The 70,048-nt window shown below is 36.1% G+C and overlaps 4 protein-coding genes across 4 annotated transcripts in view; 1 reads left to right on the top strand and 3 right to left on the bottom strand.

The window, feature by feature from the left end:
• Window positions 1-16,185: 16,185 nt before the first annotated feature.
• Window positions 16,186-22,311, bottom strand: PARP1 (poly(ADP-ribose) polymerase 2). Its single transcript, XM_079019785.1, has 20 exons — window positions 22,076-22,311; window positions 21,019-21,068; window positions 20,705-20,918; window positions 20,387-20,573; window positions 19,965-20,262; window positions 19,560-19,755; window positions 19,309-19,470; window positions 19,163-19,223; window positions 19,018-19,081; window positions 18,617-18,868; window positions 18,300-18,534; window positions 18,098-18,213; window positions 17,939-18,015; window positions 17,681-17,838; window positions 17,416-17,607; window positions 17,197-17,305; window positions 17,017-17,099; window positions 16,812-16,949; window positions 16,540-16,722; window positions 16,186-16,406 (listed from the first exon to the last, which is right to left on the bottom strand). Exons 1-20 carry the CDS (start codon window positions 22,217-22,219, stop codon window positions 16,359-16,361), a joined length of 2,967 nt encoding a protein of 988 aa, XP_078875911.1. The 5' UTR covers window positions 22,220-22,311; the 3' UTR covers window positions 16,186-16,358.
• A 465-nt stretch (window positions 22,312-22,776) lies between these two features.
• LOC145075334 (uncharacterized) lies at window positions 22,777-27,936 on the bottom strand. Its single transcript, XM_079021615.1, has 8 exons — window positions 27,861-27,936; window positions 27,509-27,724; window positions 26,990-27,428; window positions 25,956-26,896; window positions 25,319-25,845; window positions 24,629-25,226; window positions 24,205-24,435; window positions 22,777-24,125 (listed from the first exon to the last, which is right to left on the bottom strand). Exons 1-8 carry the CDS (start codon window positions 27,934-27,936, stop codon window positions 22,777-22,779), a joined length of 4,377 nt encoding a protein of 1,458 aa, XP_078877741.1.
• A 6,816-nt stretch (window positions 27,937-34,752) lies between these two features.
• LOC145075333 (replication protein A 70 kDa DNA-binding subunit E-like) lies at window positions 34,753-37,364 on the bottom strand. The gene is made up of 11 exons (XM_079021614.1): window positions 37,212-37,364; window positions 36,823-37,090; window positions 36,623-36,713; window positions 36,434-36,555; window positions 36,257-36,341; window positions 36,028-36,163; window positions 35,746-35,948; window positions 35,544-35,664; window positions 35,257-35,448; window positions 35,091-35,159; window positions 34,753-35,004 (listed from the first exon to the last, which is right to left on the bottom strand). Exons 1-11 carry the CDS (start codon window positions 37,362-37,364, stop codon window positions 34,753-34,755), a joined length of 1,692 nt encoding a protein of 563 aa, XP_078877740.1.
• A 31,569-nt stretch (window positions 37,365-68,933) lies between these two features.
• Window positions 68,934-70,048, top strand: part of LOC145076985 (cytochrome b561 domain-containing protein At4g18260-like) — a 1,759-nt gene continuing 644 nt past the window's right edge. The window contains exons 1-2 of the mRNA XM_079022767.1: window positions 68,934-69,520; window positions 69,724-69,872. Of these exons, the coding sequence (XP_078878893.1) occupies window positions 69,224-69,520; window positions 69,724-69,872 (446 nt within the window). The 5' untranslated portion in view covers window positions 68,934-69,223. The remainder of the gene's footprint in view (window positions 69,521-69,723; window positions 69,873-70,048) is intronic.

Below are 70,048 nucleotides of genomic sequence, written 5' to 3'. Positions count from 1 at the left end.
GACCACCTATAACTGCTCAATCTATTCTGCCATTCAGGCACTATAATCCTGGGATCCCCGGTCCCCTATCTTGACACTAAGGTCCTTACCAGGTCCCACCTATGCTGCTAAAACTCACGGGCCTCGCCCACGGGTCCCACCCGCCTCTATCCTTCTAGTCCTACTTGTCTAACCACTCTCGCTTGGGCCTCGCCCACGGGTCTCACCCGACCATACTACTGAGCAACTCTGCTCTCAGGTCTCACCTATACCGCTACTCTCATACGGGCCTCGCCCACGGGTCTCACCCAACTATATCCCGGAGCGGCCTCTCCCAAGGTTTCACCTCTCTAGGGCTATACAGGTAACTCCCTATCATTCTCATCCACTACCCATTCCTGATCCCTGACTGATCACTAGGAGATAAGGGCCTCGCCCCAACTCCGCTGACAAAGCTACTAAGGAATGCTACGGCTTACCCGTAGTCTTACATAACCATCCATCGCTGACTGCTAGTGAATGCTACGGCTGCCCCGTAGTCTTACAACACTTTCTACCACTGAATTCTAGTGAATGCTACGGCTGCCCCGTAGTCTTACATCACTTTCTACCACTGACTGCTAATACGAAGGCACCCATGTGCCATTAGCTCTCAAGATCCTCATTCCGACTCCCTCGAGTCCTACAGGTGATCCACAACCTGAATTCCCAACCACATACTAACCATCACCATCACACGCACTAGCTGATGGGGAGTTTCTCAAACTCCCAACCCTGAACTCTTCAATCCAACAAACGCTGATCTACTTCTTTTCCATCTCGGAGGTCGGGCACTCATTCTGGGTCTGCGTGCTCCTACCCTTGCACACTCGGAGGATTCTCCCCCACTTCGATCCTGCTTACCCCTTGCTGCTCAACGCTCGAAAAGAAACTCCAAATCCTTGCTACCATTCCATAATCAACCTGCTGAGGAACCCCAAGCTTACCATAGCTAGGGATCTAACCAATCCATCTCTAAAACTATACCACTACGATCTAGCGATACATACCAAGCCCCTCTCAGGCATGCTACAGTTACTGCATCCTATGAAACCTTCTCCAATAGAGCACATCCCTTAACTACCATTCAAATATCCAAGGTATGCAAATGGCATATAACTCGATCACAATCAACCGCTCAAAAAATAACATACTCATATCGATAATGATGCAGAACCATAACAATATAATCATGCACAAATAAAAGAATCCGAAAACGGAAATCGCATACCTGCAACGTCCGGTGCTGATCGTGCCTCCAAGGTAGCCATCTGAAAAGCCCTGCCTCCTACCGCATGCGCCTCTGCACTGTCCTGACGGCCGTCTGTGATCCTCAAAGTTGCAGGGGCAGGTTCCATCACCCGTCCTGCTGAAAACAAACTGGGGCACTGGGCCTTCTTGTGGCCCCGCTGATTACAGTGAAAACATAACAAGTCTGATCCCTATGTGGTGGTAACAGTACAATCTCTGCTGTAATGACCAATCCGACCACACTTGAAGCAGCCAGACTCACCACCGCTACCACTCCTGCACGCGCCCCCGTGCGCCCTGCCACACTTCCCGCACCGGCTGCAGTCCTGATAATCCCTCGATATCAAATCCGATCCCTTGGGCCTTTTGCCCGAACCTGTGGCTACCTAAACCTCATCCGGCTTCCTCTTCCGAATCTGCTCCAAATTAATTTCCCTCTCTCTAGCCTGAGAAATCATATCTTCCAGCGTCTTACAGCTGGACCTGCTCATGAACTCCCTGATATCATCCCTCAACATCTCATGGTATCGGGCCTTCTTCATCTCCTCATCCGCGACATACTACGGTACAAGAAGGGCCCTCTCCCTGAACTTGGCGGTGATCTCCGCCACAGTCTCAGTGGTCTGTGTCAAATCCTGAAACTCCTGTGCCAACTGTTGCACCTCAATAATCGGCGAAAACTCCGCCCTGAACCTGGCCGAGAAATCGCTCCAAGTCATCGCGTCCAACGCGGCATCACCCCCTAGGGCATGACCAATCTCCTCCCACCAATCCCTCGCTCTGTCCTTCAGAAGACAGGAAGCGAGTCTGACCTTGTCCCCCTCAGGACACCGGCTCGTACGGAATGCGTTGGCAACATCAGCCAACCATTTGCTGCTAGCGATGGGGTCCCTAGCCCCATGATAATCTGGTGCCCCGCAAGCCATGAACTCTCAAAATGTCAAGGTACGCGCTCCAATCAAATCCATCATCTCGGTACGGAAGGCTCCCAGCCTCTCGTCCAAGATCTCCAGTATACCCTCCTTGACCGTGCCAAAGATCACAGGAGTCTGGTCTAGAATACTGCGCGTAACCTCGGCTGATATCAACTCCCTCATTCGCTCCTCGAGCTGCTCGGCTTCTGAACCTGAGCCTGATCCCTCTCCAGCGCCTGATCCGCCCGCTGGTCTCTCTCGCAATGTCACCATACTGAAAATATAATACATCCTCTATCAGAATACTTATCACTACTGCGAGACCAAACACATACCCTACCAGGTTCCCGGTCTTGTCTCGGCCTTCCCCGAATCGAGTACGGATCCTCTGCTTTTAGTAGTACGGGCCCATACTACCTTCCACATCTATTCGTACTTTCCTTAGGACTTGCTTCGACTCCACCAGGTCCCTTATCCACTACTACTGCTCCCAGCACTATCTCATCCTAGGCTTACCCTAGGGAAACCTCTGACTTAGCTCAAACCAGTCCTCAGCTGCTGAAGGTCTCCTTGTGATGCCAATTAGCCTGTACCTGGATACCATCACATGTGACGAGGCTCAGATAATCCTTCGAGTAAAAGACTCGTCCCTACAATGGTTGGAATCAAACAAGAGCTGCGAAATAGGGCCAAATCCAGCACTCTGAGATTATTCAACCCTAATCACATGTGACGCGACGTATCCACCTAATAGCTAACTCCCATCACTCAGAATCCCATATTGCACAAAGCAAGCAGCATTCAGACAAGGGGAAAATCTAACCACAACATACACAAGCAATCATATCCACATAACAAGAATCTGAACTAGCATGCAACACGACTCATAAACTCAGGCATAACCTAAACAGGCTATCCTGCTACTGTCTACTCAGCACTAATATGCAGCTCAAAGCACATATAACAGGCATATAAGGCATCCTCCCTAGATCCTTAGTCCTAATCTAGCATGCTGTTCTACTAACTGATAATCATATCATAAACTTGTATGGGTATTTTGGGGTACTTACTTGAGCTCGGTTGATTGCATGCACCACACCCTTTTCCTCTTTTCAAAGTTCTTTTCTTTATGAATTCTTTTTGCTTTTCTAAAACTGTTTTCTTTCTCAAAACTCTCTTTTTACAAAACTGTCTTTTCATTTGGAAAACTTCTATACCAATTCCTCAGTTTGAGTTCAGACACACCCGAGAGCATGTCCGAATCCCTCAAACCAATGCTTTGATACCAACTTGTAACATCCCAAAATTCATGACTAAAAATTTCTTTTAATAAAACATTACTTTAAGCAAGGTCACTAATTCAAAACATAATCAGAGTATTAATTTTCCAAAACACATGTTCATTATCAGAGTAAAACATTCCCAGACAGTCTAGTCTATGGTGTGTGCCATGCGATCACCCCGAGCTCTTCCCTCCGCTACCGGAAGTACCTGAAACCAAAACTGAAAACCGTAAGCACGAAGCTTAGTGAGTTCCCCACCCTACCACATACCATGCATAACCACATACTGCACATACTAGGCCACGCCCGCTAACCTGGGCCTCGCCCCTACCTCGGGCCTCGCCCGCTACAACGGCCCTGCCTGGCTTCGAGCCCCGCTCGGATACATATCTGTTTCACTTAGGCCTCGCCTGCCATAGGGCCTCGCCCGATAACATATAATAGCACATAAACATATCACAACATGTAGGCTAAACACATACTAACGAATCCTGTCCCAAGGCCTCGCCTGTCCTGGGCCTCGCTCTTGTCCTGCTACTGATGAGTCATGGAACCCCGTCCATGCTCCTACTGATAGTGAGATACGGGCCCAGCCCACACTCACTCTTTCCCTAACTTGGGCATCGCCCCTGATCTGATGCTAATGATATGTGGAACACCATCCACACCCTGCTCTTGGTGAGGTACGGGACCTCGCCCACACTCACCTCCCGACCAGGCACATACAAGTATCACACAGACAACAAGTATAAACAATCACATAAACCATTCCTTGGGCACCCGCCCGCTATCATTGAACCTCGTCCTGAACATCATACTAGCATACTGTTCCTAGGGCTAACCCCTGGGTCTTCTACTCATAACTACATGGGCCAGCATTGTGGCCGTAGACCCATTCACACAAAGGGAAACTCACCTGCACTTGCTGAACTTGCAGATAACCTTCTGGATGCTGCCCGGCAACTCTCTGAACTCCTGCTCCACTAGCTCCCTGAGCTACCAATATCAATGAAACACTTAGACTAACTGACCCCCAACAGTCAACTAAGTCAACTCTGGTCAAAGTCAAAGTCCTGGTCAAGGTCAACCTTCCAGGTCAACCCTACTTGCCGAGTCTACCTACTGACTCGTCGAGTTCGTATGCTCAAAGTCCTTCCAATCGCGACTTGACTCGCCGAGTCTACCGATTTCCGAGTCCTGACCTGTCCAACTCACCGAGTCTCCACTCGACTCACTGATTCGAGTCTCAACTCGAAGGGTTTGGGGTTTCGCGACCTGACTCGCCGAGTCCAAGGAAATCTTCAACCGACTCGCCGAGTTGTTCTTCCAAATCGCCGAGTTCCTGCCCAACTTCATCCGACTCGACGAGTTGTTCATCCCACTCGTCGAGTTCCTCCTCATCTTCATGCTACTCGCCAAGTCCACTCAAAGGACTCGCCAAGTCCATTCAGATCTACATACATGCAGAGGACTTTTGAGTCATGCATGGACTCCAAACTGTAGATCTACCCTTCCCAAACCTATTCCTCACGTAAAGTTGCAAACTTTACGTGTAGAGAAGGAGATCTAGGCTAAATACACCATAAACTAGGGTTTAAGGCAAAGAGGCTCCAAAATCAACTCAATGGCTGATACTTTATGCTTCACAAGGCCAAAATATGCTTAGATCCGAAGTAGCAACTTCAGATCTGGCTTCTAACTCAAATGGATACCAAACATGGCCAAAAGCCCCAAAACTCACACATAGATCTAGGTGCAAAGGAGTCCAAGAACTATTTTATTACCTCCAAATGTTCAGAATTATCTTCCCAAGCCCAGATCTATAACTTCTTCTTGCACCTCCAAGGCCCTTCTTCCTTCTCCAAGCTTTAATGCCCTCTTCAAAGCAAGAATTGGCTCAACAATGGATATGGCGGCTAGGGTTTGGTGTTCTGGGTTAGAGAGGCAGTAGAGGAACCCTAGGGAAGAGAATGAGGCGCTTAAATAGGCTCCAAGTCCCAAATTTAGGGTTTTCCTCGTACAGACCGGACTCGTCGAGTCTCCTTGGCCGACTCGTCGAGTCGGTCACTTACTCCTCGACTCGGATCCCGCTCGGACTCGCCGAGTTCCTCCTTGGACTTGCCGAGTCGTCCCTTAAACTTAGGGTTTCCTTTCCTTTCTTGGCCTTTCTTACTTTGGGTGTTACAAGATCGAGCATTTTCTAGCCGACACAACCTAAACGAGAATCTAAGATCTCGTTAATAGTAGCGTAATGGTAAAAAGACAGACGAAAACGGGCGTTGGATGAAGAAGTTATGTATTTTTAACGGACCAATCCTATCTTGACCTGTTAAAAAAATAAAATTTAAAATAAATCAAAATTAGCCGACGGAGTCTAAACGAAATTTGTAGAGTACGTTCCCGCCTACGGGTGGATATAAAGAACATCAAATACAGAGCTCGTATGCGAAAGTTACGAATTTTAGAAGTTGGGAAAGAAAAATGTGAATCTGCGAGGGGGGTAATGATGTGGCCGCATCTCGACCGTTGCTTCCTGATCACAGACTCGTTTCGGATGGGTGACAGCTGGCTCGCTACGCAACGCGTACAAGAAGGAATGCCCCACGTTCGGATTTTACTTGGCTTCGGAAGGTCCACGTCGCACCAGGGAGGCTCGGACAAGTGGTTGTACGAACGCACAGCGTAAGGCTGGAGCGCCCTGCATACCCTCGCAGGAAAGCCCAGCGTACTCCGCAGTTGGTGCCTATAAAAGGGGCCGAAGGCAACTCGTTTCTCACACCATTCAAACCTTCTTTCTCTCACTAGTTTCTCTCTCTAGCCTACCCTAACCCTCTAAAAGCCTAGGTAAACCCCCTAGCACCCGAAGGAAGTCCCGAGGCTCCGGGAGTCCCGAGAAAAAGAGTCTTTCGGTTCGGAAACGCTGCTCTAAGCGAAGCCCAGTTTTCCATAGAACCCGTTGTAAGTGAGCTATGCCTACGCTATTTTTAATATAGCTTTTATTTAATTATAGTAACGTTATTAGGAACTTATAATAAGTACTTGGGCTATTATTATGGGTTATATAAGTATTGTTTAACGCTTATATAGTAGTAATGATAGCTAGACTATTAATTAGTCTCGGTGAATATTAGACTAAACTCTAGTGGTAATGATACTAGGTTTTGTCTGAGGAAAATTGTGTTGAGAGTAATGAAGTGTTGTTCCAGTGCCGAGTCACCGCCTTATCAGGTGAGTGCATAGTTACTTTCATCTTACACATAGATATGAAGTATTTTATATAAATTACGTGCTATGTGTGCATATTGTCTGAATACTTGCTGTCTATGTTGGATGAACGATTTTATACATGTTTTAAATGATTTAAAATGTATATGTATTTTATATCTACAAAATATGTTGGGTAAAACATGGGTAGATGAATGATGAGGGATGAAGGCTGAAATAGAGGATCATTAGTAGTATGGACCTAGTGCCCTATAGGTGAACATTGGCAGCAATGGACCTAGTACCCTATAGATGAGCACTGGCAGCTGTGCCAAAATCTGTAGATGTTTTAGATCTACGATAAACATCCTAGCAGTTGCGCTCTAAGGATAGTATCGGCAGTTGTGCCTAATACAGAACATTATAACCATGACAGTAGCGTTTAAAGGACAGTACCGACAGAAGTGCCTCATAGAGAATGTCATAATTCTGGAAGCTGCACCTAAGTGATAATATTAGCAGTTGTGCTTGACAACTGTGTCATTGGTAACGATGGACTTCATGTCGTTTCCTAAAGATGATCCTGAGGAATGAATGAACGAGGAGTAGCTGATTCTTAGGGTAAATCCTTAAGAAGATAATGGGGATGGGTAATTGGGCTGATTGTTTATGTGACACCCCCATTTTCACAGCCAGAAAAGACCGATTTTGTTTATGCTTTATAAAAATCAGAGTGTCTCTTTTAATAAAAATGTTACGGAATTTGTTCCCAGTAAAACATGATAAATATGTTATCAAGGCATTTCCGAAGAAAAGTATTTTTATTCATTTTAAAACATTTGGGATGTCATCGTCAATACAGAAACATAAGCATAAACAGAAATTACATTCATTATCACTAGTGATTTATATCTCCTTAATCTCTCAGTGTAATGTGACTTCATATCAACACTTGTGATATAAATAAACTGAGTGTGTCATGTTGGGAAACCTGGTGAGTACATAGGGTTTTCAACCCACAATAATATAATTATTATGTTTAATCATCAAACAGTTAACCCAATTACCCATCCCCATTATCTTCTTTACTCTTAAGGATCTACCCTAAGAATCAGCTATTTCTCATTCATTCATTCCTAAGGATTATCCTAAGGAATAGGTACGAAGTCCATCGTTGTCAATGACACAGTTGTTAAGCACAGCTGCTAGTTCTATCACTTAGGCACAGTTGCCAGAATTGTGACATTCTATGTGAGGCGCAGCTGCCAGTATTGTCCTTCGAGCACAGTTGCTAGGGTTATCTCGTTTATTGATAGTATCGTTTTCGAGAGTCCACTCGCAATACATGTCAATGGATTTTTAGAGTACAATGGTGAACACATCGTTCACAACACCTATAGGTTGCAAGCCTACTAGTGTTCCACTGGACTGTCTAGAATAGTCTGTGGTTGTCATCCATACTCTGCTAGATGATGGGGCCAGCATTTGGGAACAAGGCTTCTCACATCATCCACGTCTCACCCTTACCTCATGGTCAATATCACCTCTCAACTCATCATCTAACTCATATTTCATCTACCCATGTTTTACCCAACATATTATGTAGATATAAATACATATACAGTTTAAGTCATATAAAAATTATATAAAATCATTCATCCAGCATAGATAGCAAGTATACAGATAATATGCACACATAATACGTAGTTTATATAAAATACTTCATATCTATGTGTAAGATGAAAGAGACCATGCACTCACTTGAAAAGGTGGTGATTCCGAACTCAGACAGCGCTTCGATTCTCAAAAATAATTTCCTTCGAAGAAACCTAGTATTATTACCACTATAGTTTAGTCTATTATTCGCCGAGACTAATTAATAGTCTAGCTATTATTACTATTATATAAGCGTTAAACAATATTTATATAACCCATAATAATATCCCAAGTACTTATTATAAGTTCCTAATAACGTTACTATAATTAAATAAAAGCTATATTAAAAATAGCGTAGGCGTAGCTCACTTACAACGGGTTTTATAGAAAACCGGGCTTTGCTTGGAGCAGCATTCCCGAGCCGAAAATCTCTTCTTCTCAGAGCCTTCAAGCACTTCGGGGATTCCGGCTCGTGCTAGGGAGGTTCCCTAGGCTTTTCGGGGGGTTTCGGGGCTAGAGAGAGAGTAAAGAGAAGAAAAAATGGGAAAGGTGTGAAAAAAATCAGGGTGGGAGAGGTTCTATTTATAGGGTGAAATATGGCTGAACTTGGTGCCACATGTCACCATCTGGTGGCAAGACTTGGGGAGAAAGCAATGGCCAAGATTGTGTCACGTCACCCATTTTCGCACAGCACACTTCCGACTTCTAAAATCCGTAACTTTCACATACGAGCTCCATTTTTGACGTTCTTTATATCCACACATAGTTAAAAATAAGATCTACAACTTTCATTTTGACTCCGTTGGCTAATTCTCAACCGATCTTAAATTTAACAGTACGAGAAAATTATATTGTTAAATGTCCACGTAAAATTCATAACTTCTACATACGGACTCTGTTTTCGTCTGTCTTTTTACCGTTGAGTTCCTATTAATGAGATATTCAATTCTCATTTAGTTCACGTAGGCCAAAAACCGCTTGAAAAATTCGAGTTTCGGGTTGTACACTGCTAAGCCAAATCTTAGAAAATTCATAATTTCCTCATACGAAGTCAGATCTGGGTGTTGTTCTTGGTTTAATATATACTAAAACTTTTGATTATATTTATAAGGCTAAAAAGTTCTCCATCGTAAATTCTCTATTTACGTCTCCCGGTGTCGTGTCGATTTTGCCGTAAAACTTCGACGGACCATAACTTCTTCGTTATAACTCGGATTTCGGCGTTCTTTATATGTACAGAACCCTTGAGACGTATTCTACAACTTATTTATTCTAAATAATCTTTTGTCGAAAAGTCGTTTTCGACCCCTATTATCTCTAAATTGACTGGTTCGGATCTACGGGCGTCACAGTTTAATGTTTAAACATAATAATTGTATTATTATGGGTTGAAAACTCTATGTACTCACCAGGTTTCCCAACCTGACCCACTCAGTTTATTTATATCACAGGTGTTGATATGAGTCACATTACACTGAGAGATTAAGGAGATATAAATCACTAGTGATAATGAATGTAAGTTCTGTTGATGCTTATGTTTCTGTATTGACGATGACATCCCTAATGTTTTAAAATTAATAAAAATATTTTTCTTCGGAAATGCTTTGATAACGTATTTATCATGTTTTACTGGGAACAAATTCCGCAACATTTTTATTAAAAAAGGTACTCTGGTTTTTATAAAGCATAAACAAAATCGGTCTTTTCTGGCCGTGAAAATAGGGAAGTCACAGCCACGAACTGACTTGCCGAGTTGCATGAACAACTCGTCGAGTCCCCCAAATGTCAAATCCATACAGTCGATTCTAATCAATTCCAATACTTCCAACTCACAAATCTGGACTCCTTAGACTAGCATTACACGTAAAGTTGCTAACTTTACGTGCATGCATGGTGTTATGAAGCTAAAACACCCACCACAAGCTAAAATGGAGGTCTAAGTCAGGGAATAGGGCCATGGTTGAATAAAGGTGGCAACTTTGAGCTTCTAAAGCTCAATAGTGCCCAGATCTGAAGTCCTTACATCCCCAAGAGTTCAAATCTCATAAATGACCTTGGAAATGGCCCAAAAGTGACAATACACAAGCTCAAAAGAAGATCTAAGTGAATAGAAGCCAAGGTATAAGCTTTTTACCTCTATCAAGTCAGAAATGAGTCCTAAGCTCTGGATCTTCAGCCTTCCTCCTGCAACTTCAAGTCCTTGCGTCCTTCTGCTAGCTTTAAATCACAAAAAATGGCAAGGAAATAGCTCAAGATCACTCAAGGTTGATTAGGGTTTTGAGATTAGGGTTTGGTGGTGATAGAGGTTGGGGTGGAGGCCAGATATGATGCTTAAATAGGGTGCAAGCCCTAAAGATTAGGGTTTCATCCAGGCTATCTGACTCGTCGAGTAGTTCACTTAAAACTCACGCATACTCTGCCTTCTACTCAAAGAGTTAGGGCCTCCGGCTCGTCGAGTAGCCCTTCCAAAATGAATAAATAATTAAGTTAAATGCATACCAGGAACCAAACGTTACACCCATTGAGAATGCAGTCTATTCGGGCTGCCCTGGGTATGTTGGCCTACAGCACAAAGCAGGTCCACCTCAACCCATCCCTAAGCATACAATCAGCACATAGATAAAAAGGCTAGCATGTATAAATAATCAAACTGATCTAACACGTCACTAATCATAGCATCATCCTATATACCAGGATACCGACCTAACAGGTCACTAAACATAACATCATCATATATATATATACCATGATACCAACCTAACAAGTCATTAAGCATATCATTATGCAATAACTAGGATAACAATCCAAAAGAAGGGTCGACATTGGTGCCTTCAACCCTGTTGAAATAGTGAGAAGAACTCACATCACAATGTCGAACTGAACTGAACTGAAAAAGATCAAACTCCCGAAACATGGCTCCAAACTCAAACACTTACAAACACCGTTGATCCAATTCCATAAACTCCCAACTTACCAAAATACCCTCAGAAGTCAAAGTGAGTCAACCCTTGGTCAAAGTCAAAGTCAAAGTCAACAGTCAAGGTCAACAGTCCATATTGACCCAACTCGTCGAGTGCAGCTTACTGACTCGTCGAGTTCCTTTAGAACTCAAAAACCATGAAAACTCGAGTCAACTCGTCGATTCCATGCAGTGTCCAGATGATCGGGAAAACCCTAACCAACTCGTCGAGTCATCTCACCCACTCGCCGAGTTCACTCAGAATCCAGAAGGCGGGTAAACCCTTTCCAACTCGTCGAGTTGGCTATGTAACTCGTCGATTTCCTTCAGCCCTTTTTCCATTCAGACGCTTTTAAGCAAAACCAAGGCTCCAAACTGTAGATCTAGCCCCCTAGGGTGTAGTTACCACGTAAAGTTGCAAACTTTACGTGCATGCAAGGCCTCAAGAGGTTAAAACACCTAAAACTAGCCTTAGGAAGAGGTTTATGGCCTGAAAAAAGGCCAAATTTTGATAAAGCTTGAGTCTTTATGTCCATAAGGGCCTAGAGGAGTCCAGATCTGAACTCCTCACTTCAAAACGTGCTCAATACCCGAAATGCCTCAAGAATAGGCTAGAAATGACCCTAAACTCTTGAATGAAGATATCTAACAAGAGAATGATCAAGGTAATGACTTTTTTACCTTCAAATGAATGCCAAAATGAAGTAGATGTTGGGTCTACAAGCTCCGTCTCGTTCCAAGCTTCTCAATCTTCAAGTCTCTTCAAGAAATGCACCAAACAAACACTTTTAGCCTCACACACACTCAAAATATGAGGTTAGCTCGATTATGGATTGTTTTTGGACGTGAAAGGTGATAAGGAGGCTAGAGGGAGGACTTAAGGTCCTTTAAATAGGGTGAAAACCCTAAAAATTAGGGTTTTCATGTCCAGCTTCAACTTGTCGAGTTGGGTCCTCCAACTCGTCGAGTAGGTCCTAGAATCCACCGGGCATTATCAGTTTCTACACGACGAGCCCCAACTCGTCGAGTAGGTCTGTAATTATGAATATAAAAGCTTTAAAATGTATACTTGGGAGTCGGGATGTTACAATTTTCAGGCCTATTAAGGATCAAAAGTTGTTTCTTCCTTTGTCCCTTTAATGTTGGCTTAGGATCCTCAAAACCCATCAATGGTATTATGTAACATCCTAAAAATACTAAGTAAAAAAAATTAAGTCAACCAAAACAACCATTCATTTACTCCAAAAGCCCATCAAAGTATAGAAAATATCAAATAATCATCAGAATACAAAACAATGACACATAATATAGAACACCGGTGGATGCGATGCAATCACGTCGAGCTCTTCCTTTTGGAATCGGAAGTACCTGAAACAAAAACATAGATTGTAAGCACAAAGCTTAGTAAGTTCCACAAGATACCACATACCATACATGTATTGGGCCTGTCCGATATTCATCAGGCCATGTCTGGCATCAGACCCCGCCCAGTATTACATAATGGGCTCCGCTCGGCATACATACAAACATATGTAAGAGTCACAAAGATAGTTAGCATCCTACAGACATAATCCATTGGTTCGGCATTGGTGTCTTCGACCCACAAGTACAGTGAAGGGACTCACCTCTCAGATGATAATCAACTGCTACTGCTCTCACTGCCAAAATACATGTGTTATACCCCACCTAGTCATTCATGCAAGGCAAACCATTAGTCCACCTTCCAAAAACTAAGAGTTGACCAAAAGTCAACTCAAATCAACGAGTCAACGGTCAAAAACAAAGTCAATTTTAGTTGACCTCCACGTCATGGCCATCTTTGACCACGTTGTGGCCTTCGAGTTTAAACCATATAACTTATGTATAAGATGATAGACTTTGTTTATTTTAAATTGTTTCTTTTTTTGCTTATCAAATCATGCCTATGTAAGATTATTGAATAATAAATAAAATTAAAATAATACATACAGTGTTTGTTAACATGGCTATCAAAATCTAGTTGGTGTTTCAAAATATGCTTTAAAATGATATATCATTTATACTTTACAGAATCGAAATCATATAACTAATATATGAATTTTATGCAGAAAAGTCCTTAAACAGTATAAATTAAATACATAATTTACATTACCTCAAAGAGTCAATTTGGCAACAACTTATTACATATTATTATTTTAGCCTTAAAATTAAGAATAAAAATAATATTTTAGATCAAATTTATTAAAGAATCCATAAACGATACTTTTGGTGCATCCACAGACCGTCTAAGCATATACCATAGATTTTCTTTATAAAATATACACCAAGTATCATAAAAGCATAATAACAATATATATTTATCCTATTCATTTAATAGTATAATAGTATTTGTAAAAGGTCAACTTTTATGAGCGATTAGTAAGAGAAAAAGACTGGGGTCCATTTGTACTTTGGTTATATTGAAAGGGTGCTTAAAGAAACATTTTTCCGCCGAACGCCGCCGCACCTGGCAACGGGTGCTCCTTGTCGTATTGTCACTGACACGTGTCCGTCAGTTTATTAGTGGGTGATTATTACGTTAATTAACACTACATTACAAATTTGACTCGTTTTTAGATTTTGGTCTTTTTCCCCATATTTAGGGATGTACAAGAAAGAAACTTGGTCAAGTCCTTTGACTTTGAAAACTTTATTACTTCCAAATGATAAGAACCTTATTTTGCTAGGGTTTCTTGGTTTATTTGGAAGGCTAAAATAATAAAATATAGTGTAACGTAAGATAGAAATTACTATACCAAGATGATCCTTTTAAAGTGCATCACAGGCTCATGGCTAGGGAAGAGTATAGTCGGGTATTCGTTCGGTTCCTAAAATGTTGAAACCGGAACCGGCAGGTAGTGGTTCTAATATTGGGTATCAAGTTCATTAAATTTTTTGAATTTTTAAAACTTATAAAATTATATTTATTATAAACTTACAAGAAGTTATCGATAACATCAATATGTAATTCGCTACGTATGAAATTAGGATTAGAAAATATTAGTATCTTGAAAACATGATGAAAAAACGTATGCATGTTTTTTAAAACCTTTAAAGGTTGAAACAAATCATTCAAAATTTTAGAATTTTAATTAATGTTATTCAATATAGCATATAAAGTATGTGATTGTGATATGTATCTATGTGTGTGTGAGAGTGTGTGTGTGTGTATATATATATATAGTGTGTACCCAGCGGGTAGCGGTTCTGTAAAAATAAGAACTAGAACCAAAACCGCTTAAGGTGGTTCCGATACGGTTTTGGTTCCAAAAGTGGGTACCTAGTTCCGCTGCTCATCTCTGCTCATGGTTGTCTTCTACTTAAGATGACCATTGTTTACATATTCTAAATTCGGATTTCATAATGTATTTATCATTTCTTTAATTCAAAAATGAAAAATAGTCCATATAATCCATATCTAAGTGGATTTTATTATTTGGATAGCTCGGATGACCTTACCATTAACAGAAATAGATAAAATCCTTTTGTTCCAAAAAAAAAAAAGAGTTAATTTTGTTACTTTGAGAATTAGAATGAAGTGAGTGTCGACTAGAGTTCCTTCTACTTTATGTCAGATTTGTTCAACCTGCTTGCAAGGAATTGATCGATCTTTTTAGTTAGTATGGGTGGCAGAAGAACATGGAGTGTGATTGCTCGGTGATGTGATGTCCAGCTTCCTTCTTCGACCTTGATTTTGGATGTACTTCCTTGGGTGGACTCTCTCTCTCTCTCTCTCTCTCTCTCTCTCTCTCTCTCTCTCTCTCTCTCTCTCTCTCTCTCTCTCTCTCTCTCTCTCTCCCCCCCCCCCCCACTAAATGTATTATCATGTTAACTTGGTAGGTTTGATACAACTTTTGGAATTCCATAGTTAACAGCTATAAAATATTTAAAAGGGAAGCTATTTTTGATTATTAAGTCGACTTTGTGTTCGCTTCGTTCGTTAGTAGAAACTCTAAACTCATAGTCCTAAGTATTTATGCTTAATTAGTTCTCCATTTTCTAGCATGTAGGTTTAATATATGAAACTTCAGCCACTCTGAAAAGAAATAATAGTCTATAAGATGCCATCACCTAATAGCCAGATGTGTGTTTGTTTCATGAGCAAGCTCAAAAGATGCCAATTGCCATCATTGTTATTTCATATATATATATATATATATATATATATATATATATATATATATATATATATATATATATATATATATATATATATATATATATATATATATATATATATATATAAAGTTGAATTACCAGTGTTCCTGTTTATACTTTACTAAAAATACAGTCAATTACTACTATACATGATGATGTAACTACGTTGTTTTCTTCTTTGGGACACGTGTAAATAATGTCGTCAATGTTTTCATTACGTTGGTTCATATCCAAACAACGCTACTTTATCACCGACTTGAAGACTAAATATTTAGCGAGCCCATTGTTTTCCAGCATGAATGGCAACAATAATCTTATAGTACTACGTGCATGACGTTAGTCAGCTATCACCCATCATCAAAATTCAAAATTCAAAATTCAAAATTCAAAAAGATAATAAATTCAAAACATCTACACTGAAATTTTAGTGTCTTTGTGTTCGTCAGCTTGAACAAACGAACGTGACATTTATATTATGGAGTTAAAATTTATGAACACGTGGATCCGAATAACTGGAATTTAGTTATTTAGGGCCTTGTTTCTAGGGCTATTTTTTATAATGAATATGAGGAGGGCATTCACGTCTTTTGCACAAACGAAAGATTATTCCACTTTTTTTGTATGACATTAAATTGTAGTTTTGGTCCCATTTGATAATAGTCTGGTGCAGGTCAAACACAGTACAAACATGTTATTGGCCTGTCTTGCGTAACAAACACAAACATGACCTAATACGGTAATATTTCTCATTAACCAAACACAGTACAACATGTTTAGCTTAGAAATCGCTCAGGTTTCAAGAGTGTGTTTGCTTGCTTAAGATCTCCAAACAAACCCCAAAAAGAGATGCTTAAAGCAATTACATTCACGTCTTTTGTACATTTGTGTTTTTCTTTCTTACCTCTTGTGACGAAACCGTACCTTCAGCAAGAACTGCAGCTTAACCTGTAAAACAAAAAAAAAAATACCATAATTTATAACTGCTAATAAATCTTGATTTGTGAATTGTGCACAATTTGAGACTCCATTTCATGAATAAAAGAAGGTGTTATGTCTTATGTGTGTAAGATAAACTTACTTGATCGGTGTTATAGACGATGTACTCATTATACATCAACTCGGATGCCTTAACATTTGATGATACCGGCTTTCCACATGGCACAACAACATCATCCTTCCACTTAATGTGTTCAGACTCATTAGGGATCTTCTTCCCAAGTCCTTTAGTCGAGTCCTTCCCTTTTGGAGGTTTGTCCATATACTATATAATATAAAAGGACAAATAAATAAGTTTAATTACTTTCAACATACTAAAACACAACATTTATTTCACATATAAGTATAACTGACCTTGGCCTTCTTAAGCTCATACATCTCTCCCAAAGCAACTTCACTTAGTAGCATTAACCCCACCGGATTTTTCTTGTCAGTAAAACAATATTGAGCACTTTTGCTCACCAAATCAGCAAAATAAATCCCTTTTCCAAACTACAAACATAGAAAAAGATTACTTTCTTGATCAATATATAGATTAATAGAGAGAGAGAGAGAGGACCATGTAGCCGGTTGCAGGAGCTTCAGGAGGAGCTATTCGCAATCCTTGGCTTAAAATACCAACATAGTTTGTCAAACGAGAACCTATTAAGAACAATAGATTTCATGCTAAAGACATTAATGCCCTTCTCATCTTGCATGATAGATGAAACTTAAAAGAAAAGGTTTGAAGCTACCATACCATGCCAAAGGAGCATCTTGTTCTTGAGTTTATTTTTATATGGAACAAACTTATCGAACTCTCCTTGTCTTTCAACTGTGAAAACTTCTTCCAGCTCAAGTGCCCAATCCTACGATTTACAAAGTACAATAAGGCCAGCCTTTCAGTATAATGTCAAAAGACGCAAAAACCAAAAGACGAAAAAGCCCAAGAAACTGCAAGTCAAAAAAAAAGACACACCGTATGTGTAGGGGCGTGTGTGGTTTGGAGATACTTCTCAACTAACTGATAATCTTCACTATCATGAGGAAGTGGGACCATTTCACATTGAAGCTTTTTATATTTATCATCAAGTGAATCATCGTTGTCCACATCAAACCCTACTAGCCTTGAAGCTATTTCAATATCCTGAAGTGCTTCCAACATTTTGACCTACCAATATAACAAGAATGAATGTCATCGTAATGATTTCTTAAAAATATAAACAAATAGTCACCACCAGTACCTTTAATTTGAAGTCATCCTCATCCTTGATTACATGTGGATGAACAGAAGGAATGACTGTAAAAAATCGGTTGCTGGCATCAACAATCAAGCTTTCTTTTAGAGGGTTATCAGCTGCCTCTTTCAATAGATTCTGAAGCTCTGTCAGTACTTCAAAACCTTCAAGAAAAACAAACATATTTTTCTTGTAAAATTAATACAGAAAAGATGTGAGAATTATAATGACATCATACTGAAATTCATTAGTAATTTTCCTTACCTTTCTGGATATTACTTTTGCTAAGCTTCCCAAGTGGCATCTCTGCCATGTTAATCTCAAACTCCATCATTGCAGCTCTGCAAATGTCAATATTTATTAAAAAAAGATTCTTCTTTTAAGCATATAGACTAAAATAATGAAGATAGAAATCGTATTAACTTGTATGTTTCCACATTAAACAACATCTTCATCAACTCCTCTAACGCAGGAGCAAGTTGGCTTTTAGCATCTTTAATTTTGTTCTTCTGATGTGAATCTTTATTCACCCCATAATCCTGCAAGATCAAGCATTCGAGCACTATGAGAATCTTTTAAATCAAAAGACTACAACGAACGTAAACAGGGAGAAGATTGAAAATACAATTTCCAAGGGGTAGAATCGTCCGGGTTGCTTCTGAAGTTTCTTTTGTTCCCATGCCTCCCATGAATTCCCAGTTTTTTCAAGAAACAATCGTTTAAATTCTTGAATTGCATCAGACTTACTCAATTCTTCCAACTTATTTCCTCCAATTTTTTCATTGCCAACTCGACCCCACTTCCGGAACACATAGCAGCCTGAACCTTTGTCTTCTTCAATGATCTGGAGGATATAGTAACTTCATGCAGAAAACACATATAAGAACACGAGTGAAAAGGATGATTTATACATAAAGAATACACGTATTTTGTAAGAATCACCTGTTGATGCCAGTTGATAAGTCAGATAAGCTCAAAGTTGTGTTATAAATGCTTTTTCCATGCTCCAAAATATGCCCAGAATCTTGCAAACCAGATGCTTCATGGACTGCACTTCGTCCTTTGACTTTTACAGTGACCATGCTTTTTGACTCTTCAGTGGCTTCAATTTTATACAAATCAAAACGAAGTTTCTTCTGTTTTGAAAAGCAGTCAACCAGATAATCTTCCCTTACTATAGGTACTTTCATCCTCCTGTCAAGCTCAAACCAGCACAGATTCAAGAATAAAACTGACAAAACTACCCTTTTTCTTCTTGTAACCTTGTGATGACAAAAACTAGACATGAAGGGTATAATTGTAATTTTAATGACAAAACTATGTGATGTGAAACAAAGTACTACCTTGCTTTCTTTATCTCAGCATTCAGATTATCCGGTACTCCACTTACCACCAAGCAGCTTGTGTCTGTTATGTTAGCCATGAACATTCAATAAAGAGAAAAAAAAGAAATCTTCTTTTTCTAATCTTTATGCAAGAAACACACACCTTTCTTGATTTTTGAATGAAGTTGTCCACCCACACTCTCGATTTTTGTTTTCCACTCATCCTGAAAGGTAGCATTCGTTAGTCATTAGAAAGGCTTGGGCTTTCAAACATGTTATGAGAAAAAAAAAATGTATCTAAAATAGTACCATAGTTTTAGATGGAACACCCAAAATACAAACTTTTAGATCCCCTAATTTCTCACTGTGGGCTGACTGAGTCAACCCATTACCAGCTGATTTTCCAGGAGTGCTAGCTGAAGGTGGAGGCATTATCCGAACAGGTTTTTTCACCTTTTGTGTCTTGAACCACTGAACATCATCAATCAAGATAAATGGTGTTAGAATTCGTCTGTGAAAGTATAACAAAGTGTTGCAGTTGACATGTTTACTAAACTTACCTTCAACAGATACTTATTGTCTGTTTCTTCTGGAATGTTCCACTTTCCTTTGACACGTTCAGGCTCTGAAGTGGAATAAGCACACTTGCTCCATTCGGTTAGAAACCCTCTGCATTTGTACATACCTCCGGAATAGTGAAGATGCCCAGAACAAAGTGCACAATTCTCAAGTGCTCCAAAAAGCATCCCATCAGCACTGATCAAATAAAAGGAATAAACATTCAAAAAGTCATAAACTTGTTATTCTACTGCATCCACTGAAAAGATTTATTATACATGGGTTTTAATCATAAAAGCAATTAGATAGGTTATTTGCATTAAAGATTTGGGCCACAAAAGAAAAGTTTCAAACTTTATTGTTTTTGATAGCTAACAAAAAAAAAAGTTGAAATGAAAAGAATTTACCAGCGATCACGCAGTTCATGTTCTGGTCCAGATGAATCTTGATTATTAGCTTCCAGCATTTCACGCATCTCTGAAGTTGTTACATGTTTTTTAAGATCATCTTTAAGAGCCCATAATTCTTTTGTTTGGGCCTCTAGTAGACTATGATCCACTAAATTGTTGCTGTTTTTTGATGTTTTTGGTGTCAAAGGGTCATCTTCAGTCTTGGCTATCTTTGACTTTTGGTCACGGTCAACGGCTCCTTTACGTTTAGAGCCACCTTTTACAGTCTCTTTCTCCTCCTTCACTTCACCTTTTCCTTAAAGAACAAGTGTAAACAGTCATACAAGAGCATAAGAACATTTGACTTTACCAAATTAGAAAATAGAAATGAAGTGAAAGTATGTTGCTATTGATTGCATTTTGTAAAAATCTGACACTACCTTTTTTGATGGCTGAAACCTCCTTCTTGACCATTGAAAGACCAGTTGACTTATCAGAATCTGATAGGCTTTCCCACCCAACCAATTTTTCAAGTTGAGTATTTGGAGAAGACTCCATGAAACATTTAGCATGATGCCATGCTAAGCCTCTAGCACCTTGACCTTCTGGCTTACTAGATATACGAACCTACCCATAAAAAATTAAAAAAATTTATAAACATTAAGAAATTCGGTTATCATTAGTTCATTCTGAGGTAAAAAAAAAAATAAAAAAAAAAAAAAAAAAAAAAAAAAAAAAAACAAGTACCCATAACCCACCTCTCCTGTCATGATCTTTTCATTGCATATTTTACAAGTAGCACGAGCAGTTTTTGAAGCTTCAATTGTGCATTTTGTAACATCAGGAGGAGGAGAAGGAGCAGATGAACTTTGGGATTGGGATTGAGACCCAATGCCACCACCTTCAACATACTGTCTTATCTTCTGTTGATCTTCCCAACGAAGTGTTTCAATGCCTTCCACATCATCACAACTAGAAATACAACCAAAATGAGAAAATACTGGTTTTAAAATTTAGAAAAATACGTTCAAGAAAGTATTTATCTTGTAAAAAAAACGATGACAACACGTACGATTTTATTTGTTTCGCCTTCTTTAATATGCACGTAGCATGATTCCACATCTGTTCAAGAAACATACATAGTTAAGCATTTTTTTACAACAGTTTATAAAAGCTTACATGTGTATATGAACCCATCTTGCAAAAACAACAAAGTGATTATTTTTAATAGAATAACAGCAAAAGGGGTGAAAGAAACTCACATAGTTTGATACACCTTAAAAGAACCCTACAACACTACTAAAACAGTGAATAGCATTTCTAACCATTGTATTTTGTGCATGATAAGTAATCATTAGATGTTCAAGATTTTAATGTGCGCTTAAACTCAATATCAGATACGATTGTTTGGCAAAAGTAATTGGCTGCACTCCATTCAATTAGTTGCACTTGGTCATCAAGAGGGTTATTTATTTTCTTTGGATTAAATTTTTTTGACCACAAATTGTTAAATGGTATTCAATTTTATAAGAAGTGTCCCTCATGGAACAATGTTGATGTTAACTTTACTGAAAAATTGATATCGGGTGCAAATTTGTCATTATTGCAAAGAGAAGCAAACCCCGAAATAGCAGGACCTACAAGACTGTAGTAACAATATTGGGGAAAAAAATTACCATCACACTTTGAACCAGAGGAAATCAAAAAACCTAAATGGGAAGATCAAGTTACACTTTGACTTTGGATGTAAAAAGGGTAACTTCATTACTTATAAATATAATACTTTGAAGATAAACTGCTAAGTGGTATTCAACTTTATAACAAATGTCACTCATGGAACAATGTTGATGTTGACGTTAGAAATTTCATATCAAGTTTAGGTTTGACATGAAAATCGAAGTGAAGTTTCTTGAAACGGACAAGAACTTGGCTAATATTTCTAAGAGAAGCAAAACCCTAAAATAACTGAACCTAAACAAGCCTATATTGAAACAACCACATTTACCATTAGACATTTGAAACAATAAAAATCAAGAAACCTAAAATATGGAAAAGATTAAGCAAGAAACGGTAGGAGAGTATTAGGAAGTTTTTTTTTTATGGGAAACGAGGTGAGGAGGAGTGATTACGGGCATGAAACCGTCGAATTGAGTGGCTTGAACCATTTTGCCAAGACGGAGTTTTTCTTGGGCAATAGGAGTCTTGCAGGTTTTACATGAAGATCTTCCCGATTTTGCATATTCAGCCTTCCATGGCTTCGGGGGAGTCGCCATTTTCCCTCTTTTCCTTCACTGTGTCTTCCTACTCTCGCTCGTAGGAACAAACGAACAACGACAGTGGCACTAATCAATGAAATGTGCTTTTCGCCAAAAAGAAAACATACCCTTTCGAGTGACGCACCCGTGCGATCATTGTTGTTTTCTTTTTTTTCTTTTTTTTTAATTAGATTTTTAGTTTTTTAGGTCAAAACTATAACACATTCTATTCAAAAAAAGCAATAAGGTTTCTTTGCGATTGTTAATTTAAAAAGATTTGTTTTTTTAGAAAGAGCTTATTTTTTCTTTACGGTATCACAGCAAAAGTCCTTGAAACTTTTTCGGTTAGTTTAAGTGGTATCCAAACATAATAGTTTGATAAATTATATTTACTAGGTGTAATACCCGTGTGTTACACGGGTTTCTTGAAATAAATAATATAAAACTTTGAACATCAACGAATTATTAAAATAATACGACACATATAAGTGAAGAGTTTATTGAATAAGTGTGAAATTGAACTCAAAATACCCAAAAAAAATCATTAATGAAATGTTCTAAATAATTTTTACAAATCACAAATTTTCAAATACTTCTTTGAATACAACATTAGATGTCTTATTGGTAGGGTTTCCTTCGTTGTCTAAAATTAATATTTTCAATCTGTCTCTGCTTTTAACTCTAGACAATGCAACATACAACTGTCCATAAGTAAACACTGGTTGTCTCAAAAACAAACCAACCTTTGATAGCGACTGTCCTTGACTTTTGTTTATTGTCATCGCAAAGCATACAGCAAGTGGAAACTGTCTTCGCTGAAATGTGAAAGGAATCCTTTTATCCGACGGGGTCAGTGACATTCTTGGAATAAACGTACGTTTTCCTATATTACTTCCAGAAATAATCTCTGCTTCTATAACACGCTTACCCAATGCTATAACTCGTAGCCTTGTTCCATTACACAAACCGTATTTCTGGTCAATATTCCTCAGTAACATAACTGGAACACCGACTTTTAATACCAATTTATGAATTGGCATACCTGAAGGTCTAAGGCCATTTAGAACATCAGGAGAGTATAAAGATTCGTCAAAGTCATCGTGTACAAACTCCGATTGACAAAGACTGTCTGAACTTAAGTATTCTTTTTCATCTCCAGGAAATAATTTTAACAAACGATTGTTTATTTCTTGAACAACTTCATTTTTCGGTGCAAGGATTGCTCTTTCTTGAAAAAACATCAGATTATTGGCATTTTCAACAATAAAAGGATAGACAAATGTAATTAATGAACCAATAGGATCCGGTGAATCTGTAATGAGAATATCATCTGGTATATCAACAATTGCCTCGCCGTCGTTTAAGCCACCAACCTTTCCTTCACCTATATTCAAAATCCAGTTTGCAAATGTGGTTGTTTCTTCAATATTAGATGTATGAAGACTTAACCTCATGTTTTTTGTTAATCTTAAGACCTTGCAATCTGACCAAATATAGGAGGAACTTATTGAAGCATTGACGATGTCTTGTCTACTTCCATTAGGAACAACAGGTAGAATTTGTCTGAAATCACCTCCAAAAACAATTGCTTTTCCTCCAAATGGCAATTTGGAGTTGCTACGAAGATGACAACCCAATATATCCTTCAAAGATCTATCAAAAGCTTCAAAGGCATGCTTATGAATCATAGGTGCCTCATCCCATATAATCAATGATGTTTTTTTTAACAATTCAGCAACATCACTTTCCGGCGTTATAGAACAAAACGAATCCTCGGTAAGATTTAAAGGGATTATAAATCGAGAGTGCGTTGTCCTACCTCCTGTCAATAATAAGGAAGCAATACCACTTGAAGCAACATTTAACACGATTTCACCCTCCGATCTTAAAGCAGCGGATAATGTTTTCCAGAGAAATGTTTTCCCTGTACCTCCGTAACCGTAAACAAAAAAGACACCTCCTTTCTTTTTTTTTAACATTTGTGATAATATCGTCGAAAACACCTCTTTGTTCATCTGTTAATGAACCAAGTAGCTGATAAAACTCTTGTAATAGAGTCGTCCTGTCAAAATCTAGCTCCTCGGTAATCAATCGATTATTTGAAGAAGATATAGACTCATGATCAGGGTAAGGCATCCCATCAAAATCTTTGAGGCTTGAATTGTTTTGGAGTAAAAAATTTTCAATCTCATAAAGTGTCAAGTTCTTAACTTGATCCTCATCAAGCGATAAACCTGTAGAAATTTGCAAGTTAATTTTTATAGATATATAACTTTATAAAATTAAAACTTAACGATAATAATAAGGTTAATAAGTTTTAGTTAAATATAAAAAAATATATAAAAAATTTTATTCAATAAATATAATATATTATGTAAGAATTATTAAGTAAAACATTAATTTAAATAATGAAAAATAACATATTACCTGGTGCCTTTAATCTTAGTTGTTGATTGTAGAGAATTCCATCTGATAAGTATTGCCAAGTTTTTTCCCAGACAAAGTACGGTCTCGACAAACTATTAGACTTCAACATAGTTGCAAATAAATAACGCAAATAATATCCAGAACCGGAATGACTTGCTTCCTCAATTGCATCAATATATTCCCTATCATCTTCCAAAAGTCCAAGAGCATAACACGCCTCTCTAAAAGTAGGACACACATGTCCATTAACCGTACGAATGTCTGCAAAACATTTCGGACCTTTGACTTTATTTAAAAGGATTCTCAAAAAATATGCTTCGCCAACATTAGGAGAGATGGTGTGAATTCGACCGATAGAAAATCCTTTTTTTCTTGGCTTCCAACAACGATCATCCAATTTCCAAACAAACTTAGTTGGAAATTCAACATAAGAAAGCTTACGTGCTTCCTTGTTATGTTCATTACACTCCATCCAAGCTAAGAACATCGAAGAAGAAACAGACTGTTTATTGAGGACATCCTCAATATCATCGTCAGCACCGTATACAACATTTTGTTGTCCAGGAAGATGAAAAGGAGCCTCACAACAGAAGGAGTCCTGAAATGAACATCAAATTTGAATATACGCCACAAAGCTTCACATGCAGACAAATATCTACAATCGTAGTAGTTTTTTATTTCGTCAACTACATCGTCATTATCATCTGCATTGTTGTTTGGTAAAACCGCAACAGTAGCCCTATCAGGACCCTTGTTAATATATTTGAACAAATATTTGATGGAAGCACCCTGATTGCACCACTCAACATTAATGTGAGCTTGGTATCTTTTCAAAAGCAGTTTGTGATATGGAACCACACTTCTATTGTCTAACTTAACACCAGACTTTTCAACAAAAGATCCATCATTACGTCTCCTATATATTGGATAACCATTTTCATCAACCGAAGTATGCTCTGTGAATGTCTTTGGGAAGTTTTTTGAACACTTGTTATCTATCATGCATGGGCATTTAGGATTATCATTACCACAAGGACCATGCATCATGAACTCGCTGACAAGTGCATACAATTCTGGATCGTCATCTTTGTTTGGAATTTCAGCAGAAATAACACGATCAATATGTTCAACGGTTGGGAGCTTGTAATCAGAGTGCATGAATAGACATATATGAGCATGAGGTAGGCCGCGCTTTTGAAACTCCACCGTATAAACAACTGACAATTTATTTAAATAGAGTCGTATTATAAGATTTTGAAAAAAATAAAAAAACATATTAACAAATTATATAAAAACACTTTAACAATGCATTATTAATATAAATTACCTGCTTCGACCGAACCCAATAATGAATTTTTCTTTAAGTCTTTAATCAATGAATCTAGCTTCATTTTGAACAACCTAGATAGGATATCGGGTCTGTCTTCGGGTTTGAGGTTTGTGTCAGCAATAAACCTTTGAATCTCGGGCCACTTTGGATTGCATGTTACAGTTATGAAATAATCTGGGTAGCCAAACCACTTACAAAGTGACATGGCATCTAAATAGTTTTGCATCATGTACCGTGCACCACCAGTAAAAGAAGAAGGCAATATCACACGCTGTCCAATATTCGAAATATCTGTATTTCCATTGTTTTTCACGCTGCGTAAAGTTTCATAGGACTCGCATCGAAGAACTTTTTGTTGGTTTCGTATGTAATACAACCTCTCGCTTTCAATCATCGTATAAGCATCAACCATAAATTGTTGAAAAAGCCTTCTTGAATTCAGAATTAATGAGAAAATATTAACTCTGTCTTGAATCCTATATGAAAAGAATTCTCTCATTGTACAGTAACATCGTTTGTTATTCGTTGAACACGTAACACCTCTATGAGGGATGTCAACTCGATATCCATCATCCCCATAAGGAAAGAGCAGTGGGTATTGAAGAGCAAGGTAAGCAGGATGCAATTCATTTATACGTTGTAGATTGCCTGATTTAGTTTTTACAATGATATCTCTATTATCAATTGAATTACCAATGTCACCAACAATTAAAGCAGCAACCTCAGAAGCGGTAGGTAGGTTATATGTCCTTCCATCTTGTTGTCTTCTTCCTATAAGACGTAACTTTAGATCTATATTAGGACTTGCATTAAAACAATCTCTTGCCATTCTATAACACTTAACCAACTCATTTGTTGAATCCAACATAACCTTCAAAAATCTTATGATTTCGATATCAAGTTGCTGAGAAGTTGAATTGCACCCATCTTTTTGTGTACTGTTAATAATGACGATTATATTTAATATTTAGTATGTAAATAAGTGGTATGAAAAAAAAGGAATTGTTAAGAAAAATAAACATGAAATATACCTGAAAGCGTGTTGTCTATTTGAAAGTTCGTTGTCAGTATCATATATGTATAGCTGAGAGAACTTTGGTTTTGATCCATCTATAGGTAGAAGGCTGCCCATACAATGGTAATTTTGACCACTAAGTCTAAAAATATATGGAGCTTTGCCTTTGTTAACGGAAGAATCAACTTTTCCACCCATCGATGTAAATGAAAACATCGAATTGAACAGACGAATGTTGTTCAAAAAATGTTTCCCTTTGGGATGAACAGAACGATAAAGATTTTGGTAATCTTCAGGTGCTTCTTTTAATTCAGGAAGCTCGACCTTTCCGTTACCACAACACATTGAAAAAGATGTTTTGTTGCCATCTTTATTGCCTTTAAGGGCTTCATTTTGCCATAATTTTGCATGACAACTCGTACACACAAAACTCTGATCACCATGGTCGAAATAATCTGTTTAAAAAAACTTGATTAAAGATATAAATATATTATTCTTGAAATGAGTAATAGTTTAATATAATCATTAGTGTTACCTTTTGAGATACCCGAAATCAATTGAACATGATTATGCTGAACATTTAAGTGTTCATCTGATGTTAAGTCTATGGGTATACTCGATATATTTGAGATCTTCCTTTTTGACTTTTTGTTTCTCAAAGATAAACCGATAGAATTATCTTGAGTGACTGCTAACGAAGATGTGGCTGGGATATCATTAGACAATATAGAATATTGTCTATTTCCTGACACTGAAAGTATAAATGTTAGTATTGAATTTTGAAATAAAAATGATAATAGTATGATTTAAATTGTATACAATACATACATAATATATTATGTAACTTATATAGTAGGAAAACTGATGTGAAAAGAAATTTCATATACCATTGGTAATGTTAGATAACGGTGTTGTTGTCGTATAATTGGAAGTAGATTTGAAACTTTGCTGAGCATACTCCATACACGCTACGAAATAAAAATATTTTAATTAATATAAAAAATAAAATAAACATAATAAACATTGGAATTTATTATTAGACAATTAATTATACAGTATATGGATGAGAGATAAATTATATAATATATAGCATATTACTGTTTGGTGTGGTGCAAGTCTCAATGGATCTTCTATTATCCAAATAATATTTTCTTTGTTTTCGCTTATATTTATAAACGTTTGGGTTGACATTTTGATTGTCAGCGGTAACATTATTGAAGTTGCTTGATGACAAGGTTTGACATTTGCTGCTGTGATTAGTAAGCACTGAGAAAATTATATAATAAAAAAGTTATTATAACCCTCAAAGTATTTATAAGTTAACATATATAGGAAGAAAAAAATATATATATGCATACTTATATCATCGAAAACGAAATATAAGAAATATGTTTAAATAAAATATTAAAAAATGAAAACAATGTTGATTGTTATGACCATTACTTGTGAAATACTAAGAGTGTTATAAGGAAATATGCATTATTTATGTCGCAAAAGGTTAACACAAAATAAAAACTAATAAACAAAATTAAAAATATTATGTAAAAAGAATACTCTCGTAGCAAACTAACTATAAAAGCATGATAGAAAAAAATATACCATTTGGCGTGGTGGTCATATCTTTACATTTTTTGTTATCCAAATATAACTTTCTAAGTTTTCTTTTATCTTTAGCATCATTGGATAATGAACTTGTAATAACATCCAAAGTAGATTGAAAACTTGTGTGTTGGTATCCACCTAAAATATTTGAATTTATATTTTCATTGTTACTTGTAAGATATATAGAATAATTGGAAGTGGTTAGATGTTGATAAGGATAAATGATTTGTGTCCATATACTGAAAGTATAAATGTCAGTATTGAGATTTGAAATAAAAAGGAAAATTGTATGAATTAAATTGTATACAATACATAGATATTAATTTATATAACTTATATAGTAGGATAACTGATATGAAAAGTTATTCGGTCTACCATTGGTAATGTTAAATAACGGAGTTCTTGTCGTATAATTGGAAGTAGATTTGAAACATTGCTGAGCACACTCCATATAAATGTTTGGGTTGACATTTTGATTGTCCCCGGCAACATTATTGAAGTTGGTTGATGACATGGTTTGACTTTTGCTAATGTCATTAGTAAGCACTGAGATAAATATATAAGAAAAAAGTTATTAAGACCCTCAAAACATTTATAATTACCATATATACAAAGAAAAAAAATATATGCATATTTATTTCATCGAAAACGAAATATCATAAATTTATTTAAATAAAATATTAAAAAATAAAAACAATGTTGATCGGAAAAATAGTTACTTGTGAAATACTAAGAATGTTATAAGGGAATATCATGCATTTATGTCGCAAAAGAGTAATAGAAAATAAAAACTAATAAACAAAATTAAATTTTTTATGTAAAAACAATACTCTCGTAACAAAGTAATTATAAATGCATGATAGAAAAAAAAAAATATACCATTTGCGGTGGTGGTTTTATGTTTAAATTTTTTGTTATCCAAATATAACTTTCTGAGTTTTCTTTTATCTTTAGCATCATTGGATAATGAACTTGTAATATTCCCAGGATATGTCAAAGTAGATTGAAAACTTGTATGCTGATATCCATCTGAAATATTTGAATTTATATTTTTATTGTTACCTGCAAGATATATAGAATAAAATGAAGTGGTTAGATTTTTGATAACGATATGTTATATACGGTAAAGTAGTTATTTTTATAAGGAAAAACAACATTTAATATATAATACTGTACCGGATTAATAATAAAATTTATTGATTATGTGTAATACAAATTTGAATAAGACTTAATCAAAATTTTTATAAATTAAATTAAATAAAAGAGTAATGATAATAAAACAAAATGGACACGTTGAAAAATAATTACCAATTGAAGTGGTTGTCACGCCATTGGAGTTTTTTTATCCAAATTTAACTTTCTTTGTCTGCACCGGTCTTTAGAATGATTTGAATCCATACGATGTTTATATCATAAAAAACAATAGATCCTGTAATCAAACTATAATAAACCAATGTTATATAAATTGATAGTATATATTATGAATTAGTAAAATTGACACATTATAAAAATGCGTATATGTAAAAAAATTGTTAATAAAAAAATTGTTAATTTAACATTTTTTGAAGCTTATATTTTATAAAAATAAATGGACGTGGACTTATTATAAAGAATTTGTATTTATATACTTATATTTAATATACATTATTGGATGATATAAAAAATGATTGGAAAAAGAAGACAAACCTTATGTAGAAATATTGGAAAAAAAAATAGATTTCGGTTGTTAAACCAGGAAAAAAAAAATAAAAAAAAAAACTATAGTGATTCTTATAGAAAGTTTTTTTACTTCTTTTACTTTGAATTCAAAAATTCTTTTCACAGTTTTATTTTATCATAGAAATTTGAATATTAAACATTAGTTATCTTAAATATATATATATAAAAAAGGGTTTACGTAAAGAATGAGTAAAGAAGGAGGATAAAAAAGTAAAACAACACCGTGAGCAACGAAGGAGGCGTTGAAACTGTGAATATCGATTCTTGACCTAAGCAGAATTGAAGATGCGATTTGGATTGTCTGGTGTACAATTGAAGATCGAAGGAACTAAAAGGGGTTCGTTAAACAATGACAGTAGACGGAAATCACAGATGATACCGTCGGAGTTTATGGGTGCTGAAATTGAAATAAAGTGATCGACAAAGGATTTCCGATGGGCAGACGTAGTGGAACATGAATTGTTAAGGTTTGTTGTATAATAAAAGTTATTAATTGAATATGATTTTAATTTAGGTTAAGTTTTTTTTTACTAATTGGAGATTATTTAGCCAGATTTTGTGCTGAATATTTGGTGGATTTAGGTATATGTATAATGCAGGGGCATAATGGGAAAAGCAGTGAAAATCCGAGTAGAAAATAGAACAGATAGGACCAGGGCATGTGTAGCATCGATATACAAAACGAAAATATTGTTGGAATCATATTCTCTATACCATTATAATCATATTCTTTAGAATATGACCCATGATATACTGTTGTTAACTGATTAAAATGATAATTACATTATTAATTGTAAGGGAGATTACAAAAAGATGTGTGTTCTGAGCACTGGGACATGCTTCCTGAAGAGACACGTTCTGTATTGATTTTGCCTGTGCTTAAAGGGAACAAATTTCAAGACAAGATTACAGGAAAGATTATACTTTGATGATAATGTGTAACCATGTTCTAAGAAGAGACATAAGAATCAAGAAAAAAACATATTTTTAACATTAATTAATACATAAAGAGCTTTATAACCAATTATTTATTATCCCTATATACTGTTTGTGGGTAGTGATGTGTGTATAGATAATCATTCCCATATAGACAAAGTCTATTTATTTCTTGCACCGAATGAGCTGTTTGAATATAATCAAATAAAATGACCATTTTACCCTTGTGTATACAGGAGGCATAGGGGAACAACTTTCAAGACAAGATTACAGGGTTTGTGTTGTTTGGATATAGCATTAGTGATGCATATACTGACAAAGATAGAGCCTGGATAGCAGCAATTGCTAAAAAGTTTTGAGCTAATACTTAAAGTCCCTGTTAGTTTTTGAGCTAATGAGTTAAGCACTTAATGCCATATGGTTGTTACCTGTTGACTTAATTTGGACAAAATTACTTAATAGGTTAAGCCAAGAAAAACCTTGGTTGAATGTCATTTGTCTAAATTATTTTACCTGATTAAATTATATTCATTACTAAATTAAGCATTACTAATCAGGAAAATTAAGCATTACTAATTTAAGCATTACAATAATGCCATTTGTCTAAACGCATCTAGACACTAATCATTTACCTGTCTACCTATTTTCATTTCTTCTTTTTCCCTCCAAAATCATGTTAATTAAAATTGATGAATGTTGTGAACCTACTCTGATTTATCAAGATTCCCTGTCTACCTATTTTCCTTTATTCGTTTTCCCTCCAATTATTTATTATCATCTCTTTGGTATACAGTTCCTCCTCGTGATGAAGGGTGGCTTTGCCCTGTTTGTGATTGCAAGGTTGACTGTGTTGACTTGTTAAATGATTCCATGGGGACAGATTTGTCCATCAACGATACCTGGGAGGTCAGTTTGGTCATTTTTTTAAAAAATATTACATTTGGGTTTTTACAAAAATCTTGATGTTCATATCTTGCAGAAGGTGTTTCCTGAAACTGCAGTGTATGGGGATAAATTTAATGGCATTTCAGAGCTTCGTGATGATTCTGAAGATGACGATTATAACCCTGATGCTCCACAGGTAGCAGAAGATGAGGTGGATGTAGAGGATCCAAGCTCTGATGAGTCTGATGAATCTGATTTCTCTTCTGCATCTTCAGATTTGGGAGCCATAGCAAATAACATTAATAATTGTTTATCTGTTTATCAATCTTTTATTTTTTTATTAAGTTTATTTATGTAAAAATAATTGTAAATTGAAAGAAAAAACATTGTGTAAATAATAAGCATAAAAAAAGGAAAACACAAACGTGTTTGTGGAGGGAGGCGGTGAAACTGTTGTTGTGCATATCGACTATTCAGCTACGCAAAAAAAATTGCGAGTTTTAGATCGTATGATGTAGAACTGATGAACGGACAAATGTTGAAGGCTTTGTTAAACATGACAATCAAGAAAAAACTCAAAATTAACACATCTTTGATTTACATATGAAAGAAATAAAAAAAGACTGTTATACCCCTGCAACATATAAGGCGACTAACATAGTAAAAACAGGAAAATAAGCATCTTGCAGCTACAAATGTAAATGGTTCCTATCACTTTAAACACATAAAGACTACATAAATGATGCTAATTTTAAAAACAGTTCCCCGTCCTTTACAGAAGTCACAGTAATTGTCCATAAGTGAGAAAAAATAAAAATATGTTCTTGGCCATAAAAAAAAACTGCATGAATGGTCTCTTTAAAAAAGAGACATAAAAAAACAGTGTGTGGTCAATAACAAAAAAGATCTAGGTGCAAACAACTTGCATGAATTATCCTTATTAAAAAGGAACAAAAAGTATATTTGTGAATCCATATGATGTTTGTATGATATATATTAAATAATAGGTAATTTAATAACACTATAATAAACTAATGTTAACAAAATAAATAATATTTTCATGAAATATATTAGGATTAATTAATCTAAAAATATATAGTAATGTAAAAATAAGTGTAATTTGAAAAAAAAAATAATGTAAATAATGAGCATAAAAAGGAAAACAAAATTGTGTTTGTGGAGGGAGGCATTGAAACCGTTGTTGTGAATATCGACTATTCATCTAAGCAGAATACACGGTGAACTTTGGATAGTATGGTGTATAACTGATGAACGGACAAATGTTGAAGGGTTAGTTAAACAATGACAACCAAGGAAAAAACACAAAATTAACAAATAAAGAGGATTGTATCCAAAAAATCACAAATAATAGAATAGGATAAAAAACAAAACTTTACGTAAGCAAACCATGAACCAAATCGTGTAACTCACAAATTACATATACACAACAGGGGCATAACAGTCCTTCTGGTCCACACCTTTCAAAGAATGTTGTATTGTGTTGTGCTTATTATTTCTGGAGTGTCTAAACACACATTCAATTTGTTTTTTCAGATTTGCTTGATAACAAAATCACAAGTTGCTCTTTGACAGGAATGCCCTTATAATTGAAAATAAATCCAAAGGCTTATCTATATGTGTTATGTATAGGCTTAATGTTGTTTTTGCTTTAGTTTTGTAATAGGCTTATATTTTTACTGCTTATGTTTCATATAATAATAATTGTTACATTCGATGAGTGCAAAGATAATATGAAAATTTTCGAAACTTAAGATAGCTATATATGACGATTTTGCCCTTATGAAGATTTTGCCAGTATTCATACATAACCATTAAAACATAGCAATAGACATGAATATATGAATGATGTATATGACAAAGTAGAAAGCTATATGATGTTTTTAAACAATCCATACAAAAGTTTTACAAAGTTTTTTATATAATTTTTAAAACTAAAAAGCCACATAATTCTTCTATCTATATATGTAATGTAAAAAATCATAAATGTTATGAATGTGATAATAAATTGGAAGCAACAGGTGATATTTCAAATGTATATTTCAATAAAAACTAAAAGGATTCAAATGTATATATCAATAAAAACTGAGTACAAAATTAGCAAACTGTTGGGAGTGACAATTTCTGTAATGTTAGTATGATACATGGTCAAATTTAACAAAAATGACCATTCTGACACTGCTCATACAGAAATGACAATTACAAACACACAGACCACAGTTCATCCTCACCCGGGTTGATTAAAAAGGCACAAAGAGATATCGACACAGAGAGATAAAAAAGAATACATCAATGCTATATACGACAAAGTAGAATTGTATATGTTCACTCAATATGAGCAATAATATATGGTATTGTATAGATTCAATTTTAGTAATTAACACATCAAACCTTGTTAACTGCTTATCAATCTTTTATTTTTTTATTAAGTCTATGTGATACATCAATGCTATATGTTCACTCAAAATCCATTCTTAACATAAAAAGAAAGAAAACAGAATATGTGAAACCAATTACGAAAGTATTCTTTACAAACCATAAAATCTAAAAATTGATGTTCGACTTGAATGGTAAATAAAAAACGAAAAACTTAAAATTGTTTGAAACGTTCATAAGATCTCACTTCTCGACTTTAGGAATCAATAGTTGGGTGGACACAACAGTTTCCTTGATTCCAATGGATTTTTTTGAAGGTTTTGTTGATGACTCACAAACAGTATCTTCAAGATCGTAAACATCTACAAGTTTACGTTTCACATTGGTAGTTGGTGAGAGCAGGCTAGTGGTGTCATGGTTGGTTGATGGAGTCATTGAAATGGTATTTGGAAAAGTAGAGATAGGAGTATTATCAGCAACGAAGGAAGCAGAACCCTTAAATGCAAGAATTAACATATGTTAATGATTGACATAGGAGTAATGTAAAATGAGTGAAGGGCAAAAAAAGTAGGAAATTATACCTTAAAACCAATTGTATCCTGAGAGTTGGAATCTGAAACCACGACATTAACAGACTCAGTTTCAGTGTCCTATATGTAACAGTTTGTAAAGTGCAATTTAGATTGGTAAATATCAAGTATATAAAACATAATTTGTAGACGGATTAAGACTTATTTGTAGGTAAACCTGTTCAATGTGGTTTGCTTTTTCAAGCTTCTCGAGTGCAGAAATTATGTCAACATCATCACTTATCTTTGATATGTTGTAACTACGAATGTATTTTCTTCCAGCGGTAAAGCCTCTAACTATAATTTTGAAAACCATTTTTCTACCAATAAGTTCATTGATCTCAACAGGAAAAGCAACAGTGTCACCCATCTAAAAAAAGGAAATGAAACAAAATTAGACTTAAAATGTAGAAATGATTAGAATAAATTATGAATTTTATATAATGGATTTTTTATAATATATACCTTTTCATACTTTTCTATCAAATCTGATGCTGAAATGTTTAGAATACTTCTAACATCCCGATCAAACAGAGTAAGTGTCACTACTCCCACCAAGCCTTGTACTCGAATTTTGAGCATAAAACTAAGGTATTTAAAAAACAAATAAAAACCATACAAATTAGGTAAATACAAAAATGAAAGAATATTAAATTTCTTATTATACCTTGGTTCAGCAACTATGACTTGTTTTTTGCACTTCTGTTGTGTACATACCCAAGATTCATTCTCAGCCGCATGATCCATATGATTTGCCTGTTCAATGGGCATTTTATGAACCTTTCTCTTACAGTTCTTGCAAGCCGGGTAGTACCATTCTTGATTATCTGTAAACATCTTAATTGTTCCAAGAATGATGGCATAACTCCCCTATTATTAGTAATAACCAATGATGTTGAATCAGGAAAATTAAGCATTACTAATTTAAGATTTAATAATGTAAATATACCTCATCTAATTCGTGGATCATGGAAATCTGGTAGAATTTAGTATTTTTCAGAAAGTCATCATGTACAGTATACATGATAGAAGACGTTGTAGCATGAGAACATGAAGAAGCCGATCCACTTTCTTTTTCTTTAAACCTGTTTACAAATAAAGTGTAAGCAAACTATCAATAAAAAATAAATTTATTTTAACAGTAATATATAAAGGACTTGATTGAAACGTTATCAAACTTTTTTTTGAAATCAATAATTTCTTCAACTTGCTCATCAATGAATAGCTTTGTTGCTAAATATGTGTTATTCACATATACACGCCCTGAAAAGAAAATGAAAAAAATATTGGATTAAATCATTTCTTAGATAAACATTGAAAATGGTAAAGATAGAACATTGTATTAATAAAAGGACCTCGATAATCCTTCCACCTAGCACATTGAATAATCATTACAAAATTCACCCGATGTTTGGATACATAGGAATCAATTTGTTCAGCATAATCTCCCCACAAAGTAGCAAGCAGTTGTCGTCCCCTAAATGTATATGAATTAAAACAACAATTTTTAAAGTAATAATACACAAGTTTTAAAAGAAACATACTCTAAATCTTCCAATTTCAATGTAATCCTTTTATCAAGTTTTTGGGTTGCAGGTTCCAGTGGATAGCATTGAAAAACATTACCGATCACATCTATAATATACATTATGTAAGATGTTAGTATATAATTAGTGTTAGGATGGACAAATTATATACAAATATTATAAGAAGTAAAATGTGAAATCAAAGTTGTGAACTTTACCAAAAGAAATTGTTGAAGGGATCGCCTTATCGATAACATCTTGGAAGTTTGCAAAAGCGAAAGAATTCAAGGGCCCATTAAAACCAATGCACTTGTTTACTTTAGTGGTATATTGAAAAAACAATTTGTTTTGAATGTCAACAAACTTCATGGCATCATCAGCATATAAACCAAGTGTTGGCTTATGAATGTAAACATCAGCATATTCTTCAAGTGCTTTTCCCAGTATAACATATGGTTTCTCCACAGTGCATTCAATTTTATTACCCTTAAAAAAACGATTAAATAAATAAGACATAAATAACTATATGCTTAACATAATAGTGTATAACTAATAATATGATAATTTGAAATCATTAAATATGTTTAAAGCAATTAAGTTTAAATACCTCTTCATCCATTAAAATCATTCCGATTTGTCGTGTCTCATGTGGTTTCGACCAAGTTGTTTGTTTCCAAAGCCGGATTATTCGCACTTTAATTGTGTAGTTGTCATTTGAGAGACCTAGATCATTAAGCATTGTAATTTCTGTTGGATCCATGAGCTGTAAGATAAAATAAAACATTCATTATATAATGGACAAAATTGAGAATGATAAAACAAATTAGATTTGAGAATAATAAGCAAAGTAATCAGGATACAATTTATTATTTATTCCCCTGTTTAGATAATTGATTGTGTAAGTCATAAAATATGTTTTCAAAATTACAGTTGCATCGACAATTTTTGTAATGTTAGTATGATATATGGTCAAATTTAACAAAAATGACCATTCTGCCCCTGCTCATATCGACTATTCAGCTACGCAAAAAAAATTGCGAGCTTTAGATTGTATGATGTAGAACTGATGAACGGACAAATGTTGAAGGCTTTGTTAAACAATGACAATCAAGAAAAAAACCCAAAATTAACACATCTTTGATTTACATATGAAAGAAATAAAAAAAGACTGTTATACCCCTGCAACATATAAGGCGACTAACATAGTAAAAACAGGAAAATAAGCATCTTGCAGCTACAAATGTAAATGGTTCCTATCACTTTAAACACATAAAGACTACATAAATGATGCTAATTTTAAAAACAGTTCCCCGTCCTTTACAGAAGTCACAGTAATTGTCCATAAGTGAGAAAAAATAAAAATATGTTCTTGGCCATAAAAAAAACTGCATGAATGGTCTCTTTAAAAAAGAGACATAAAAAAACAGTGTGTGGTCAATAACAAAAAAGATCTAGGTGCAAACAACTTGCATGAATTATCCTTATTAAAAAGGAACAAAAAGTATATTTGTGAATCCATATGATGTTTGTATCATATATTAAATAATAGGTACTTTAATAACACTATAATAAACTAATGTTAATAAAATAAATAATATTTTCATGAAATATATTAGGATTAATTAATCTAAAAATGTATAGTAATGTAAAAAATTTTGCCCTTATTAATATATCATACATTCGATGAGTGCAAAGATAATATGAAAATTTTTGAAACTTAAGATAGCCATATATGACGATTTTGCCCTTATGAAGATTTTGCCAGTATTCATACATAACCATTAAAACATAGCGATAGGTGATTATAAATTGGAAGCAACAAGTGATATTTCAAATGCATATTTCAATAAAAACTAAAAGGATTCAAATGTATATATCAATAAAAACTGAGTACAAATTTAGCAAACTGTTGGGAGTGACAATTTTTGTAATGGTAGTATGATACATGGTCAAATTTAACAAAAATGACCATTCTGCCCCTGCTCATACAGAAATGACAATTACAAACACACAGACCACAGTTCATCCTCACCCGGGTTGATTAAAAATGCACAAAGAGATTTCGACACAAAGAGATAAAAAAAGAATACATCAATGATATATACGACAAAGTAGCCATGGAAAATAAAGAAAATGTCAAAAGACCACAGCCAAATGTCAAATGAAATGCATCTGATACCAAACCTGATACCAAACCTGAATAGAAATCAATGGAAACAGTAGGGAGTGAATTAAACACTCACACTGAAATTGAAAAAAATAAGAAACAGCCACTAACTACTGGTTTATGCAAATCAAGCAAAGCATCACAGAAATCCAACCGGAAATCCTAGCTACATACTCTGTGCACATATGAATACCATGTTTTCTGATGATCAAAACAATAACTAAAGACATGCTAGCAAACAACAAAGCTTTTTTATGGTAGTTGGCATTACATCGAACAGTTGGCGGACATTATACAAATGGCATTGTTACAATGTGTTAAAAAAAAGAAGATAATTGAAAATAAAAGGAAATGCATCAATGTCCGTAATACTAACCTTATGTAGTTGTTGGGATGGTAATGCAGATTCTTAAAGACAGTTGATTCCAGCGTGAAGAAGACGAGTCGTGCATGTATAAACGAAATTGAAAAGAAACGACTCATGAATGTATTATAGATGTAATTGAAAGTAATTTTTGGAAATTATTACCTGCTATAAGTAAAAGACGAAGGATTACGCATGATTGATGCGATTCTAAATAGATTTCCAGCTAACATTCCATTTAAGTACAGGCCATACACAGAGAAGATTTTGTTCAAAGAAACCGATATGATTTTAAAATCGAATCCTTCAATCCACCGGGATATGATTTTGAAATCGAATCCTTCAATCCACCGTTGAATTCTGCTCTGAATGCCAATCCTTCAAACATCATAACCGATATGATTTTGAAATCGAATCCTTCAATCCACCGTGATTGAAGGCTAATCCGTTGGCAAACGTATCTTTGATGTTTTGTATAAGGAGTTAATTGAAGAAACAATTTATTATGTACATATACGTGTGTTCAACAATTTAGCTGCATTCCATGTGGCATTCTAATACATTTACACGTGGAATATTCGAAAAGTAGAAAATTAAGGAAATGCCATTTCTCAAAACGCATAATAATTTGCCAAGTGTCAAAAATATGTTGATTTATTAGGGGAGATATGTATAAAAACGGCCGATACAAAATATTAAATTTGTATTGTTGAAAAAAATATATACTTGCAATTATATAAGTTCGAACTAATAATAAATTTATAAAACCATATACATACCCGCATACAGTATCTTATCTTAAAAGCATATTAACTAGGTAATTGTTCGGAAAAATGATCTGATTTTGATTAAAATAACAAAAACTAGTTGTAAAATTAGAGTTTGCAAAGTGTTACTAAAATTGAAATAACTAGGAAAGCAAACATAAAAATTTAGTAATTTAGTAAATATGAGAAAGAAAGGATTTAGTTGATTTTTACGGGTTAATAGTTCATATAATGCAATTAATTAGTCAACACTAATGTTGTGGCAATGAATTTGATAACATCAACTATATTCAGCAATTATCTTTCGGTATCATTATCTGGTTTAAAAATAAGTCACTTATTTTTTTATATAGCTCATGAAATTAAAATGGTCAAATGTCGTATTAATCCATCAAACTTATCGTGTTGGTTTTAAAAGGTTACTAAACATTTTTTTGCACGTTAAAGGAATAACAAGTTCATTTCCAAGGTGTGTTCATCAACAAACATTTTTGTTATTCTGATGGTGTTCATCATGTGTTCGAGAACATCGATTTTGCTGGTATGTCATATAATGAGTTTGTGGGTTTCTTGAACGATTCACACAAAAGAACTATTAGAAACTTTATTATTGTCAACCTGATTTACAAATCCCAAAAGGTTTTAACATTGATTTCTAATGAACTTCAATATCAAGAATTTATAGACATTGCTTATCGATGTGGAGTACAACTGCTTGTTTACATGGACCATTTTGGTACTACTATGCACGTAACTAAGGAAAATGTAAATGAAGATAATTGTTCTGTGAAGTCAAACATGTCAATCGAAGGGGGGGAAGGTATTGACCTAACTAACTTCATAAGTCCACAACAGAGCAGCATGGTAGGAGTAACCTATGAAGGAGTAATCCAGGAAACTGGAAATGAGGATGCTACAGAAGGTGATCCAAAAGATGATGAAGATGAGAATGTCCCAGATGTGAAAGGAAAACGATGTTTAATGAAGACATATCTTGGAAAGCAGTTACCAATTCTAGGTATGAGGTTCACCAACCCTAAACAATTGAAATTCATGCTTTGTAATTATGTTATAGAAAATGGGTATCAATTGTACTTTGAAAAAAAATGACAGTAAAAGGTTATTAGTTAAGTGTTGTGATGGTGAATGCACATTTAGGCTCTGGGCGTCATGGATGAGTGATGAGCACTCATTCCAAGTTAAATCCCTTATCAATGACCATAATTATGCAAGAAATTTTAAGTTAGGGTCAATTGTTAATTATAGATAGATTGGTAGTCATTTTACCAGGGAAGTTCTTGAGAATCAGAAATTCAATGTTAGGATGCTAAAAGATGAAGTAAAGACTAAATCTGGCATAAAGGTTAGTATGAGACAATTAGGAGAGCTAAGCAACATGCAGTGTCTCTTGTTGAAGGTACCATAGTGGAAAATTATGCAAAGTTGTGGTCCTATGGTAAGGAGATAAAAAGTTCTAATCCATGGTCAAAAGTCAAGTTATCTGTAAACTCTATGCCAGATGGGAAAACTTACTTTGGTAGGATATATATATATATATATATATATATATATGTGTGTGTGTGTGTGTGTGTGTGTGTGTGTGTTTTCATGCACTAAATGAGGGTTGGAGTAATGGCTGTAAAGGGATAATAAACTTAGATGGGCGTTTTCTAAAAGGAATGTGTATTGGTCAGTTATTATGTGTTGTTGGTAGGGACGGAAACAATCATATATACCCAATAGCTTAGGCTGTAGTTTGGGTTGAAAATAAAGACAACTAGACATGGTTCTTAGAAAACTTGCAAGAAGATCTGCATCTTGAAGGTGGGTTTGGTAAGACATTGATTTCAGATCAACATAAGATATGTTTGTCTTCATAATGTAATACCCAGTTCCCGGTACGTATTTTAATTTAAGTTTTTGCATTTTTACTCTGGGACTCGACAATTTGGAGGCCCAACTCGTAGAGTAGATGTGAGTTTTGGGACGCGGGTGGAAGAGTCTACTCACCGAGTCAGAAGCCCCGAATCGACGAGTAGACATGTCTGGATGAAACCCTAAATTTGAGGGTTTTCACCCTATTTAAACACATTAAGTGGCCTCCACTCCAGCCTCCATCACCCTCAGACCCCATTCTCGAAACCCTAATCAGTTGTGAGTGTTCTTGAGCTATTTTGGTGTTATTTTTGTTATTTGAAGCTTGGAGAAGGAAGGAAAGGCTTGGAGGTTCAAGAAGAAGGCAATAGATCCAGAGTCTTCGTTGCATTTCCAGCTTGTTTGAGGTAAAAAACTTCAAACTTGACTTCCCATTTGTTAGATCTTCTTTAGGGCTTGAATCTTGTCATTTTTGGGGCATTACTAAGTCACTTTCGGGTGTAGAGTGTATAGTAGAGTGATGACTTCGGATCTTGAACCTTAGAGGGTTCTCATGGCATAAAGGTGTTGGATTAGTGTCTAAGTCCATAACTATTTTGGTATGTACTTGACCCGATGGTGCATGGTCCTTTTGGGTTGCCTTCACCAAAGCAACTTGATTGGAGAAATAAATAGAGAGAGAGGTTATTATGATTTATTAATATGTTATAAGAATAATATATTAAAGGAGAAATCATATTTGTTTAATTAATATTGGTCAATAATTAATTAAGAATTAATTTTGTGATCAAATGTAATTAATTAAACTAGAGGGGTTGAATTGTAATTATGTGATAGTTACAAAATAAGGTAAGGATTATCTTATTAATAGGTTGGACGAATTTAAGGTGATAAGGCCTTAGAATTCGACTATGATAAGGATTCAAGGATTATCTTATGCGTTGCTCGGTGGACAAGCAACTAGATAAGGATAATGACTGAAACCCTATCTCTACACCTATATAAACACCCCTTAACTCATGAATTCGGCCAGACCTTCCTTAAGGCTTCTTAGGAATGAATTCAATACCTCCCCTCTCTCCTCATACCTTCTCCATTTACTCTTGGTGTTTGTAAGCCATTAGAGGAGTGACACTTGTGACTCTAAGCCTTCCAAAGTCAATTCAAGGAGGAATTGAGGTTGTTATTGCTACATAACAATCAAGGTAATATCATAAACCTAATTATATGTTAATATCGATTTCCATATGCTAGAATTAGGGTTTATAGTCTTGGATTCAAAGCATGTACAATAGAGAAACCTAGATCCAAGCATTAGGGTTTGTATGAGCACATAGGATGTCTTATGACCAAAACCCATCAGTGGTATCAGAGCCTAGACTGGTTTCAATTGTATTGATGCATTACATGTTCAAAAAATTCGATTTTTGATGTTCTGGAGGCTGGACTCGCCAAGTCCATAGCTGAACTCGCCGAGTCCATGCAGACTCGACGAGTCCAAGCTTGACTCGACGAGTCAACTCATCAGATGTAGTGTATCTCGGGATTTCTTGCTGTTTTTGCTTTGGGATAGTTACCTTATCATATTAGATCAATATAAATCCGATTTTATGATATATTTGACTATATTCTTGATCTAATTGAAGATATTTATCAATTAATAAGATAATTGTTTCCTTATGTGATAATTGATTAATTATTTTGACTAAATTGATAAATTGTTTTGCAAGAAATCATTAAATAAATCAAATATGGATAATTATGTGTTTAATTGTTAATTTAGATTATTTGTTATTTGATCCTTGTTGTTATGAAAAGTTTCATATTTTCCCCTTAGGTTTTATAGTTTAAATTTGAACCCAAAAAATTTTTGTTGTTTTGAAATTTAAATAGTTAAAACCCTAATGTTTTGAAAAAGGTTTCAAAACTTGCCCTCAAGTTTTGGAATTTAAATTTTGATTAAATGGTTTAATTTTGATGTATATTTAAATTCTAAACCCTAATGTGTTGAAATGTTTCAAAACTTGCCCTCAAGTTTTGGAATTTAAAAGTTGATTAAAAGTTAATTAGGAATGTTAAATTCTAAAACTCTAATATTGTTTTGAAAAAGTTCAAATCACACCCTTATGGTTTTATTAATTAATTAAGGTGTAGAGGTTTAATAAATCCATAAAAGTTTAGGTTTACAATTTAATTAAATTAAAGGTATAATTGTTAAATTTAACCACATAGTATTTTAAAAGTGTTAAAATACACCCTATACTATATATATATATATATATATATATATATATATATATATATAACATTAAAAGTCTAACATTATATATATGTATGAGTAAAAGTCAGTCTTACCGTTAGTAGGCCTCATTCACGAAGCTGGTCTATAAGGGGTGTTTAAGGAAATTGCCTATAAAATGGCGATTGAATGAGTATCCACTCTTACCCACCGCACTCTTGACTAGTGGAGGGTCGTTAGCCGAACGGGTAGGATAGGACAAAAACCTTCCATTATAAGTATAATGAAGTTTAAAAGTAACTTAATGTTTTTCATAAAATTCCCAATCTTAGTTACTTAGGCAAAAGTGAATTGATGCAATTCCATGAAATTACACTTTGTGCCCTTGCAAAGACGTTAGTGGAGCGTGTGTGGTTTACAGGCACACTAAATGGTTCTAAGCAAAGGTAGCAAAGGGTGACTCAATGTTTGTCATAGTTCGGTGGAGCGTGTGTGGTTTACCGGCACATCGAATAGGTGACTGTAACATGTGTGGCACCATGTAAGTTTGCATGGTTATTCACACCCGCTTTGTGATCCTCGGCATCCCAGTCACAAACAAGAGGGGCATATCGAGATTTAAACATGCCATTGAAAGTTCAATGAATCTCAAAGGATCTAGGAGTTTTCATAGATTTAAAACTTAAATTTCTTTTTCGTTTTTCGTGGTGGAAATTAGTGAATCGTCATTCACTTACCTTCAAATATTCTGCAATTAGGGTTACGACATCCTTCTCCCGAGTTGTAGATATTGTGTTGGGTCCTAACTGTCTTTATTTATAAGTACTGGAAAGTGCTTCCTAGTGGTATGACTACCTTTGAAACAAGAAACTTATGAGAGTCTTATGGTGTTGATTTGGAAAAGAAACCATGTACTTGTAGGATTTGGCAATTGAATGGGTATGGTTGTGTACATTTAATGGCAACCATTTCTTATGTAAACAGAGATGTAGAGCCATTTTTTGATCCTTTATATCGTGCTTGCACATATATATATATATATATATATATATATATATATATATATATATGAACACCTACAAGTACTCAATAGGAAGCATGAATGGGAGTGCAATGTGACCCCCAACAAACTACATACCACCTTTGCTACCATTGAAATTGAAGATGCTAGGGAGACCCACTATTAAGAGAAAGAGTGATAGTACCGAGGTTAGTGGGTCACACAGAGTATCCAAGGCAGGAAAAAATATTGTATGTGGTGTTTGTAAAAGGTATGCCATAATAAGTCAACTTGTGATGCAAGTTGAACAAGTTGACAGTCAAGAACCGTTACCCCTTACCAAGGATTGATGATCTGTTCGATCAATTACAGGGAGCGTCTTGGTTCTCCAAGATAGATTTGAGGTCTGGATATCATCAGATGAGAGTGTTGGATGAGGATATCCAGAAGACGGCGTTCAGGACTCATTATGGGCATTACGCGTTCGTGGTGATGCCTTTTGGGCTCACCAATGCACCGGCAACGTTCATGGATCTCATGAACAGGGTGTGCAGGCCGATGTTGGATCGATCGGTGATCATGTTCATCGACGATATTTTGGTGTATTCAAGATCCCGAAAGCAGCATGAGGAGCATTTGAGGGAGATCCTCGGGGTTTTGAGATCGGAGAGGCTTTACACCAAATTCTCCAAGTGTGATTTCTGGTTACGAGAGGTCTAGTTCTTGGGGCATCTCGTTAATCAGAATGGGATATTGGTCGATCCGGCCAAGATTGAGGTGGTGATGAGTTGGGAGGTGCCGAGATCCCCCACCGAGATCAGGAGTTTTCTGGGGTTGACCGGCTACTATCAGAGAATTATCAAGGATTTCTCCAAGATTGTCGTGCCACTCACCAGGTTGACCCGTAAGGGCGTTGCTTTTGCGTGGGGTCCAGAGCAGCAGACCTCGTTTGAGACTCTTCGCCAGAGATTGTGCGAAGCCCCGATGTTAGCTCTTCCAGAGGGAATGGAGGATTTTGCGGTGTATTGTGACGCATCGATATCGGGGTTAGGTGCAGTGCTTATGCAGAGAGGGCACGTGATAGTGTACGCATCGGGGCAGCTGAAGCCTCACGAAGTGAGGTATGCCACCCACGATTTGGATTTGGGGGCCGTGGTGTTTTTGATGGGTTTTGGTCATAAGAACATCCTATGTGCTCATACAAACCCTAATGCTTGGATCTAGGTTTCTCTATTGTACATGCAAGTTATCCAAGACTATAAACCCTAGTTCTAGCATACAAGTAATCATATTAACATAAGAATGGGTTTAAGATATTACCTTGATTGTTCCTCCTTGTATTGACTTTAGAAAGCTTAGAGTCACAAATGTCACTCCTCTAATGGTTCACAAACACCAAGAGCAAGAGGATGAAGAGGAGAAGAGAAGGAGGCTGCCCAAAACATGTGGAAACCCTAGAAGGAAGCTTGTCCACGTTTTTGGGGCATAAGAGCTCTTTAAATAGTGAGGCTATTAGGGTTATCTAACAAGGAAACCCTAATTTGGATGCTTAAGCCCTAAGCAACCCATGGACCCTTTCAATTGACATAGACCCAAGTTCTCTAGTAAAATGAAAATGAGTATGAGACATGAGGAATAGTTGGGATAGCTCATTTGGTAGAGCAGAGGACTGAAAATCCTCGTGTCACCAGTTCAAATCTGGTTCCTGACACATGAGTAATTTGTATGAGTCTCTATTCTACCAATTAATTGATATGAGCAATTAATTGATATGAATACATATTCATTAAGAGTCTAGATAATAATACATATTCTCCATCTCGTTCTTTAGAACCCCATCTATTTGATTTTTATAGAGGGGGTAAAGAGTTTATTATACAAAGTGTGTAAAAAAAAAGGGAGATTCTATTTTCTCTTCTTTTTTATTTCTTCTCTGGTTCAAAAAGAAAAGAATGTGTTCCTTAAAGGCCTTGGACGATTTCTAATGGGTTTCCCCATAGAATTCGTCCATCCTTATAATATAAGGCAATCCATGGCCCAATTGCAATTATCTTATAATTACAATTCCAGTCCCTTAAGTTTAATTAATCTCTTTTAGTCTCAAACTTAATTCTTATTAATTCTTGACTAACATTAATCAAACAATATGATTTCTCCTTTGATATATTATTCTCATAATATATTAATAAATCATATTTAATCCTTTGTCTCCAAAATTCATCCTATCAAGTTGCTTTGGTGAAGGCAACCCAAAAGGACCATGTACCATCGGGTTAAGTACATACCAAAATAGTTATGGACTTAGACACTAATCCAACAGTCTCCCACTTGGATAAGTCTAATAACTATTATGCGTATGACTTCAGATCCTGATCTACAATCGTAGCTTTCTAAAGCCGTTGTCAACTCTGATCCTATCAGATACGCATGTCCTTTAGATAAGGGATCATATATTCCTCCATCCTAGATATCATATGAGACATGATTTCAAATCATTCTCTTTGTACTATATCTCGATTCCCGATTTATGACGACTGACTAATTGAACAAATCAAATTATCCCTAGCCCGGCCAAGCATTTACGTTTGTCATCACAAAATCATCAAGGGGCCCAAAGATATCGCTTTTATCCTTCTTTGGATAAAAGGAATGAATAAACTTTGATACAATGCTTGCTTGCACTCACTTACTGAATTACACACAACAATATGTTTTATAACACCAAGTTACTAGTGTGTTTACATATTATCAATGTGCAACTGATTTGCAAGATACAACTCACACATCTCGGTTTCAAGAATATAAGATGTTATCGTCTCACCAATCACTCATGATACAATTCATGGAGTGATCCAAGTGAGCGTGGGTTTAATCCAATGCTCAAATCATATTCATAAGCACTCATGAACGTTGCAGCAAACATTTGCTTATGTCTAATACTCTTTAGACAATCCACACACCAATTCACGACAGTCTTCATTCATACCTACTTCCAACATATGAACGACTGTGGCTCGTTCGAATAATTTGACTGTTCTAAACCAATTAAATTATTCAGGAAGTCAAAACATGCAAATGTGAAACACAAGGATAATACTAATCCCATATGGCCTCAAACCTTTGAGTATAAATAAAACACCTTTTATTTATCACCATATCGATTACTCATTATTTGTTGTTTCGGGTAATCAACTTCTTACTTGAATTATTACACTTGTCCCATGCTCTTAGCATGCACACAATGTTTACCTATGGTTCTTACTTTGTGAAATAGATCATATGAACACATTTCCAATCATACTCATTTCACAACTCCCAATCCTTTTCGCAAGTTAAAGAATATCAAATTCTTGCCACTTATGGAATATGCTAGATTCTAACATTTTATGCAATGATCCTTTTGTAATGTCACTGCAATAAAGTCACAATGACTATTGCCAATGAAATTACAAAGTCCTCTATCGGAGATTGTTACAAGACAATTCCTTAGATATGATGTCTCTCACTCAAAGTACATTCCTTTGAACATCCTTTTGCATAATAGTTTCTAATCTAGACATAGATTTTCAATATTCAATTCCCAATATGACAACTCATTCTCAATATAATCTTATCTATTCATAATAATGTCGATACGGTCCATCCAATACTATACTTCCAACTACCCACAAGCGACCGATCCTCGGCGAACTTTGGATCGTCCTTTGATAGTTGTTTATCTTAGTCAAAACCGATTCTTGTCCTTTTTCCCTCTAAATGCGCTAGACATTTGGAAAATTTTAGAATGGTCAAATATTATAGCATTTGCAGTCGATCCTATACCCGAAGCGTATGGGACACGATGCATAATGCCTTACATAAAGATTTGATACTTTATCAATCTTCTGCCACAATATTTTATGTGCTACGTTCTCAAAATTCGAACAATGAAGAGGAATGCCGTAATCATAATCGATTTTTGAGAACACACTATGTATCCTTGACTAAATTTATTAACATTCCACAACCTAAGCCTTTAGATTTGAAATGAAGCATAATATTTTCTCCCTTAATTATAGCAAAACAACTATTCAACCCTGACGACTTTGCAAGGTGTAACTCTTGTTTTTCTATAATTAATATTGCTAACTTGCAAGACTTGCCTTAATAATCATAGAATCATAACATTTATGCTCCCACTATCAAGATGATTATTATAAACATAACACTCATGCTCCCACTAGCTTTGACATGTATTCAGAAACCAGCTTAACTTCAAGAAAAACAATACTTATTGAATTTCTTAAGTTCATGTTTCTAATACTTAATGCTTTGATAATCCTTTATCTAAGCTTATACACCTTTCCCTTAGATAGCTCATATGTGTGTCTAAACAATTTAGACTAATTGCCAAAACTCACAATTTAAATCATGGAAAGGGATACCGTAACCATAATTGAATTCGAGAATCCAATTTTCACATTCACTATCCTTTTAAAATCTCTCTTAGTGAAAGCATTTCCTCACAGTCATTTTCATGAAGGAGGGAATCTTATGACACTTAGATTTTAATGGTGTATTTGTTCCTATCCATGTGAATTTGTCAAAACCAAAGTTTACGACAAATTCAAACTCATATGGACTGAACTTTCTTAATCTTGACTTCTTGCCTTATGGTAACACAGCTGCCCACCATGTCTTCCAATTAGTTGAGCAGCTCACCCTTTCCTATCAATGTACTTTCCATTGATCAAGGTGCCTGACTTTTATGCGTTCAAATGAGAACTAATAGAACTCACATGCATAATTAACTCAATTGGAACGTCACAGAAACAAAATAATGTCAACACGATTGGTTGTAAACCTCAACTTGTGTGCTAGTGATGATCGATAAGGTCTATTTTGATTTGTTCTTGAAACCTTTCAAGACCAATAAGACTCCTACTGACTCCTTGACATATAAGATTCTCTTGTCAATAAACATTTCTTGACAATTATTCAAGAGTTAGTGTGGCTTTTATCAAAACACTTCATAAATTGGTCCTAGTTGGTCTTTGTCTTATCACAACTTTCCACATTTGATGAATGTTATATACCTTCTTAATACTTATCACTCAATGTCACAATCTTAACTCTAAGACTTGTTTTGGAACGAAGTATGATTGACTTCTTGATTTAACCATTTCTTCAATTCTTGATTCCTCTTCTTAGACATACAATTGTACTAAGACTCACTTAGAGGATCAATTGAGATATGGTTCTTAATCATTAAGACCTATCGTAAAGCATAAAAGGTACTCTCCCTTCTTCTTAGAATGGAGAAACTTTTATCTTTCTGCCTACTTGATTCTTCTTATTCGTTCTGCTATTGTTTTAAACCTTTTCAATCAATTCAGAATTACACTTAATCTTATAAGTATAATCATATTTACTAAACCTTTAGTAAATCATGACGAATATCTTTGTTACTCTTATGGTGGACTTGATCAACACGCAACTTGTGTACTCGATTTCCTAGTCCTTTCACTTGACACTTTGTCAACGAATTAGTCTAATTTCCAAATATGGAATTTCTCATTCATCATGCAACCAAGTTGCGTGATTCCAAATTTTTGTCCCACTGAAACTTGGGCGATGAGAAACTCTCCTTATTTGGTAAATTTTCGACATTTCCATAATTAAGAATCAAATCCATTATTGCTAATAATAGAAACATTCTAACATCAATTTTTCATACACGCCATTGCAAGGATAAATAAATAATATAAAATCAAAATTTATTTTATTGCGGAAAAATTTGTCCTTACAATGCAATTCTTTGAAAAACTATGCTAATACATATTTCTTAGCAATCTTATTCTAACTCTAGGTAGTAGCTCAAGAATCTAATCTTCAAGTAATGCGATCGAAATCCATTCCTTCGCGGTTAGATTCTGCTCACTTCTTCCCTTAAGCTTCCTTTCTTTTCTTCGATCCTACAAAACATCAATTGTAATCTTATCACATTATGTATTAAGAATCTAGAATAGAAGCTTAAAAGAGTTAGTCAATGGATTTTACCTAAAGCAGAGCCATACGTTTTGACTCTCCCATCTCTTAGATCTCTTAGGTAAATATGGCAGCTTCGTCTCCAATGCCCCTTCTCTTGGCAATAAAAGCAAATTGACTCTTTTGGAACAGGACATGGAACTACTTCAGACATTGCCTTTCTCTTATGATCAAACTTTTCGATCATAGCATGTCTTTCGTTGCCATTGTCTATATCCATAGAGGTCTTGAAGGCAGACTCACCAATCAACTTTGCTTTTCTATTGCGCCAAACCATTGCTGATTCGGCCGCAATAAGCATATAGGTGAGATCTATAAGGGTCACGTCGCAGTTCATCATATAGTACTCTCTTACGAACTCACTATATGAGTTAGGAAGTGACTGAAGAACCCAATCAACAACCATCTCCTCACAGACAACGAATCCCAACATTCTTAACCTATCAATGTGTGACTTCATCCCTAGTATGTGTGCACACACCGACTTTCCTTCTTTATGTTTACTTGCCAAAAGGGCTTGAGTGAGCTTGAACTTTTCAAGTCTTCGAACTTGTGGGTTAGGGAGAATAATTGGAGGAGGTGGAGGAAGTGAAGCATGATCTCTTGTTCCTCGATCGAATCGTGGAATATCATCTTCATGCGGAATGCTTGTTCCACGGGATTTGGGAAGACCATAGTCGTCGTACTTTGACATATACAAAACGGGAGAAAACGAATTCAAGTTAGTTGATTGATTGAGTCCTTAGTAAATCACCCAAATGAGATACTAAGGCTAGGACCCAACACAATATGCTACAACCTAGAAAAGGGATGTCGTAATCTAGTTGCAGAATATTTGAAGGTAAGTGAATGACGATTTTACTAATTTCCACCATGAAAAAATGAAAAAGAGTTTTAAATCTATGAAAACTCCTAGATCCTTTGAGATTCATTGAACATTTCAATGGCATGTTTAAATCTCGATATGCCCCTCTTGTTTGTGAATGGGATGTCGAGGATCACAAAGTGGGTGTGAATAACCATGCAAACTTACATGGTGCCCTCACATGTTACAGTCACCTATTCGATGTGCCAGTAAACCACACACGCTCCACCGAACTATGACAAACATTGAGTCACCGTTTGCTACCTTTGCTTAGAACCATTTAGTGTGCCGGTAAACCACACACGCTCCACTAACGTCTTCGCAAGGGCACAAAGTGTAATTTCATGGAATTGCATCAATTCAGTTTTGCCTAAGTAACTAAGATTGTGAATTTTTAAAACATTTAGTTACTTTTCTACTTCATTATACTTATAATGGAAGGTTTTGTCCTATCCTACCTGTTCGGCTAACGACCCTCCACTAGTCAAGAGTGCGGTGGGTAAGAGTGGATACCCATTCAATCGCCATTTTATAGGCAATTTCCTTAAACACCCCTTATAGACCAGCTTCGTGAATGAGGCCTACTAACGGTAAGACTGGCTTTTACTCATACATATATATAATTTTAGACTTTTAATGTTATATATAGTATAGGGTGTATTTTACACTTTTAAAATACTAGGAGGTCAAATTTAACAATTATACTTTTGATTCAATTAAATTGTAAACCTAAACTTTTATGGATTTATTAAACCTCTACACCTTAATTAATTAATAAAACCATAAGGGTGTGATTTGAACTTTTCAAAACAATACTAGGGTTTTAGAATTTAACATTCATAATTAAACCTTTAATCAACTTTTAAATTCCAAAACTTGAGGACAAGTTTTGAAACATTTCAAAACATTAAGGTTTAGAATTTAAATATACATCAAAATTAAACTTTTAATCAAAATTTAAATTCCAAAACTTGAGGGCAAGTTTTGAAACCTTTTCAAAAACATTAGGGTTTCAACTATTTAAATTTCAAAACTAAACTTTTGAGTTCAAATTTAAACTATAAAACCTAAAGGGGAAAATAGAAACTTTTCATAACACAAGGATCAAATAACAAATAATATAAATTAAACAATTAATTTCATCATTATCTATATTTGACCTAATTTCAATTTCTTGCAAAATAAGTTACCCAATTAATACAAATAATCAACTTTAATCATATAAGGAAGTTATTATCTAATCAATTGGTAATTATCTTTTGTTTAATCAAGGATATTCTCATAAATATGATTAAAATCGGATTTTAATGATCTAAAACAGATAAGGCAATTATCCATGAGAAAAACAGCAAGAAATCCCGAAATCCCCTCTTTCTGACGCTCGAACTCGCCAAGTACCCATATGGACTCGCCGAGTAGGGGCCTACTCGCCGAGTCCACAATGGGACTCGCCGAGTTCACCAGGCAGTTTCACAAAAATCGAAATTTTCAACTTGAACAAACATACAAGGCATCAATACAATAGAAACCAATCAAGGCTCTGATACCACTGATGGGTTTTGGTCATAAGAACATCCTATGTGCTCATACAAACCCTAATGCTTGGATTTAGGTTTCTCTATTGTACATGCAAGTTATCCAAGACTATAAACCCTAGTTCTAGCATACAAGTAATCATATTAACATAAGAATGGGTTTAAGATATTACCTTGATTGTTATGTAGCAATAACAATCTCAAATCCTCCTTGTATTGACTTTAGAAAGCTTAGAGTCACAAATGTCACTCCTCTAATGGTTCACAAACACCAAGAGCAAGAGGATGAAGAGGAGAAGAGAAGGAGGCTGCCCAAAACATGTGGAAACCCTAGAAGGAAGCTTGTCCACGTTTTTGGGGCATAAGGGCTCTTTAAATAGTGAGGCTATTAGGGTTATCTAACAAGGAAACCCTAATTTGGATGCTTAAGCCCTAAGCAACCCATGGACTCCTTTCCTTAAAGGCCTTGGACGATTTCTAATGGGTTTCCCCATAGAATTCATCCATCCTTATAATATAAGGCAATCCATGGCCTAATTGCAATTATCTTATAATTACAATTCCAGTCCCTTAAGTTTAATTAATCTCTTTTAGTCACAAACTTAATTCTTATTAATTCTTGACTAATATTAATCAAACAATATGATTTATCCTTTAATATATTATTCTCATAATATATTAATAAATCATATTTAATCATTTCTCTCCATAATTCATCCTATCAAGTTGCTTTGGTGAAGGCAACCCAAAAGGACCATGCACCATCGGGTTAAGTACATACCAAATTAGTTATGGACTTAGACACTAATCCAACAGTTTTCCCTCAAGATATGGCGTTATTATTTATATGGGTTTCAGTGTATCATATACACGGACCACAAGAGTTTGAAGTACTTGATGGATCAGCCCAACCTGAACATGCGCTAGAGGAGATGGTTGGATGTGGTAAAGGATTATGACTGCGAGATCCTGTACCACCCGGGAAAGACTAACGTTGTAGCCGATGCCCTGAGCCGTTGGGCGGAGAGTGCCCCGATACAAGATATTTGTATGAGGATGACGGTGATGACTCCGGTGTTTGATACCATCCGAGAGGCCCAAACAGAGGCTGTGAGACCGGAGAACCGCAAGAGAGAGCGAGTGATTGGGCAAGTATCTAAGTTTGTTACCGATAGCCGAGGGCTTATGACCTTTCAGGGTCGGATTTGGGTGTCGTTTGCGGGTGGGGCACGTACCATCCTGATGGAGGAAGCGCACAGATCGAGGTTCTCGATCCGTCCTGGGGCCACTAAGATGTATTTGGACCCGAAAAGAGATTATTGGTGGCTCTGTATGAAGAGGGATGTTGCATGGTTTGTTGAGAGATACTTGACCTGTCGTAGGGTTAAGGCCGAGCACCAGCATCCGCATGGCAAGTTGCAGCCACTTGAGGTTCCCCAATGGAAGTGGGAACAGATTTCTATGGATTTCTTCACCAAATTGTTGAGGACTGCGAAGGGTGTCGATGCAATCTGGGTGGCCGTTGACCGGATGATGAAGATCTCTCACTTCCTTGCTATCAGTGAGAGCTCTTCCGCAGGGACACTGGCAGAAATGTAAGTGAGAGAGGTGGTATCACGGCATGGAGTACCGATCTCGATTGTGTCAGATCGAGATGTACATTTCACTTCCAGATTCTGGAAGAAATTCCATGAGGAGTTGGGTACGAGGTTGCATTTTAGCACCGCTTACCACCCACAGACAAACGGACAGAGTGAGCGGAAGATTCAGATGCTCGAGGACATGCTTCAAGCATGTGTGTTGGACTTCGAAGGAAGTTGGGACACGTACTTACCATTGGCTGAGTTTTCCTAGAATAAAAGCCACCATTCGAGTATTGGTATCCCTCCTTCGAGTTGTTATATGGGAGGAGGTGTCGGACTCCCATCTGCTGGGGAGAGGTAGGGCAGTGAGTGATGGGTAGCACTGAGATAGTGCTTCATATGAATGAGCAGATACAACAGGTCATGCAAAGGTTGCTGACAACTCAGAGTCGCCAGAAAACTTATGCGGATAGGAAATGATCCGAGCTCGAGTTTCAGGTTGGTGACTTCGTACTCCTGAAGGTATCTCTTTGGAAAGGAATGATCCGATTCAGGAAGAGGGGCAAGCTGGGACCCCGGTACATTGGTCCTTTCAGGGTGACCGCGAGGGTGGGCAGGGTAGCGTATCGTTTAGAGCTACCTGCGGAGTTGAGCCGGATACATGATACCTTCCACGTGTCTCAGTTGAGGATGTGTATAGCCGACGAGTCGGCGGTAGTGCCACTAAAGGATATTCAGGTGGATGCGAGCCTGAATTATGTTGAGAGGCCGATCGCGATCCTGGATCGGAGGATCAAGGTTCTGAGGAACAAGGAGGTGCCCTTGGTTCAGGTCCAGTGGCGACATCAGAGAGGGTCCGAGCTGACTTGGGAGTCGGAGTTGGAGATGCGGGAGCAACATCCAGAGTTGTTTGCAGAGCGAGACTTCGAGGGCGAAGTCTGATTCTAGAGGGGGAGAATTGTAACATCCGGAATTCATGTATCATATTTTAATTATTTAGTTTGTGTCAAGAATAGGGACTCGACGAGTTGACGCCTAGACTCGTCGAGTAGGATCACGATTGCTGACTGGATTTAATGAATGGACTCGACGAGTTGGCAAGTTGACTCGACGAGTCCGTGCTGTGGACAAAAACCCTAAATCCTTGGGTATGTGACCTATTTAAGGGATCTAATGGCCCTCATTTGCGGTCACCTTCACCCTTGAGAGCACCAGAGAACCTGAGAGCATTGTGAGTGAGAAAAGAAGCCATTTTCAGCATTTCTAGTGTGATTTTGCAAGAAAGAAGGAAAAAGGGCAAGCTAGGCAGATTGAGGAGCTCAGATCTACTACCATTTGATCAGAAGAGGCTGCTAGAGGTATAAATATATGCTCATTCTCGTGTATATGGTGATCTACTTGAATCTAGGGTTTTCTTATGCCTTCTTTAGCTTGGGTTTGAAGCATATGAGGCCCCAAAGGTGGAATTCTTCTTAGATCTGGACCTTAAGAGGTCTAGAGAGTCCTATCTATCCTGCTTTATGCTATCCCTTTGGAGATATGAACCTAGGTTGCCATTTTAGAAGTTATTTCACCAAAAAAAGCCCTATGAGTGTTGCATGAGTGTAAAGGTTGGACCTTTACGTGATTATTGTGTATTGTAAGGTCAGATCTATAGGTTAGAGAAGCAGATCTGTCCTCAGAAGGTCTTTTGAGTGTTGCCATGGAGGGAACTCGCCGAGTCCATAAGGGGACTCGACAAGTCGAGTCGAGTTGCCCCACGATTTGTGACCAGTGGTAACCCGTCGACTGACAAGTTAACTCGACGATTTGAGTAAGGATTTATGAGGATTAAGAGGACACACATGGACTCACCGAGTCACACGAGTGCACTCGACGAGTCACATGAGGATTTATGAGGATTAAGAGGACCATTGACTAGAGTTGACTTCAGTTGACCTTAGGGTTTTGGTCAAGCTGGTTCAAGAGAGGTCAGGGAGGGGTAAAATGGTCTTCTACCCATTCTTTAGAAATGAGGGCAAGAGAAAGTATTGATTAGAGATGTTATTATGTTGATAGAAGGAGGCTAGGTCGGGTTATCGAGCACGAGAGGTTATCCGACATCGTACGAGGTGAGTCTTCTCACTATACTTTACCTAGAGTGTTAATTATGTGTGACCAGAAGGTCTTATGTGTTATGATGAGTATGTGATGCGTGCTGTTATATGATATGTATGTGCTATGTTATGTAATGAGTGTTATGATATGGACCGGAAGGTCAACAATGTATGGGTCGGAAGGTCAAGATGATACGGACCGGAAGGTCAGAGAAGTGGGATCGGAAGGTCTACCAGGACTATGGGACGGAAGTCTCCTGAGACACATTGACCGGAAGGTCTTGTAGAGTTGTAGCCTTGAGTGGAGTATGTGTTGTATGTGGTATTTTGGGGAACTCACTAAGCATTTATGCTTACCGTTTATGTGATACGTGTTTCAGGTACCAGCGAGGATTGCGGGAAGGCGCCGACATGATCTGTACACATTGATGGAGTTTTATGTATTTGAGATCTTGGGATTGTTTTATTTGGAGGACATGTGTTATATTGGATTTTGATATTTCTTATGAATGAAATTATGTTTTAAAAATGAAAAAAAAAATTGTTTTGGAAATTCACGTTGTTACATGCGAGCCTGTCAGCGTTCCACTAGACTGTCTAGAATAGTCTATTGTCGTCATCTATACTCCATTAGATGACTAAGTCAGCTTAAACATCGATACCTCTTATCATTTTATTTCGTCGCTCATCATCTATTTCATCTACCCATCTTTCCCAACATATTGATAGGTATAAAATACATATACAATTTAAATTAAGTAAAACATGTATATTTTGTTCATCCAGCATAGATATCAAGAACACATATAATATGCACACATAGCACGTAGTTTATATTAAATACTTCAAATATATGTGTAAGATTAAAGTAACTATGCACTCATTTGTTAAAGTGATGACTCCAAACTCGGGCAACGTTTCGCTTCTAACAATTCAATTTTCCTTCGACGAAATAGAGTATCATTACCCCTAGATTTTAGTCTGATATTTATTGCGACCACTCACGAGTGATATTGTTTTATAAGTGTTAAAAAATACCTTTCAACCACTATGTACAGACAGGGGCCAGACATGAAACACCGGAGGGCAGGACCATTTTAGCATTATAACACTTTTGAAATCCAACAACCCTATGCGGGTCCTTTCAAACCAGATTCCCCGTACCGTGAGTAGTTAAAAGATATTATAATAACATTTTGTATATTGTATTTTATAATACATATATTGTTTATAGGTTCATAATAACGATATTGAATTTAAACATAAGTTATACTTAAAGTAGGGTATGCATACCTTACTTATAAGAGAGTTTGGCTAGGAACCGAGCTTTACGGAGGCAGAACTTCCGAGCCGAAATCTCTTTTTCTCGGAGCCTTCTGGCGCTCCGGGACTCGCCTCTAGCACTTAGGAAATACTATGGAAGGGGAGGGATATTTTTGGAGTGTTAAGAGAGAAAGAAGGGTGAAGGTGTGAAGAATTGAGGCTTCTCTCGCATCTTATTTATAGGTTGGAGCTGCGCAGGTACGTTGGGCATACCCTCGGAGCCACGCTACGCATACCCAGTACGTTGCGTGTATGAGGTCTATGTTGTGCGTACAAGGGCCAACTGTCAGCATCTGAAGCGAGGACCGTGGGGAGAAAGCGAGGGCTGAGATTATGCCATGTCACCCTCCTCGCAACAACATATTCTCGACTTCTAAATTCCGTAACTTTCGCATACAAGCTCCGTTTTTGATGTTCTTTATATCTAAACATAGGTGGCGATGTACACTACAACTTCCGTTTAGATTCTGTAGGATAGTTTTGACTTTATTTTTAAAGTTATATTTTAACGAGCATGGACATGTAAAGTGCATTAAAAATTCATAACTTTGTTTTCCGACGTCTGTTTTCATCTGTCTTTATATCGTTGAGTTCCTATTAATGAGATCTTCGATTCTCGTTTAGATTGTGTCGGCTAAAAATCAGTTGATCTAAGATTCGAATTTCGGGTTGTGCACTACTATGCTAATTTTTAGAAAAATCAAAACTTCCTCATACGAAGTCAGATTTGGACGTTCTTTTTATGCACCCTCTCAGTTTAACATATATTAAGACTTTCATTTAGATCGCTAATGATAAAAAGTATTTTATCGCAAACTCACTTTTTACGATTCTCGGCGTCGTGCCGGTTTTGCAGCAAAACTTCGACAGGTCATAACTTCTTCGTTATAATTCGGATTTCAGCGTTCCTTATATCCCTGAAATCCTTGTTACGACTACTTAAAATTTCTTCATAGATATTGGGTCTATCTATTATTTTATTTTTGATGCTTGTTTTTATTATTATTTTATTAAATCGTTATAAATAAGTATAATGCACATAAAATCATGTAATTCACATAATACTCAAATAATTCATTTTCATTAATTCAAAGTAGGTTATAATTATTGACCCTAACTATTACATTGTTATAATAATGCTTAGCCTAGAAACACGAGCGTTACAATTCTCTCCTCCTTAGGATGATTCCGTCCTGGAATCATGCATCAGCAAACAAATGTGGATAACGAATCATCATGTCATTCTCTGTTTCCCAGGTGAGGTTCGGCCCATTTGTATGTTTCCATTGCACAAACCCTAAGTCGACCATCTTGCGTCGCGACTTTTTTGTCTTACGGTCAACAATTGACTTAGGCTCTTATATTAGCCTCTTATTTTCATCCATCCTTAACTTTGAAAGTTGAATTATATCGAGAACTTCTCCCATAAACTTCCTCAAATAACACACATGGAAAGTGCTATGAATACCATCTAGTTCTTCTGGCAATTCCACCTTGTAAGCTTGGTTCCCAATCCTCTGAAGAACCTTGAATGGTCCAATAAACCTTGGACTCAACTTTCCTCTCTTTCCAAATTGTATAAGTCCCTTCCACAGTGAGACCTTGATCAACACCGAATCTCCAACTTTGAATGTCATCGGTCGTCGTTTCTTGTCAGCATAACTCTTTTGGCGATCTTGAACTGCCAACATCCTTTCTCTAATCACTTTTATCTTTTCAGCAGTCTGATGGACTATCTCGGGGCCCATAAACTGCTTTTCTCCAGCCTCAAGCCAACATGACGACGTATGACACTTATGACCATACAAATCTTGATAAGGTGCCATCTTAATGCTCGAATGATAACTATTGTTGTAGGAAAATTCTACCAGGGGTAAATGCTCATCCCATTTACCGTGGAATTCTAGGGTACATGCTCTTAACATATCTTCTAGTGTTTGAATTGTTCTTTCGCTCTGACCATCAGTCTGCGGATGGTAGGTTGTACTTAAACACAACTTCGTACCCATTTCCTTTTGTAGACTCCTCCAAAATCTTGATGTGAAACGACTATAACGATCTAATACAATCGTTAAAGGAATACTATGAAGTCTTACTACCTCCTTCACGTAAGCATTTGCAATCTTATCCATAGACCAACTCTCATTGGCTGCTATGAAGTGTTCACTCTTTGTGAATCGATCCACAACTACCCAGATCATGTCGTAACCATTCTTTGTCCTGTGCAGTTTAGTCACAAAATCCATGGTGATGTCTTCTCATTTACCCATGGGTGTAAGTAAAGGTTTTAAACTCCCATATGGTTTCTGATGTTGTACTTTAACTCTCACACACGTTACACAATCTGACACATACTTTGCAACATCGAGCTTCATCGTTGGCCACCAATAGTAAGGTTTCAGATCCTTATACATCTTGGTGCTACCAGGATGAATTAAGTACATGGTCCTGTGAGCTTCTTCCATCATAATATTTTTCATTCCTCCCATCTTAGGTACCCAAATCCTATCTTTGGAATACCTTTAATCCTTGATTATTTGTACCGAATACCAACTTTTTTCCAATCCGCTCTTTCTTTCGGTTATTTTTATCCAAAGCTTCTTCCTGAGCTTTGTTGATGTTTTCCACAGTCGTTGAGACAACTTCTATTCTTAACGCTCTTGGCTTTTTTCTTTCCAATTATACTTTTCGACTTAGAGCATTAGCTACGACATTTGCTTTACCAGGATGGTAAAGTATCTCATAGTCGTAATCTTTGAGCAACTCTAGCCAGCGTCGTTGCCTCATATTCAGTTCTTTTTTTTATCAAAGAGATACTGGAGACTTTCATGATCAATGAAGAGTTTGCACTTTGTGCCTTAAAGATAATGTCTTCATATCTTTAATGCAAATACCACCGCTTCTAACTCCAGATCATGAGTGGGTTAGTTCTTATCGTGCTCTTTTAATTGTCGAGATGCATATGCTATCACTTTATCCCTTTGGGTCAAAACACAATCTAACCTAACTCCAAATGCATCGCTATAGACTACGAAGTCTTCAACTCTGTCAGATAAAGAAAGAATTGGTGCTTCACACAACTTCTTCTTTAATTTATCGAATGCTTCTTCATGTCTCTCACTGCATGTATATGTAGCTCCTTTATGGGTCAAATTTATCAATGGAGCAGCTATCGAAGAAAATCCTTGGATAAATCTTTAGTAATATCTGGATAATCCCATAAAGCTTCGAATCTTAGTGGGACTTTTTGGTCGTTCTCATTTCAACACAGCTTCAATCTTTGCTAGGTCAACCATTATTCCCTCTGTGTTAACCACATGACCTAAGAATTGGACTTCTCGAATCCAAAAATCACATATGGAGAACTTTTGATGTAACAGCCCAAATTTTCAATAAAAAAATTTCATTTTTAAATAAAGAAATCATTTCCATAAATTATAAAATCCCAATCACAATTGTTTTCAATATCCATAACATCAGATAAATATTCATAAATCAGAGTGTCCCCAAACAAAACACCAGAGAGTGCATGTCGCGCTATCACGCCTGGCCCTTGCCCTTAAATCCTGAAGTACCTGAAACAACCAACAAACTGTAAGCTAAAGCTTAGTGAGATCCCCAGAGCATACCCCACATAAACCACATAATCATCTAATCCATATTAATCACATAAGCAACATAATCCATGCATATAAACATATAAGGATGCCCTGGAAACCCTCCAGGGTCTTACTTTGGGTGCCATGGGAACCCCCACATGGTCTTAACCCAATGCATCGGGAACCCCCGAGGTCTTGACTAGGGATGCCATGGAAACCCTCCAAGATCTTATATCCTAGTGCCTCGGGAACCCCCCGAGGTCTTTACTTATGATGCCTTGGAAACCCTCCAAGGTCTTACACCCAAGTGCCTAGGGAACTCTCCGAGGTCTTACATGAAAGTATCACAAAACAACTAACATAACACATAACATGTAACCAATTAGTATAACACACATTACTACATCACTAGTGTACCACATATCACAAAATGGTCCGGCCTTGGTGCCTTCGACCCATTGGTATAATGAGGAGACTCGCCTCTCAAGAATGTTGCACTGATACGATCAAATCCCGACTCACAACTTCGAACTCAACTGCCTACAATCACCATGTGACTAACTTCGTGAAAATCCCGAAATACCAAAGATACCCTTAAAGTCAAACATGGTCAGAGTCAAAGCCAAAGTCAAGGTCAACAGTCCATGTCGACCCAACTTGTCAAGTGTATCTGGCAACTCACCGAGTCCCTTCAGTGTTCATAAAACCAAGGAAAACCCTAGCCAACTTGTCAAGTTCGCTTAGTATCTAGAAATCGGGGAAACCCCGAGCCAACTCATCGAGTTCTTTAGTCTGCCAACCCACTTAATGCATTAAGCCCCTTTTTTCTCGAATCCAAAGGTTCCAAACTTCAGATCCATAACCATAGAGATGACTAGGAGGGTAACGTTTCCAACTTTACCCCTGAGATCGTCTAATAAGCTTTATACCCAAAACCTAGCTCCTTTGAAGAGGGTCCTGGCCCATTAAGCCTCTAGCTCCGTGCTCTAATGTTTCATATTGCAAATCCGAGGTTCTAAGGTGGTTTAATCACGTGAAGTTTCTAACTTTACGTCCATGCTTGGAATTAAGGGGCTAAAACACTCCAACATGGCTTATTAAGGGATTTAGGGAGTGAGGGAGGGCCATGACTTAATAAAAGTGGCAACTTTATCTCCAAAGAGGCCATGAGGTGTCCATATCTGAATTCATAGCTTCAAACCATGCTCAAGTCCAAGAATGGCCCAAGAATAAGCTAAAATGCCACAAAACCCTCTAATGGAGAGATCTAGCAAATGAATGATCAAGGTATCAACTTTATACCTCAATGTGAATGCATCAACAATGAAGACACTGGATTTACAACCTCTTTCTTCAGCTATGCACTTCCTCCTTTAAGCCTCTTTAAACAAACTCCAAGAATGCACTCTTTAAGCTCTCACACACTCACAAAGATAGGGAAAACACGAACTAGGGTTTCTTTGGACAAAAGGGGGTGATGAGGGAGGCTAGCAAAGGGGTTTAAGGCCTTTAAATAGGGTGCAAACCTTGAAAATTAGGGTTTTCCTTTCCAACGTCTACTCGTTGAGTTGGGGCTCCCCAACTCGTCGAGTTGAGTCCTTAAGCCCGCATAAAAAAAAAATTCTACACGACGAGTTGGAGCTTCCCAACTCGTTGAGTTCCAGTCCAAAACCCTAAAATCTTGAAAAATAAATAATACATTGACCAAGCATTACATTTGACCGTCTGGGATTACTTTGACTATTGACTTTTGGATAAATGGCTAGTATGGAGTATAGACTAAGCACTAATCTTGAATATTTTGATAGGTGGGTTGTAGCATCGGCTCCTAGATTAGTTCGAGCTGTGGTTGATCCTATTTGAGTGTGAGGTGAGTCTTCTTACTATTATATAGGATCCTAGCTGTCTTATGACTTTTGCATGTATGTTAGGGCAGGGCCCGATGTTATGTACGGTATGAGGTATTTTAGAGAAATCAGTAAGCTTTGCGCTTACGGTTTTGGCGTTTAAATGTTTTACGTACTTCTTGTTCAAAAGGGAAGGGTCCGACTTGATCGCACTGCATCCCTCGAAGTTTATTTCCGCATTATCTTTTTATGACTCACTCTGATATTTGAGAATACATTACACTTGATTGTCTTTTGAACAAATGAATGTATGTTTTGGGTTTTTTTAAAAATGAAAATTTTACTTGAGATTTCGGGGACATTAGAAAAGGGATTTAGGTTATGGGGTATACACACGCCACACAATGCGACAGCGTCGCCATCTACACTACATTAGAAGAGAGGGGAGAAAGAAAGAAGAAATATTATAACATTATGTGGCTTAAATTACATCGCTCCATGCCAACAAGCCACACATTCGTACTACACCTTTACATGCCAATGAAGGGTGGTGTACATGGCGTGAGAAGTGCCCACATCATCACCATGCCCTTGGCGTTGGATGTATACAGAGTAACCTTATAGAATATAAAAAGGTTTATAAAATGACAATGATATGGACCTCTAAATAAGGTCCAACATTCGAGATGTTAATGACCAAAACACTTGGGGGCGTTCGATTTGCATAATGTTTTGAAGGAATGAAATTTCTTAAAGTAATTGGAATATGAAAAAATTGAAATATAAATGAATTGGAATTAGTAATTCGTTTGGTTGACATGAAATAAAATCTGTTTTTTGTTTTATTTGCAGATTTGTCAATGGAATTGAAAAGTAAATTATATAATACGACCAAAATATTCTTTTAGTATTTTTTATAACTTATTATTGCTATTAATAAATGTGATACAACTTTCATTTAATTAAAATGTCGATTTATCAAACTTTTACCCACTCAAACTTATTTTTTTTATTTAATTTGCTAGTAACATATATGGAAAAGATAACTTCAAAAAACAAAAATATATATAATTGCACTTGATAAAACAAAGTTAATAGATATATTGCTTTTAGGGTTAGTCTAAAGTCACTTAGTCAAGAGTTAGGTGCAAATTTAGAGATTTAAAATAAGAAAAAAAAAACTTATTTGTGTGTGTGAGTGTGTGGGCGTAGGCGTGAGAATGTGTGTGTGTAGGTGTGGGTATGGTTATGAGTGTGTGGTTAACGTATGTATGGTTGTGGGTATTGGGGTGTGATGGGAGGGTAAGGGTAGGTTGGTAGGAAAGGTAGGGGTAGGTGTGGGGTTGGTATACGTTTGGATGGGTGGGTGGTATGGGTGTGGGTTTGGATGAGTAGGTGGGTGTGAGGTGGATTGGGTGTGTGTGGGTGTTGGTGTGAAAGTAAGGATATGTATGGGTAGGACTAAGCATGAGTCGGGTATTATCACCTTACTTATATTATCTCCAACCCACTTCTACCCCCCCCCCCCCCCCCCCCAAAAAAAAAGAGTAAAAAATGGGGTAAATAATCTTTTATTTCCAACCCTACTCAATTTATTTTTACCCCAAAAAATATATTCGTGGTATATTCTGTTTTTGCAACTTACATAGATTGTCAAACACACAATTCTACTAATTTGGTTTTAATAAATATATAATCTATATTTTTTTCATTACAATAATATTAAATAAATAAGATTATATTTATAACACTTAATTATAAGTTTTTGTAAAATACGTTATCATGTTTTAATATTGCAATATGTATTTAAAATTTATATAAATTTGATAAACAAAAAACAAACTTTATATTTATAATTAATTAATATAATTTAATATATGACAAAATATTATAAATATTAAATATTACATTTAAATTATAATAGTAGATAAAAATAAACTAAAAATTTATAAATATATAAAAATGGAAAGTAAACCGACAACTAGACCTGGTAATGGGGCGGGTTTGGACCGAATCGACCTTGATCCAAACCTTTTTAACAAATTTCCAAATCCGATCCAAACCCGCTCCGTAACCCGTAGAGTTTTGAATAATCAAATTCATACCCTTGTTTACCGAATCAGCGGATATCCAAACACGCCCCATAATCTATAGACTTTTTGAATTATCAAACAAATTTTACTTAATTCATAAAATAATATTTCTTAAATAAAACAAATATTGATTTAGAAAACACATTACGTACTCGAGGACTTTCGATTTGAATTAAAAATCACTATTGTAGTAACTTCTGATTTATTTTTTACTGTCAATTGTAGTGATAGAGAATAGCAATGACAAATTTCTTTCAGTTGATGAATGAATTTATTGATTTATGAATGAAATATAATAATTGTTTGATGAAATATAAATGAAATGTCATCATAACTCTTAGTAGAAGACTGAAAGTCTAGAAGTCGACTCATTGATTCTTATGTATAAACAGTTTGGACTTTGACATTTTTCCTTTGGACTTTTGATTGGAATTAAAATTAAACTTTAAGCAATATAAAATATAAACCAATAATTCAAAAATTATACAGGGCGGGTTATAAACGGAGTGGATCAGTGATGATCCATACCCGACCTTTTTAATAAAATGGTTAACGGGTATGGGTCGTTAACAGGTAAACGAATCAAAAACTATGTTCCAAACCTATATAATTCTTAAGGGTTTGGATCGGATCAAAGTCAAAACTCGTTTCATTGTCAGGCCTACCGACAAGTTAAAGTTTATCTTTATTTTGGATGAAATAAATAGTATAACATCAATGCACCAAATATGGTGTTATATTATTTATTTTTCTCAAAATTAAGGAATAAATGAGGTATGGTCCAAGAAAAAATTGAGGAAAAAAAGTAAAAAACTTAGGAAATAATAGAAAATGAGAATGAATCAGAGATGATTATAGGCCTAAACATAGTCACATGACCAATAGTATACAACAATAACATGGGGCGGAGTGCAGGACCAGCGTTGGTTTCCGGTTGGAGGTGGCCGGCAAGGTGCGGTGGTGGGTTGGGTTGTGAAATATAATATTGTTTTGTATTTAAAAGTCAAAAACTTATTAACCCATAAACTTTAATATAGTGGTATTCGTTTCGTGGTGGTTGTCAGGCTAGCCATATCGGCAATCATGGTGGTTCAAAGGACGGAATCTTTTACAGCTACATTTTCAAAAGTCAAAACCCAGTTAACAATTCGAACGTTTTAATTCCTTTTCCAGAAATTGAAGTTTTAAACATCCCCTGTGTCATATGACAAAAACCGAACACTTTCTATGCATTCTGAAAAAGATGATCTGATTGCATCAAATAAAATTGAAAACGTCGAACAATGCTTCCCTGTCAAACGATCACTCGCACGAAATCATCAGGAATACCTAGTTCAAAAGTGACATCTGAAATAACGAATAGAAAGAAGATCAGAGCAGATGGAATCGCATCTATCGAAGTCATTTAAAACTTGGAACAACTCCATTCAAGCAACGATAAAGGTTTGTGATTCGTATGTAACTTTATTTACCGACAAAAGGTAATCCCACTTCTAAAATCCCGGGGTAACAATTTTTCAACAATAAAATAGTTGTATATAAGAGGTGTTTTCTAGGTTTTGTTCTTGAAGGACTTAATGATTATCGGATAAACATGGTTTTGTTCAAGATTCGAGAGAGATTACTGAGAATACGAGACATACCATTAACTGGGTTATGGGTTTTGTTTCAAAAAAATGGTGGGTGTGCGATATTTGCATTTAAAGTTTTCAGAGTCGCTGAACTTTGTCTAAAGAAAGTTGACGATTAATGGAACCAAGAAAAGATAGTTTGATTCAGTGTCATTATGGCGATGACAAATGAAGATCTTGTGTTTGTGAAAATGCAAGGAAACAGAAGGGATGAGGGGAGAAGAAGAAGTTGAGATAAGCAGCTATCATTTGATCCGAAGATCAATATAAATCTCTGATTAATTCACATAAAAAAACATGCACTTTCAATATTTGTTCAATATAATTAACTTAATCTACAATGCTTTATGTTACAGTTGTTAAAAGTCTTGAAGATTTCTAGTGACTTGCAAAATCATTAGTTGTAGAATACTGTTTCCCAAATTTCAAATTTTGTGGATTGGTCTCATGTTTGTTCTACTTTCTTGATAGAGACATGATGTTAGTATATAAGTACGCATATCTAACGATAGCTGCCTATACTCTTTTGTTGGATGATTTATTATGTCTATCTTTCTTTGACATGAACAACTTAACAACTTAACAACTTGTAACTTTTATTATTAAAGATTAAAGATACATGTGGTGGAATCATAGGACTTATGGAGTCTTAAAGAAGTAATCATTAGTTTGAAGAGAAATAAAGTGGCTCTATAATCTATTGGTGAGGAAGGCCCACTGGTGACTTTTATGCAATCACTAGTAGATTTCCACACCCTAAAGGCTAAGGGCTAAAGCTGCATATGAACCAATTTAGCTAACTGTTCCATTTCTGTTTGGCTTCCTCATCACCCGGTTTGGCCCAAATTGGTTATGGTCATCATCATTTATTTATTAAAGCCAAGATTCATCATTCATATTCGATTTAAGAGAAGCAGATTCACATGGTCTAGAGGAAAATATTATATTTCAAAATGGTTTTTAGGCATACAAAAAACGTCCTTGTGTAACCAAAATTTCCCCAATAAGAGATGGCGTGTGATCCAAAGAAATCTTTCGTTACATTAAAAATAAAATAAGATTTTTTTTTCTGAAAATTGGGAAGGGATTTGGGCCATGAGTGCGACCCATCAAGATCTTTTAATGGGTTAATCTTGAGCTCCATTAATCCATAAATGTCTTTATTAGTATTTATTGATAAGTTATATTGTACTTTGTACAAATTTCATCACCAACTAGTGGGGAGAGTTGAAAGAAAGAGCATTTTATAGATCCACTTTGACATCGTCTTTTTGTTTTCAAACATCTTGATTGTATCCTGACCATAGTGCTCTGAAATTCCACCATATCCTTTCAAGAAAAAAGTGGTCCGAAAAACCGACCCCTCATGAGATAATCTAATCTATCTTGGGTCCCTTTGTCTCTTTGTTACACCAACTCCTAAACCCTTCAAAAAACCATCATTCTCATGCAAATTCATCTGCTTTTCATCTCCAATCACATCTCTCAACTTCCTTTTGTTCAATCAGAAGATACAAAGCATGATTAATTAACAAAAATTTCTAGATTTTCACACAGTATACTCCTTATAAGGAATACAACACCGCATACTTTTTTAGCCACACAACAATGGAATCTTTCAAAGCTAAAACATTAACTCCTATTCTTCTTGTTCTTGTTCTTCTTCCATGTGTTATCTGTTCATCATCTCAACAACACATCAAAGAAGACATGCTCAATAATCATCACCAAGTTGTTGAGCCAATCAGTCATCGATTATCATTACAGATAGTTATTCATGGGTTTCTCCTGTGGGCTTCCATGGGTTTCTTGATTCCTGTTGGAATCTTAGCCATCAGATTGTCAAACAGAGAGGAAAATGAAAGAAGGCTCAGAATCATGTTCTGTATACATGCTGTCACTCAGGCAAGTTTTGCTAATCATTTACATCTCATTAACATTCTTAATCACATCATCATTCCCACTTCAATCAAAACTTTGTTTATCAAGCAGTAATGATTGCCTTGATTCACGGAATGCAAGATATTTATATTAGTTTAATGGGTCTTTTTAGCTTTACAATTCTTGTATTTTAATACTCCAGTATTCATTGTTTTTCTCGATTACAGATACTATCAGTGATTCTTGTGACAGCTGGAGCTATACTATCAGTAAAAAATTTCAGCAACACATTCGACAACATGCATAGGAGAATTGGTGTAGCTCTTTATGGCCTTGTATTATTGCAAGCTCTCACAGGCCTTCTTCGTCCTGCAAGGTAAATCCGTAAATATTCCTAGATATGATTCTATTTATATTTGGTAGTTATATTTTCCCCAATTATCGGGATATCTTGTATTGTATAAATATACACATTGTGTATATATATTTATACAATACAAGATATCCCGATAATATACACCTTGTATAACTACCAAAAATAAATACAATCAT

This window comes from Lactuca serriola, chromosome 9, assembly GCF_051521515.1.
Source record: "Lactuca serriola cultivar US96UC23 chromosome 9, Lser_US96UC23_V15, whole genome shotgun sequence".
Lineage (NCBI taxonomy): Eukaryota > Viridiplantae > Streptophyta > Magnoliopsida > Asterales > Asteraceae > Lactuca > Lactuca serriola.
This window is presented reverse-complemented; position numbering and strand designations above follow the sequence as displayed.

Excerpts from the sequence above, each read along its gene's own strand:
- PARP1 (XM_079019785.1), bottom strand. The coding sequence starts at position 22,219 with ATGGCGACTCCCCCGAAGCCATGGAAGGCTGAATATGCAAAATCGGGA. Across the intron at positions 16,950-17,016 it reads CTCCTGCAACCGGCTACATG|TTTGGAAAAGGGATTTATTT; the intron begins GTCCTCTCTCTC and ends CTATGTTTGTAG. Across the intron at positions 16,723-16,811 it reads ATGAGCTTAAGAAGGCCAAG|TATATGGACAAACCTCCAAA; the intron begins GTCAGTTATACT and ends TATATTATATAG.
- LOC145075334 (XM_079021615.1), bottom strand. The coding sequence starts at position 27,936 with ATGGAGTATGCTCAGCAAAGTTTCAAATCTACTTCCAATTATACGACA. Across the intron at positions 26,897-26,989 it reads AATAGACAACACGCTTTCAG|TACACAAAAAGATGGGTGCA; the intron begins GTATATTTCATG and ends CATTATTAACAG. Across the intron at positions 24,436-24,628 it reads ACTAAGATTAAAGGCACCAG|GTTTATCGCTTGATGAGGAT; the intron begins GTAATATGTTAT and ends AAATTTCTACAG.
- LOC145075333 (XM_079021614.1), bottom strand. The coding sequence starts at position 37,364 with ATGGATCCAACAGAAATTACAATGCTTAATGATCTAGGTCTCTCAAAT. Across the intron at positions 36,714-36,822 it reads CCCTTCAACAATTTCTTTTG|ATGTGATCGGTAATGTTTTT; the intron begins GTAAAGTTCACA and ends TGTATATTATAG. Across the intron at positions 35,005-35,090 it reads AGGATACAATTGGTTTTAAG|GGTTCTGCTTCCTTCGTTGC; the intron begins GTATAATTTCCT and ends CTTGCATTTAAG.